The sequence below is a fragment of the Saccoglossus kowalevskii genome, chromosome 3, assembly GCF_978046115.1.
Source record: "Saccoglossus kowalevskii chromosome 3, keSacKowa6.1, whole genome shotgun sequence".
NCBI classification, from domain to species: domain Eukaryota; kingdom Metazoa; phylum Hemichordata; class Enteropneusta; family Harrimaniidae; genus Saccoglossus; species Saccoglossus kowalevskii.
The window spans coordinates 19606778-19678866 of record NC_140643.1 but is presented as its reverse complement, the minus strand read 5'-3'; the positions used below and the strand labels follow the sequence as shown (position 1 = coordinate 19678866).

The window sequence follows — 72089 nt, the reverse complement described above, 5'->3', positions numbered from 1 at the left end:
AAATAAAATCGTTTTTGTAGGATGGAAACTTTTTGAGGTCAAAACCCCCCCACCCCCAAACTAAAGCAAATAAGTTTTTTTATCCGACATCGATCTTTTGACGTCGTCCCTTACGGCACGGAAATCTTACAATCAAATCAATAATTCATATCGTTAATCATTTTCTAAGCTAAAAACTAGTGAATGGCAGCTCAAAAAACAAGGCACGTGAATAGTTACTGAAATCGATAGCGATAACTTACGTATTTGCACTGTTCAATGTAACTTAGTATACGTCTTCCGAAAAAATACAGCAGGAAAACAAGTCCACCATTGTTCATCTGTTTGTTTGTTGTGTCGCTTCTCCTGCTCTAGAAAGTGATTTGTAACACGAGTTCTGATTGGTTGTTGATTCTACGAGACTTGAACGCGATTTGTATAGGTAGTTGGTCAGATCCTTGTGGGCTTTCGCGATTACCAAAACTTAAAAAAAATACCAGCAAATATTTTTTTTTTAAAAATAGTAAAATATATGAAAAAAATATGAATGATATTATATTAACCAAAAAAAAAAAAAAAAAATAAATAAAAGCCCAAACTAGGAGCTTATTTTAATCAGAGTGGGTTCTTGATATATCGATGGAACACACACACGCACACAAACACAGACATACACACTAACTGCAAAGACTCCCTATTTGTGCTTCGCACACGGAAGTCAAAAAGCGAACATTACTGCACTTGAAATTGGCGTTTAGGCAATGAACCTTCAGTACAGTTTGAAAAGTGTCGAAACTTGTACTCCAAAGCTTTATTCAATAATGCTACTAATATCGCCACAATGCACGTTACTGTTTAGATTACCCACTGTCATTGATTATCGCTGTATAAATAGTTGAATTTAAAAGAATCAGCAGTCTAATACACGATCATTTCTTGCACTCTCAATGGTTAGATGTCAATCCGCAATTGTCAAGAATGATTTCCAATTTCGGATAATTTATTCTGGCATCTGATATTTGTAATTGTATTTTGTTAGAATGAATAAAAATAGTGTGTGGGAGGTATAAACAAACGATGCAGTAAGACTATGTGGCCATGGCTTAAAAACTATGTTTAAACCCACTCAATTAACATAGCTGATTATTCAAAATTAACAACATAAGTCAATCAAGCCAATTGTTACATACCCTGTGTTATATCCACCCCGTTATGACAACACAATTTACGACACCACTTATGATTTATATTGTTCAATAAACGTAATAATAAAAACAAACCCCAATTTAAGGGTCAATAGAATCATCTTCTATTTTTAAAGGACACGTCACTATTCATTTCACACTTATCAATCCATTAAAAGTGATGAGTTTTAAAAGCAAAATCAGTTATATGTATATTAGTAAAACGAAACACTGTGTTGAGCTGAGCTAATGAAATACTTGAAACAGATATAGAATATACTGTCACTAGCTGAAATATTTCTGTATAACAGTATTAATATTTATAATAATAACATATTAATCACATTTATATTTAATGCTAGGCCGAGTGTTATTTTCTGTGCTAGTACTGCTATTCTAATTACATTATTTTGCAATTTGTCAATATACAATCAACATTATTAAATATAAAAAACAAATACTCAAAACACGAAATGACCCAAATATCTGTACTTGTTATTCATTTGTTTGCCCTCTTCAGTTGTCACTGTAGTGCTCAAGAAACACTTTTACTCTAAATATATTTTCCCTGAACTGTACTGGAAGCATCTACAATAAAATGCTTCTTGTGTCGAACGAATGTATAATATAACTTGCGATTATTGTTAACGCTCATTTTAATATGAACTAAGCTCAAGCTCATCAACATACCGTATTAGTGCTATATATTCACTACAGGGCATGCTTATTTTTGACAGTATTAAACATAATGCATGTTGTTCATTGTAGCTAAGTCTAATTGACAGTGTCACGTATACTTTGCTCATTTATACATAATGTCTGAATAATTCAACCCTTATAAACTGTGTTGTGTTTCTAATCTACATTTCCCCGAGATACTTTATTTCCCATGACCATTGTAGTTTATCGTTCTACCACTTAAGGTAGAATGCTAGTTTTTTGTTGTATATTTATTCTGTGTCAAAATCTGGGTATTAGTATTGGTCAACAGTAATGTGAAGTTTTTTGGTTCACTGTTAATCTTATCTTTGAAAAAAATAAATAAAACCATACGAATAAAATTCCGTGTTAGCAGTAATTTTCATAGACGCCGATGAAAACACATTTGCAAGTTAAAAAAAAAATACCAAAATATTGTCAATTTTTAGATACTTCTAGACAGCAAAAAGGTACCTTGTGAGATCCTATTTATTTTTCACTACATGTCACCAAGAAAAAAATCATAGATATTGAGATATATTCTGACCATTGTTGAAGTGTTCTAAAACAGACAAAACGTATGAACTAAGTACGGTGACTCCATATTTTTATTTCGTTTTCTTAATATGTACCACTTGACATATCAAATAAGTAAAAGTAAAGAAAATCACAATAATTTTACGTTTGTGTGGCGCTCTACCTTAATAAGACTTATATTCTAAATGTTAGTTAATTCAACTATACGACATCATTATATTATGTATTATCTACTGTTTCCCCAAGTGGTTTGGATGATAACATTGCTGGTAATCTTACTATGTCATAATACTCATTATACGTAAAACTACATTATAAGCAACAGCTATCCTTATTAAAAAAATATACACACGAGACTTCAAGCTATGAAAAGTTACTACATACTGTATATGGATATGTGATTCCAACGGCTCTCGTGGCACAAGATCGCATAATAACGAGACCCAGAGTGGCTTTAATTCCGCTGTTATAATAGAGTTCAATTTGTACAAGAATTTTAACCGGTATATTCTACCTAGTTGAAAACGCCCATGTAATTCATTTTATAAACACTTTGAATATCAGACATTGCAATTGTAATGTTCTTTCCATGTCAGCCTTCTATATATATCACAGATTTATAGCGTCTTCTCAAACACTATGGTCGACGGTGTGCACTGTTTGAGCTTGCGTCTGTTCTGAGCTTCCTGGTAGTATTTTAGTTGTTTTCTTGCAGAACACAATTTGCAACCCATCTCTGAATTGCTTGTTTTTAAATGAATAAATCATTGGATTGAGACACGAGTTGCAGAATGCAAGGATTATAAAAAATTGATAGTACGTGGCATAGTGATCCAGTGGTGCGCCATAGTTGAACGCTAAAAATAACGTCTGATTTGGTGCCCAACACACTGTGAATGTTATCACCACAATAAATAACATTTTTACCACTTTTTCCCGCGCCTTCAAGAGGGAATAGGCCGGGCTGTTGTTTTCGTTGCGAGACAGCATAGATTTGGCATGCTGCTTCAAAAACACGAGGATTCTTGTGTAAACAATCAACAGAATGATTACAGGAATGAGAAACGATGCAAGGTAGAGTAGAACGCCAACAGCCAGTCGGTAATTCTCATTGGGCCACCAGATTACACATGACCGGAGAGTGTAATCGTATGGAAATATGTAAAAAGCCAGGCTTTCTACAGTTGCGGCGCACAGCCAGACGATGAGTATGAATATAAGACAATTACGTTTAGTGAATATCTTCTTGTGCTTGGTCGACATCACAATAGCAAAATAGCGCTCAATGGTAACAGCAACAAGATTAAAAACTGAAGCCTTGAAGCTGATCCACAAGAAGGCGGTGGAGTAGATGACTCGGCAGTAGAGCTCCCCGGCTAGATTCGGTGGAATGTAACTCGGGATTGGAAAGGGTAGAATTGTCAATGAGGAGATAAAATCGGCGCAGGCCAAACTGATTATAAAATAATTGGTCGTTGTTCTAAGCCTCTTTACACTGGTAAAAACTACAATAACCAAAAGATTCCCGACGACTCCAAGAATAGACAAGATAACCTTGCATATCTCTACCCATCCAAACAGGTTGGTAACGTTCATGGGTGGTTCAGTAGTGGTGATGTTATAGTTATAAATAATCGTACTGTTCGCCATTATGAAGTATTCACTCGATATCACCTGAAGCAAAATATAAGTAACAATACCATTAGCTTATACACGTAGAGAATAGTTATAGCAATGAATTATTAAGTATGTTAATGTTAAAACAACAGTGATTGAACAAATAATATTCTTCACACGCGATGTATACGTCACGGGGGAACTATAAGGAATATGACGGAATATGTGATGCTTTCATATACACTAACATGTATTGAGAAAAGATTTTTTTAAAAAGTACTACACATTTTTGACGCATGGCTGAGTGAAAAATTCCATCAAACACGTAATAACAGTAAACACTTGGTAATTGTTGACACATCTAAGATCTTTTCGCATAGTCACATTTATGTTCAGTCCTTTTTTGCATGTTCATTGTAGTCTGTGTTCTCCGACATTTTCTTCACAGATTAATAATTTAGATTGAATATGATGTATATACCTTATTGTATGACACACCATAATTGTTTGATAACGCTGCTTTATTTGACAAAGCTACGAAGCCTGCTTCTGACTCTACTCGTACATATCTTAAAACCAGATCCCCAGCTACAACTATGAATTAACATGGTTCTGCACGTACTCCACGATGAAATTTGAATGAACTATCGTACGTAGAAATTGGATAGAATGTAAGCCACTTGAACGATTTATAGATTTATAGATGCTTTCTACATTGTTTCGATATTTAGAATAATATAAACCGCTATTCGCACAATAATCTCATGCTTATCTCAAGTCTAACCTTCCTTATCTCTTCTTCCCTTCACCGCTTAAACTAGTGAGATTATTTAAAAAAAAAACGGAATAAGCATGACGTATGGCTTAAGCAATTGTGGGAGTACATTGTATTTTCGTTGTTGAATGATCCCATTGACACTAATTGACGATCTAAACTGACACCTTCCCTGCAAGTTCAGACTAACAAAAGTTATACACATTCAGCTCCAGTAAAACCGATTACAGGCATGCAACATAGTCGTGCATAAAATATAAATACGAATTTGTGTGTTGATAGTCCACATAATTATTTATATACATCGAAAAATGCATACACGTTTTTCAAATAAGTGTAACATTTAATATTACTGGCATAGTAATCAATTTAATTGGCATTAGTGTAGATCTCAATCCCAAAAAGTAAGATGAACCCACATTTTGTAAAATGATCGACATCCCCTACCTGGATTAAAAGTCTCTTTTAGAAAAAAACGGAGAATTATAAATTGTATGAAGGGATTAATAAAAAAATAATATAGTTTAGTCGGTTTATGAATTCCCATCTATAATCGCAACTAATTCGTGCCCAATGTTCATGAAAATGAACAAAAATGTATAACCAATCTTTTCAACGCCAAGCATAATAGGATTACAATTCCTTTTTATGTGTAATGGAAGACGAGAACATCTCAGAATCTAATAAAAAAAAATATATTTTAGCATCTGTGTCCACCAGGGTTTATATTACTATATGTCAGTAATTTCCTATATGAAGTGACGTCATGTGATATTTATAGTCCATCACAACTAAACACATACCTCGGAGCCAGTTTATTACATTTTAAATATTGAGGGAATACAAAAAATAAAAGACGAAATATATGTCATTAGATCAAATTTATATACATTGACATACATGTGCAAGGTGGTGATAAATTATTTATGCACAAGGACATTGGTTTGACATTATTGGAAACTGTCCGATGATTATTGATAATTCGTATACTAAAGTTACGACATTTATATATATCTATATGAATGTACCAGTCATAGTCGTTGGTCAACATTGGTCGAATGATCGTTTGATAAATAATGATATTGTGTTGCCCACAGCGTAATTTTTGCCTCCAACATCATTTTTTTGTACCACTGGACTCGGATGTCATAACATCCGGGACACATACAGTTTTACGAACAATGAAAGGGTGGATGACACTGCGCATTGTCCTTGGCTTCAGTCAATATCAACATTTATTTAGATCTGGATGATACGTGTGACGTCATTCGCTAGTACTATCTACGAACTGAAGATTATTTAATAATACAGCCCACGACCAAATAGCAACCAGCTTTACGAATAAGTGGTTTCAGATGATAATCTTTTTAATTCCAACCAGCTCCGAGTATCAGATTGACAGAGCAACTGTGCTTTTACGGAGCTACACTTTGTGTACTTGTTTTTGTTTTGTCTAAGGGTGATGGACTCGCATTTGCATTTGCCGTCGATGGTTTTCGAAATCGGTGCAATAGTTAATTAGCGATATTTTGTTCAAAATAAACTTCCAATCGTCATTGGTATGAGTTCATGTCATTGCACTATCCAAATAATTGTTGTTTTCAGTCTGATATATAGCACAACAATTTGTTTTTCTGCGCGTTCTGTTTGATCACACAGAGATAATGCTTATCCGTCATATCGTTACATTTGAGCATGGAATAGAAACTATAGACATATCAGTCTAAACACCATCATCCTCATGAATATTCCATTCTAAGGAACTGTTTTAGTTCGTTTCAAAACACAATAGCAGGATTAGTAAAAAAAGAGATGAAACACAATATCTTAATATTGTATACTATGGATAAATCTCTCGTACGTAAAATGCGATTTGTATTATTGAGTTGTTTAGTTGACTATTGAAACATGAATCATTATGAGTGATCTTTTTAGCCAATTACTCATTTTATGTATGGCAATATTACTCCAGTATATAATATGCGAATATGATTAAACTTCCAAGTGCCTATACCGTACAGATCATTCATACATACCTTAGTAATTATTAAATAGTTCTATTATTAAAAAAAATAATAGAGTATAAAAATGTGAGCAGAATCGACGCATAATGTAAGCAGGGCGTTTAAGAGCTAAACAACGTGAACACAATTAACATCCGAGTAAAGCGCATTGTATAGTTGTATATACAATAATGTCGTCTGAACATTAGTTTTACATTCCGAGCACCACATCTCCACGAGAACCTAGAAACCTAAAAATTGGGCATGTGATAAATGAATGATCCATCGATAATGACACTTAGTTTGACGTCAGCAGACACTCCTGATTTTCGCAAGTAGAGTAGCATCAATCGTCTCACAACGCTTGGATTGACACTAAAAGTGAGGTTATCACTTCTGACGTGTACGAGTATATATAAATAAAATATACTTTAATAGACCATTTTTCGTTCACTGCGAGAATCACGCGTTATGTGTGAAATCGAACGTAAAAACAGGACAAACAAAGGTCATAGCTTCGTAGTGGCGTCAAACATCGCGTGGGATTCGACAAACGCGAAAGTATTTTGGGGACATTTCCATGCTTAATAATGTGCTGTCCACATTTGATGATAGGCAATTTTGATTAAGTAAGGGTATTCGGAAGGAATATTCCTCTGTCGATGATCGGCCGGTCGATGTGAGCTACGAAATAAAGAAATTCGAGTTGAAAATCAAATCGTTCGACCTTTACAGCAGACGTTCGACGCGCGTCTTTCATGCATCTCGCGAGATCTCGCAATTGTACGGAAAATCACCTATTTATGCTTAGATGTGTAACAACACGAAACGAAGCGTTAATGAAACATTGACATTTGTTTTAATCATGCTTTGAAGAATCACAATTGTTAATACACTATTTGGCACGTTTTATTTACTTTTGTTAATAGGTCCACGGTATGTGATTTACAATTGTGTGGTACTGACAAAGACTGTAAGACAAATGATATTCATTAATATCTCCTCAGGTATATGACCCAAGTATGAACTCATGTTTCGTGTAATAAATAATGAAGAACTCTAATGTACAAAAGCTGTCACAGTTTATTACAGCTGTGCAGCAATTTTGATAAAAAATTGTAAACATTCTCAAGATAACTCGGAATATACATTGGTTCTGACACGCCATGTTACCCTGCGGGAAATTTAAAAAAAAAAAAAACCTATAAAAATGTAATAAAACGTCTGAACGAACATTGAAGATATTTGTTCATCTAATCAAAGTTGTCTATCTGACCATTAATATCAACGTTGAAACAAAGTAGCTTTTAACATAAATTTTTATACATTTTACCGTGTTCTGTATTTTATATTAAAAATAACACGATCAAAGTAGATCTTAAATCGTTTTCGAACAAACTATAGTATATGCATATGGTCCTCGAGATCTCATTGGAATCGAGAAATCACGAGACTTACTCTTTCCTCTCAAATGGGGCGTCTGGTCTGTGCAACCATGCATGCAGCATATGTTTAAAGCCATAAATATCGGAAAATTGCCTGTTGTTTCGGACAATGTATTGTTTTTCCGGAATTATCCTGACAACAGATGACTAGGACTTTGTTTAACTGTGCAAGGTGAATTATGCCGAGAAAACGCCCACACCCACGACCTTTACAACATAAGTCAATTCACCCACCTTCTGTGATCTGTGATTCGACAATGAAAATTTCCACTCATAAATCGTGTATCCTTATTTAAAACATTAATCATTCGTGATATTCCATGCTCGAAGTACTCGTAATTGTTAGGTTTTGACTCGTCGTTTCGTGGAAACTCGTCAACATGTCAAGATCACTTGAATGCAAAGCGACATCACGAGATTGTAGAATAATGAATTTGTTCGTGTGTTCTCTCGGACTTGGATGTTTACACTGTAGAAGTATTGTGAACAACACTCAGACACGCGCGGATGTACGTGGTATTGTTCACATTTTACGAGGAGAATCGTGACACCGCAATACGCTTATTTTTTTAAAGCAAGAATTGAATATTTGCTACTGATTAAACTGTAAGGAAATTTAGAGACTTGGAAAAGAATACATTGGTCTTCAATAAAAGTAATACAATAGAGGGTTCGTGTGAATGTGAATACAAAGCTATCAACTGACTTTCTTAGTGTTATGTAATAATTAGCTCTGTTACGTTTTCTGCCTCCACAAATTGTTGGGATTTATGTTTGATTTCTCGTTCTCAGTTAGAAAAATAACGCCAAGCAAATAAGTAGGTATACACATACACAGTTATCGGTGAGTGGTGTATGAACAACTTTACAACATCTATTTGTTAATGTGCGTAGTGATGATGATAAAAAGTTCAGCTCACACAGTAAAAACATTTCTCCAATTCGTGTCGTCGAATACGAACATTCATTCATGTATTAATATGCAAATGCTTATTTATAATTGGATTTAATAAATTTAACTAAAGTTTATTGGCATTTTAACTACAAAAAAACTGTATACACTTGTTTAGATCCAAAAGACAACCTGTGTAACACGTTTCAAAAGCTTCGAAGCTATTAAAAACAACACAAATCACACACGTGTTCCAACGTAACAAGGTTTATTTTTGCACAGTTTCTTGTAAGCAGAATCCAATTAGCGCCGTACGCCAGATTACGCTTTTCGGATCACAAAATCTCCCGTCTACAGTCTACAATATTTTTTCTTGGCATCGTTTGTGTAATTCTGAGAATAGTCTTATTCATCTCTCTATAACCCAAAATACCCGTGGTTCGCAATTTTGCAAGCTATGCGCTATGTCGGAAACAAAATAATATTTTTCCTATTTCAGTTGACAGCATGATTTAATTTTAATGTCAGGTTTGGGGTCGATTTAGAATCACGAAAAATCGTGGTACAGTATATCTGTAATCAGAACGATGTACTCAGGCGATTAAAGTTATTACTAGTCTAGTATGGTTGTTTTCTACAGTTTACATTTTATAAGACGATAAATGTAGTTTCGTGAGATTAGAAATAACTTTTTTTCGTGAATTTCAGATATGTATATATACAATCTATTTTAGGAAATATATAAAAGTCTTATTTATAAATTCTGATAAAATACAGTTATAGGTCCGGAACGAGCATAACGATAACAAATAAATAGCAGCGAACTTAAAAGCACAATTAAGAACAGTGCTCGACAAGAAATCCGGATTCAAATAAACTGTTATGTGTCAAAGATTATGAGTTTTACAACTTGTGTACGCTTTGAAGCGTCCGATTGATCTCCCGTGCTTCGGTATGTTTTCCCGAGAAGTCGAGTAATAAGTCGAGTTAATAATATAAGGCTAACCAATAAATTGAAAGGCAAAATAAATATAGAGAAATAAATTTTCTTGCTTTTGGTAGTAAGTGGTATATTTGTTGTGGTTTAATTCTGCAGAATCCGTGATCGGTAGCAGCGAAACATAACCCTATGTTTTCGTTGTTATGGTTTGGTGGAACGGGTTGTCCATTAGTGTACAATAAAAAAGTATGGTGAGTAAATCATTATAACGATTGAATGGGTCCTTGCTCATTCATTACTTCTATAGTATGTGTACTGCCTAAGATATTGATTGTGACAGTGACAATACCTAGATCAACACATACTATACATTGTGTCACTATTACCCAAGAACAATAAAAACGTGAGGCAATGTGTGCATTTATCATAAACACTCGAAGACAATTCATGGCTATTGATATAATGTCACGCTTAGTATATTCATCAAAGTTAAATCGAAAGAAAGCAGTCCGAATCGTTTGAAATTGTCTAAAATAACATGATATGTGAATTAAAATGTCAATATATATAATAAATCAAATATGTGAGGAATGAATGTCTTCATCTCAAAATTAGATGAACAATAATAAATAGCATTATCACTGCGTCAGCTCTTGTTTTACAAAACCCATTGATTTCAATGCTTGTCAATAATATTAACTGATGCAATATCATGATGTCCTAGGTGGATTTTGTTTTGGAAACGAAATTTACCCAACAATGTGTCATGTTTGTTGTCGCTTTCTTTATTATGTATTTCTACTCGTTAGTCTTTATCAGCCGTTAATTGCGATCTCTTGAAGATGGACATATAAACGGATTGGAATTGTTATCAGATTAAATCATGGTTAAACCACATAAGGTTAGCTGAAAGCCGTATTGTCATAATAATGGGCACGTGTGTTTTCCCAACGATTGATACCCAGCCTAATGTGAATATTCATGATACGTACATTGTCGTTTGAAGCTAATAACACTGTGTGTGAGTACAGACAGATATAGTCTATATAGTCTACGCGCAGTAATTTCAACTAGGGATTACTGCTACAGATTGTCATGTTCATATTTCAACTCGCGTTTAATTGAAGCTCAAGATTGAAAACTAAGATAGCAATACATATTTTTTAATTTGATATTTTTTTTTGAATATGTTCGTTTTGATTATGCACGATAACCTCATTCAGTTGTATGTTCATTGGAGCGCATACACGCTTCGATAGCTTTATATACTGTAAGAGAATAATTGAAAGCAAATATTTGTGAATAAACTTAATTGCAGATTCTTCTATTTTTGGAAGGAAGGTCGTATATGCTTTAAATGTCATGAAATGTACATATATTTGCATGTATAAAAGTATAGATACGTCAATCGGATTTGTTTCGTAACCAACATAATAATGAATAATACAAATTATCATTTTAGATGATTCCATGCATGTGTTGTATAATAAGAATAAAACGATTACGTAATAGACCCATTTGTACACCTAAACGTCTATGAATCGTTTAGTGTCGGTTTCCAAAACTCATCGTAAAACGACAAAATCGTACAGGATGTTAAGAAGGTTGTGCAGCGAGAATTATTTGCTTCCATGCATGTGACTCCCAAAACACCAATGTTTAGACACGTTATTAACTATCATGATATTAATGTACAATTGGGTTCATGCTCGAATATACCATATTATTGCAACTGCTCTCTGCGGTCTGTGAAATCAGCATTGCAATGGAATTTTAGAATCGGATGTGATGTGGACAAGATGTGTGATTAGTCAGTCCAGTTGCCATTATGGTCTACTAGACATAAAAACATTTACCTTTTGTTTTATGAAATTATTTGTTCAAGACACCAAGGTAAATGCAAACTTTAAAGATTTCTTGCAAAAGATTATAAAAAAGAACTATAATTTGTATGTGAAAAATGATGACATTCGAGGGCTAATCTACAACAGATTACATCAACGTATATCTCGTTGCCTTGGCCTTCGTCACAATCAAGGCAGATATACTGATAACATCACCAAGATACATAGTGCAATCGTTATTTCTTTATGATTTACAAAGAGATATGACGCTATTTAATCCACCAGATGCTACCTGGCTTTTTCACAGGTACTCATTAAAACACGTTTGCCAAATAAAGACGCAAATTTACTTACAGTCAGCCAGTAAGTGTATGATATGTAATGTATTGTAGATTCAACAAAGATTAAGTTGGATTTTCAAAACAAAGCTTGGTCTCTTTTGGGAATTGTATCTCACCAATTCAGATTCACCAGTCGAATGTATTATGTATCTAACACGAAACAGAGTAATTAGGAGTTTCAAGGATACAACCCCAGGAATTTAGTCTAGGATTATCTTCTTGTGATGTGCAAAATGCCCAGCGAATATAAAAGCTACGGTGGGCCGTTCCCACTGGATAGATTTAATGACATAAGTGTAGTTCTTCATCACCGCTGCCCAATAATACTGATGTCCTTTTTCAGACAGACTTAGCTTTTACCATTGCCACCGATTGTGCGAAAACACAACGTATTTTACACGCGTTGTATACGTCGCATATAGCCAGTACCGAACAAGACGCGTCACCACGACCACACTTTTTCAAATTCACATAGAATGCCTAAACTGTGGCGGATCTAGAGGGGGGTTCTTGGGGTCCGGACCCCCTCCCCCCCTGTTAAAAAAAATATTCAATATGTTTTTGTATAATATAAAAACAATCATTAACTTAGTTTGGCGATTTTAATGTTTGGACCCCCCCCCATTAAAAATCTGTATCCGTTCCTGCCTAAACTGACATATAATGTCTTTCGATAACTAGCAATTAGCAGGAAGAGCGTTAATCTATTTAACTAACTATATTGTAAATAATATAATGAATCTAAATACGTGTGCTAGAATTATTTTGATATCTACAATATCGTATATATTGTATGTTTATAATAGACTAATTATTTAGAGTAGATACGTTAAACAAGTCAACGTTTGGCATTCGATTCAAGACAGGGCGCAGACACGAACCAACTTTTAACAGAATGGTGATAATAATGTTGTGTTGACGTGTGTATAAAATTGAATTAGGGTTGAGCAGCATAAAGTTTTCAACGTACGCGTTCTCATTCAAAGGTTACAAATATAAATCTCAAACCACAGGAATTTTTTGGTGAATTCACTATTCATTTCCAGAACAATTGAAATATTCGATAAATGGTTTCGTAGCATTAACGTATTTTTTGTTTAATTTTACGTGAAAATAAAATTAGATCAAACATATCGAATTTGTCTTTCTATTGGTGAAATGTTTGTTGTTGACCATTTGAGCTCATATAAACATAACATGTGATTGATGTTAGATTAAGAAAATACTCGCGGACAAATCAATATTTCAGTAACAATATACTACCTTGCAATGTTTCATGACTGATTTGAAAAAAACAGTAATTCTCCATACACGTAATAAAGCTTCGGAATAAGTCGACAGTTGCATGTAGAACATTTGTACCGACCATCAATGTAAATTCAAAGTAAAATCAAGCTTACCTCAAAATTTGGAACCAGCGATGCTCGTGTCAGCGCGTTATCGTGATATGCTTTCCTTGAGCTGTGGCTGAATGAAGCAAACACACCGAGACATTTATATTTAAGTAGAGGCGAAGATAAACACGCGCATGCGCACAGTGTTTCCGAGAACGCGGTTTGATATAGTACAAAAATACCATTAATTCCATCACTGAATGCCGTTCGTTCGAGATACGTAGCGTGAGCACCACATAGCGGTACATTGTATTTTCATAACATAACCTCGCATTAAGTAATATGCAATTTTTACTGAGCAGGTCGACATGCAGTTGACGATAATTTACATGTATTTCTATCAGGGTGTATACCGGATGTATGATTTGTAGATCGAGACATTTTGTGAAATTCTAAGTTGGAAGATTATTTCAAAAAGATTAAGAGCATTTATTATATCATAGCTACACAAATTAGTAAGAGCACGGTGGTTGCTGATACTCAATCACCAACTAAAACTAGAAGACGACGATTGTTGCTGTGTCCGTTTATCATGTAATGATTGACATGTTCCTCTTGTATCAGGAGTCCAAGCTGCATACGTATTTAAAGAGAAAACACGCACCACCTGCCATAGCTATTTACCAATGTAGTAATTAGCACAATCTTATTAACGCGGACTCAAGACTGTCCTTGATAGCATCAGTCATAATAATCAAATCAGACCGCCACGTTCTATGCATTAAATATTTAAGAAGTAAATGTAAATTAGGTTTAATTTGTGCGTCTTCTTTTTAGTAAAACTATCTAGAATATCACATTCCCATTTGATATTTTTGAATAAATGTCCACAACCGTTCACTAACGTTATGATGGCCTGATGTTTTAAAATTCTATCATAACAATGTTCCAACAGAGGATTATTACATGGTATCAGTTCTTGTACACTGTTTACTAAATCAAGCATCTGTGTCACACAGTATACGTGCATTTAAATTGGCAGTGATTCTCACTGATCAATAAAATTCAATAATGAAGTGATTATTTTCGACTTTGGATTGTATCAAGCGTAATTATCCTAATACGGCACTTCCGGCAATTAATGTATCACTCAGCCACTAGGCAAACCTGATGTTAAAATTAAATATATTCACATTGTTACGCCGTTAGCGCCATCCCTCGAACGCATTTAATTAACTATAAACAATCAATATGAGAAACCCCTAGGTCATAGGGGTAATGTAATAAGAATCCATTGTTTTTACTTAACATTGACTGGCATAGAGGACTGTCAACCTCCGAGTTTTATTTTCGGGAAGTAAATGAGTATATAAATGTATTCATATGGATGTTTGTTTCATTATATCAAATTAAGCGTAACACAAACGAATGGAGAGTTTAATAGTGTTATTAGCATTGGAGTAATCCGCATTATTGATACAAGGTAAACGTCCAAAAATAATGAGTTCATATAGTGCAATGACTGTGCGTGGGTCGGCCTGGATGACGTCATTGTAATGACAATAATATTAGTAGAATTTGTGGATAGGCACTCATACTAATGAGTGGAGACTCTGGTGATAATACTTGACAGATAAAATGATTTAATTACAGGGCAAACAGTGTTATTTGGCCGCTTTGTATAATCTATCTAACTGAACCTTATTCAAAGTTACTGTTCTGTAATGTTAAGCATGGCAAACATTAATGCACTCAGAATCTTCTTTAATCTTGGTACGATACCTGTATGACACATTTGCCCGTTTGAGGCGGGGAGAAGGAAGGCTATGGCTAACGTCTAATTAAGAGTATGACTAGTAGCAATACGTTGATTGTACCTATAATAGGTTCAAATATAATGAGATTCAGCGGAATTGTTATTAGTTGGTTGGAGAATGTTTTTGTTTTTAATCAGCGTAGTGTACTTATTTATTCACTTAGTTATTGTACTTGTTTTAGTTTTAATTGCATGAATTTACTCTCGGAAAAATATTAAACAATAATAATAATACCAAAAACGTTATTCGCCAACACATGCACAGGTGGAGTATATAAAGCTGTATACAGTGTAGTGCCGCCTAACATAAACAACACAGGCACACACGCTAATAAGTAGTTGATTAGTGCCATTTCACCCTACGTTATAATACATATCGAACACGAGATGAAAAAAAATGTCATGTACACGACACATTATCGCGAGCTTAGCCTCCACATTAGCTGTCACGGTCACTAGATTTGATATCATTAGAATGCAAGTTAAATAGATGAATATTTAGTTGGGCGGAAACACGAGCTTGGGATATAGCTGATAAGCTTTCCAGAATGTCGTGAAAACCGGGACGAACAAATAATGTGCACACAAATATTAATTAATTTCTTTATTTCGGCAGAATTTAATTCGACTATTATCACTATAGACCATTACATTATTTCCCAAACGTAAAACTACCTCATTACATGTAGTTGTTTGACTACACTGAAAACATGAAATAGTCTCCCTGGTTAAACATATATCGGAAATGAAACACACAAGCCATAGAACATGCATGTCTGTTTAATTTCATCACAACTTGAAATGAAAACGACACACTGAATATTATCCCTAATCGTAATCACGATCAAACATCCAAATAAGAAGCATACACACGAAAGAGCACTCGCTTATTTTTATAAACAACAAAGATCACACACCAAATATAGTGCAAGGAATATTGTTGCCCGAAATATTGAAAATGAGGTTGGAGATCGACAATATTCTGATTGTATGAATTCTGTCATATTTTATTGGAAAAGAGATTTTCGCTGTTGTACGATTGATCAGTACAACTGAAAGACTACCACTGAATATGATCAGTTGTAGGCCATGTTTACAACATCTAAACTGTGATTTATTGTCATTTTAAATATATTTGTATGTATGACAAAGCCACACAACGCCCGGTACGTGTATTGGCCTTGACAGGCCATACGTTCTCATCTGATGTGTTCTCATCTGATATCAACATTATATAGCACATTAAGTAAGTGGCAAACGTTTATTATGTTGGAAAGTTATGTTGTGTTATAAAATTAGTTATGGGTACTTGAACAATATGGCCAATCATCAATTCTCATGCAAATCGTGTACACAGTACACAGCATCTAGTACGTGCCAGTAACGTAATGAGCTATATATTATATACTCTAATCAGTGACCTACGTACGTTATTCCTATCATTATTATTAGGTGAGCAGGCTGTAGTCAATTGGATCGAACGACCCAGGATGATATTGGTTGCATCATTTCACGGAGAATGTCCCCGTCATCCACATTTCGATTGCGACGTTTCGACTTTCAATGTGCGTATTTTATTATTTGCAATTTACAATGCGGGTCATTTTTCCGAAGTAGTATAAAGTTGTTGACAAGGCTGCAATTTTATGCTTTTTGGAAAACTACTCTCAACGGCAATGTTGTGTTCATTCAAACATGCCAATGACCTTTACATACATGACTTGGTATGCAGTTAGTGTGCTCTTATTGTCGCAGCTGTGTTTTTTTCTAACCACGGTTAAAAATTTATGTTTTCAGTCAATCTCATCAATACACTAGTACCTCAAATTAAATATTAGTAGTGTTTCTTATCAACATACTTACACGAATCGCGCTGAATTATGAACAAATTAAGAACTCTCAAATTGTAACACGTATCTTATCTTATTAAATCCCCCGGGATACCAAGGTCAAATTTGTGGCATAATTCAGTAAATCCTTCAATGTTGTTAATGCAATCACGCTCCCGTGGATTGAAATGATACGTTTTAATTGCACGTTCAGGGATGAACTCGAAGTAAGATATTATTCAGTGTTACCTGAGTTCAACACAAAGAACGTCATGCTTGAAAAATAGGAGAAATACTGCTATGATGAAAACAATACTAGTGGAACAATTTATTTAAAGTTTATTTTCTCTATAATAACAAAATACTTAATTTACTCCAACCCTTGAATTAAAATGACGTATTTCAGATCATTGACATTTCCCCATATATTGAATGTCTACGGCATTTAATGGAATATTACTTAATGCAATTTTTCTGTCAGTATTTTGGGTGTTGGGATTGGGAGATCATTTGGAGTTGCGAATCATAATTTCAAGCTGCTATATATGTAAATTTGTATATAAAAATAATGTTTCCTACATTGCGAGTTGCTCTAAATCTGGATATCATTTTCTCAATCACAAAACGATAATTTTTTCTTTGTCGATTGTGATATTGACGACAATATAGATGTTTCTATTGGTATTCAGTTACTAGTAGTTTACAATAATGGGTGATCCAACTAGAAGCTGGTCAACGTTATATTTCTAAATGTTAAACATAACATAAACGACTATCGACATTTTTTTAGATAATTCAATTTATAATATTTGTATTCAGAATAAGAATAATCACTTGAAGCATAAAGTTTCAAATAATAATTGCAGTAAACTAGTCCTTAGTGTTTTATATTAATATCTATGTCACAAAAATATATTCGTTTTTGATACTTATTTGTTGTTTTAATAACAAAACTTAGAAGTAATATTTAAGTCGATGTTCGACAAGTTATCAAGACAAGTTCCTTGTTTAATGGTTTAATAAGCTACGTGGATATAGCCTCGTGTGATGAGACAATTACTCATGATAACAATTATTGTGTCATAATTAAGTATATGGTTGCATATGCTACCTAAATGAAGCGCCAACATAATGTACATGCATATTTCATTATTCTAGTGTAACATAATCCCTTCTCCTCAGGTGACACTAAAACCATTGTTAAATTGTTACCCCTGTAACCATAACAATCTATTCATTATTCTAGTGTATCATACATGACATGGGGACTTATGAATTGTCCTCTGTGCGTGCGAGCGACTGTCCGTTCGTTCCCAGCCATATTGCACACATGCTTGTGCCGACCATTTGCAAACGCCGCAATAGATCATGCAGGCTATCAGACTATGCATATGCATTTGTGTAATGATCCGATTCAAGATAAATACAAAATTACACAAGTTCATAATTCCGTAAACAGATCTCAGTCGTATTTGAATGAATCTGGTTCAAACATTGAAAATAAGGGGATTTAGATGTACTTAATTTTATTTTTGGGTCTACATATCGAATATGCCCTGGACAATCAAGTTTGAACTACATACATACTTCGTAAATCATATCGGATATGTGCACATGCATTTGTGTCGTGATTCTATTCAAGATGGCTGAATGACAGCCATTTGAAGGCCAGAAATCAATGAAAATCAATGAATTAACCATTCTTGAACTGGTTCTCAGTAGCTAGTGTATTGCGCAATTGTGTTCACACATGTACAGTACAACAGTATAAGAGAAATATAGATTTGAAACTCGAGTGAGTTTAGATATAATTATATCTTTACATCATTGTCACATAGAAACACGCTTTATCAATAATTTATCAAGAAAGTTGAAAAACATCATTGACTTAATCAGAGGGCTTAGATATAGTCGAACAGTATTCTAGTATTTCTCCATGTGTTTTTTTTTAAGATTACAAAGATTCATGCGCATATACCGACCAAAAAATAAACAATTGTGGTCATCTCTTCACAGTAAATCGATTTTCCCAAAACAATTAGTCTAAAGGCATACACTGAACCCTCCTAGAAATTGTTGTAAACCCTACTGTGAAAAAGCTTGATAATTGTTGGCAACAATTGACCCCATGTGTGCACTTATGGGGGATGTTGTCATTGAACTCGCCGAAACATTTAAATGATACAAAAAATAACTGTACGTCTGTTAACAAAACAATTCAATAGGTAATTTCCTTTTGTAGTTAAAAGTAAACCCGCTGAACATAATATATAAACCTCATTATTTTTTTCATTTTGTGAAACATATGTAATTTGTTTTTAAATAATAGTATTCTTATATTTATCTTTTGCCATGGTAAGCAATTATAACAAAACAGATCAGCATTTGACTACTCATATGGCATCCGGAAAAATAACAAATTCATGAATGAGTTTAAGACGAAAATTTCAAATAAGCTTTACAGATTTACCAATTCTGGTCTACTTCGTTGCAAAGGGCAGTCGAACTAAATAATCGACAAATAAAAAATAAGCTGAACACTGGATAAAGGCGAAACCTGTAGCAGGTTACTAGTTTCACAGCTGAAGTGGCTTGTACATATCATTAACAAAATTGAAATCATGTGACCCAAAACACTATGAATGGCTTATCTGCAATGGACATGACTATCAACACATGATTATGAAAATCTCTGAAATAAAGTCACACCACAATACTATGTACACTCCATTTTGTACAAAACTTTACATGATTTAGAAATATTATATAACTACTGTGACACAAACGCATATATAAAAGTAAAGCAAATATTCTTTGACCTTATTCTCATAATATCTAGGTCATATTCTCAGATATCAACAAATTTGTTGTAATACGTCATTGATGACATTTATGCATGGACTTTGTTTGCAGACTAGGAGGCCGTGCTTGATAGAACAGTTTTCCCTCGTTTCCAAAGGACTACAATACTACAACTCATTTTAAATATATCACTGATGACTATGTATGATAGCAAGTTGTATTTATGATTACCATGAGTATATTATGCTAACGAAAAATAAGTTGCAATGTTAGACATGTCTGCGTACTACTGACGAGTGTACCGATAACAAATGTGTGGATCTAAACAGAAAACATGAATGGTGATGAATTAACTAATGTACTATTTAGCGATTTGTACACATCATATATAATTTCTATATACATGTATGTATATTTTGACGTTCTACCATTAAGCATAAATTACATATCCCAGACAAATGTGTCGATTGTTGTATTGTGTTGAAAAAAAAATGAGTTACTATCTTTGACATAAAATAAAATTATGAAATAAATTTATAACAAATGTATTTCATATGCGCACCAATAACAATTGTCATAATTACACATGTAATTTAAAATATAATATTAAACAAACAAAACAGAATTTGCTATATTTTCTATATTTAATTTCAATTAGAAGCTTAATGAAAATAAGTATATATATATATATATATATATATATATATATATATATATATATATATATATATATATATATATATATATATATATATATATATATATATATACACAAAGTATATGTATGAATAATAACGTCAATAATATAATTTGACATTTTACAATGTCAACAACGGAATGTCTATCATTGTGTTATGGAGTACTACATTATAGAACTGCTGATGAAAGTAATTTATACTAAAATAACTTATAGTAATGTTTACACGCTTAGATGTCGATTTTTTAGATTAAAACTAAACAGCTTTTAGAAATATGAGGTCATTTGAGTGTTATTTATTAAACATTTTGTAAAATTTAAGTGACATCGGCAGAGACGCACAGAGTATATGGCGTGATGTGTAACATACGAACCAAAGCTATAAAATGGGAATACTTTGTCAACGCAGTTATTATAAACATAGCTTAAGAAATAGGAAATGCCGCATCTCTGGAAATGACAGACGAGACAAACACTTATCAGCATCTAAATACAGTGTTTCACCATTTTTTGTCGTATATCTCGCCTGACGAAGACATGTATCGTTGGGGAGTGACAGTTAACATTGAGTTTGTATCGGCATCATAGGCATTATTACTACCCATGCACGCTTCGCTTTTGTCAACCGCTAGCAGTAAGCTTCAAATCTCATTCCAGATTCTCTATTATTCCAAGTAATATCCTTTATTTCCGATTTTATAGGCGAATGTCCTCTTTGTCATAGTCTATTAAACTTGAGGGATTTGTGCATGATGGACCATAATAAAAAAAAGTATACGCGGTTCTTAGACTGCTTGATATCGAGTGAACGTATCTAAGTAGTAGAATATGTATTTTATGATATTACGAAGTAAAAAACGTGCAGCGGCACTGTCTCAATCCTTGAAATGAAATAATTTTGCTGTTAGTCAAATTCACTAACTATACTCTGCTGATCACGAGCACGAAAAAACAGCAAAAAAGCCGTATGGATGTCGACTATTCACTGATTTGTCACCTTAGATTGTTCAAACATAAATAACACAGGTTGAACAGACAAAGGGTAACAAAGGGTAAAACATATAAAGAGACAAACATATCTCAAACGGCAACATTACTATAAACATAATAGTATTACATTTGCAAAAGTTCAAGAAAGTGTTGTACTTTATTCTTCAATTTGCTGTGGTATTTGTGCATTTAGGAGTTGGATAGTAGAAATAATGTACTAAAAATGATTGACAGAAGAAATTAAATCATTTCCCAGCACGGGTGGCTGATTATACATTTTACATCTGATGTGTCAGGTGCATCTATTGGCTAAGCTTGTTGTACATATATGCAAATGAGTATAGGAACCAATAATGCTGTAGGGTGTACTAGGAGGGGTGGATGACTGGTTGTAGTGCGCTATCTCGTTGTTGTCAGGATGCAGCCTGATATTTGTTGCTTTCTTGGTTGTTCAATTATGGCTAAAATTTGTGTGGTGGGTGGAAGATGTGTTTATTGTTAGTTGAGTCATTGTTTAGACACTCTGCAGCTTGAAATGGTATGGTTCAAATCCAAATTCGATTTGGATTAATATTTGAATATGATGTCGGGAATAAATGGTAGTCTGAACAAGTTTTATTAATTATTGCTGGCAATATTCCAGTATGAATCGGGGGCAAACTGTGACACCAAATCTAGTCATTGTATTGCTATGATTCTAAAATATTTTTTTCAAATGTCTTGAAACAGATTCAAACATAAGGATATGGATTGTAAAATATTAAGATAATATAGTGTCCAACACATTAATTTGTAAATGGTAAATTTATTTTAAAGAATTCAGTGGCAATATTATATTATAAAATAAAATAGAAATATTATGTGTATTTTTGTATGTGGGAACTTGGCTGGCCCACTCAAAAATATAAAAAAGTGAGGTCTGCAGTTCTTTTTTTTTAATTTTTTTATTTGTGAAAAAAACTGGTATTTTACAGAGTGTAAACAATGAAACACTCACAGCGCAAGGCTAGTTCACCAACATGTCTGTTCTCTTGCTTGAGTGTGAAAGAACATGGTTTAGTAACTACCTCTTATGTTTTAAAATTTTAGAATTTCTTTTATTTGGGAAGGTTCTTCTATAAAAATAGAACAGATATTGATTATCTATATCTATGGATTTATTGGTAAGTGGAGCATACATGAGCGTGCATGACTCTAAAACACAACTTAATCCGGGTCATTCAATCCGTGCCTCTCGTGCATTTTATTATGAAGGAAATAAGAATTCTCATTCATTATAAATATTTCCTATAGTTTATGGCTGTACATTAGCTAAAACCTAAATCTTAATTTCTGGGTTGGGACAAAAATAAACACAACGATGTATTCCCACTTCTCATATATGTTCCTTGATATATTTTCTATACCACAGAATTAAGACAGTTACAAAATAGCACAATTCTCTCTTAAAATGTGTCTACGCTTGAATGAATGTGTCTATGGATACGATCACTATGTACCCCCCGGTATTTCTCACTCGTGTGGCGCCATTTTGAACTTGTGACTTCCTGTATAGCAGAGTGAGTGAGTCGCATATTCGCGATGATGTTAAATTCGTTTGGATTCAGAATTATTAAAATCTCGCGGCACACCATACCCAGCTTTCCAAGACTAAATGTTTTATAAAATGTATTCAACATAAGTCATTTAATTTTTTTCACATTCGTTTATTTTTATACCGGCCGCTTTTATTTACGGCAATAATGAACGACGCCCCAAACACACACAGTAGCAATTTGCAATTAGAATATCCGAACATATAAGTATATTAAATTAACACAATTTAATCAGCAATTTAAAACCTTGTAGAAGTAAAACGTGAATGTAAACCCCTTACAAAACGGGTGTTTTGGAACTGGGTCAGGGATACACGGTATTTTGTAAAAAGAATGTTTATGAATAGGGTTTATGAAATGTGATATCAAACATTAAGTGCCATTGTATGAGAGTGTTTTTACTATAAAGTGTGAATGAGTGTCTATTCGTGTCATGCTGTGCCATTGTCAGTGGATGAAAATAGCTTTTTTCGAACGTATGCATGGGGAACGAGCCGGGATACATTCGACCAACGATACTTCTGCGCAATCGAGTCTGAGCGTGTTCAAGATGGTACATGAGACTATGGAATTAGATTGGAAAGAGAATTATTAATACAAAACAAGTCAGTTGTATTCGTTGATTGCATCGACAACAAACAAATGTCACGTGATACAGGTATACAGAGTACACGGAAAGTCGTCCATGTTATTGTAGCCGGTAGAACCAAAGGCAGTAGGCAAAAGTGCCTGGGTTAATACAATACTAGATATAATACATGAATGTTTTTCTTCTTGCATAGAATAAGTTATTAGTAACATTCTAAAAATGATAAAACATTACTACGAGCATTACCGTGCATTAGTTTAATTTTGCGTCTTGCCGTACGTCTAGCGCGTACAAGACATGGCCGCGCGCTTTTTGAAAACATTTCGAATGTAGGACGCTTTCATCACCCCTTTTCGTAATAATAGACGGGGTCGAACTCCTCACAGTTCGATACGCATTACTTCAATCTCCTTCCCAGAGGCCTTTGCGCTTTACACAGTAGAGGTCTTTCACGTGACGTCATTAACCCGGAAGTCGGCCATTTTGGAGGTCCTACAATTGCGTCGTCTGCGTCGTCTGCGATCATAACAATAGTACGCGTAAATAGGTTGATTGTTTGCTAGTGTATCTGTTCATTTCCTTCAGTCATTTCCATTTACTTCTTTCATTGCAAACATGTCTGGCTCTAAATCGAAACCTAAAAATGCTCTCTGTCTGTATCGTGAAACACTTTCTGGTGCAGAACAGCTACGTTATCAAGCAAAACTGTCTACTATTGGGGGCTGTGACCCTTACGTGGTTGATGCTACTAAATGGTCTGCAGACGTCGCCTTGTTACCGTCCGTGACATATCCAGATATTGTGAATTACCTGGTTTTCAATCCTAGCCCTTACACACTGGATGACTTAAAATGTTACAAATGTCTTGAAGCCTACAACCAATTTGTTTCCGGTTGGGTGAGAGAAATGAAAATATTTGTGTGCAATGAAAACATTGTAGTATCTGCTAAGGTGAGCATTAATATATGGCATTGTCAGTATTTTTAATAGTCCACTGTTTTCTCAATCGTGGATGTCCTTTTGTTAATAAGAGATATATGTCTGTTGAAAATCTCGGTCTCAGTCTGGTGTGTTTTCTATTAACTATAACGATACATTACAATTGTTGTACATCTTGTGCTTTGGGGCTTCAATTACCTCATATTTATTTTTTACACAGGTCATGCATTCTCAGAGAATGAGTAAGAAGCCCCTACAGCCCTGGATGATAGCGAAACAAAATGGTAGTGTTCTCTGTGCTCATTGTAACTGCATGGCTAGTCTTGGGGGAAACCTGCACCCATGTGGCTGCAGTTCTGTTTGCAGTGGAGGCTACTGTTAGGATTCGAGACTCCAAAACAGTGACTGATGAAAAGGCATATTGGCTTCTACCATCATCTTTGAAATCGGTGACATACAAGAAAATGAATGATATAGACTTTACATCAGCCAAAACAAAAACGAAACAGTTGGACTTGGCATTACAGACATACCACAACCAACAGATCAAGAACTACAGTCACTTTTCAATGAGTTTCATCTAACTGGGTCAAAGCCTTCACTGCTCTCGTTGGTTCAGCCATTTGCTGCTGGGTTTGTGCCACATTCCAATGATTCCATCACTGCAGATGAAAGTTACCCACCAGCTTTAACAACATTATATGATGTTAACTATAGCAACTTAAATTATAAAGAGTTACTGGAGAAGTGTTCAACAGTTCAAATAACAGTGACGGAACAACAAATAAAAAATGTTTGAGTCACATACTGGAGAACAGGCTAAATCAAATAGATGGTTCCAGTTTAGAGCAGGCAGAGTAACTTCATCAACGTCCAAAATAGTATGCAGAACCAACCAAGACAGCCCTTCGATAAGCCTAATATCATCCATCTGCTATCCTATGCTTTCCAAGTTTTCAACTGAGGCCACTAGATGGGGATGTGAGCATGAAGACACTGCCTTGCGTGAATTTTTTGAAGTGATGTCTCAACACCATGAAAATGGGCATATAGAAAGAAGGGGACTTGTAATTTACCAAGACCAGCCATTATTGCAGCTTCCCCAGATGGTGTTTTCATTTGTGACTGCTGCAGTACATCTTGTATAGAAATCAAATGCCCCTTCAATCTACGAAATGAAAATCTTGATGGCTGTGATTACCTGAAGAAGGAGAATGGCGTAGCAACACTTGTGAAAGATCACAGTTACTATTACCAAGTCCAGACTCGGTTGGGTGTATGTAATTTACAGCAGGGGTATTTTGTAGTTTGGACTGAGAATGACATGCACATTGAAAGTATAATGTTTGACGAAGAGCTTTGGGTAACAATCTGTGAACGTTCAAAACATATATTTTACACCGCAATAATGCCAGAACTTCTGGGAAAATTTTACACCAGCAATCACAAAGACGTCAGCAATGATGGTGCAGCCTCTACGTTCAATAGCAATGATGATAATCTGTATTGTTATTGTAACCAAGAAGAACAAGGCAACATGGTTGCCTGTGACAACACAGAATGTGCTCTTGTCTGGTTTCATTTCAAATGTGTTGGAATTAGAAATATACCAAAGGGAAAATGGTTTTGTCCTGACTGTAGGAAACTACCAGAATACAGGAGGAAGAAAAGATTGTGCGATGCAGCCATATTGACATTATGAAACAGTACATCTCTCAATGTTATGTAGTCAATATTTATTTGCATTTTTTCGCCCAGTATCATTCTTTTATATATCCAATATTTATTTACATTTCATTACAAAATATGATGCAGTCAATATTTATTTGCATTTTTTCACCCAGTATCATTCTTTTATATATCCAATATTTATTTACATTTCATTACTAAATATGATGCAGTCAATATTTATTTACATTTTAGTGAGTGTGCCTCCAATGTAAGGCAATATTTTATTTACATTTTTATTATTTTCAGTACAAGGCAGCCAATGTTTATTTTTTATCCATTTTTTTATTGTGTACAGTAGTTTAAATTATGGCATTCAGAAAAGAAATTAGGACACTGATAATGCTACATGAAATCAAGACAAAATATTTTATTTCATATTTACAAAAGCATGCTATTAAGTGGGTGTACATAAAAAGTGTAAGCACCTGTGAAATATGCATTAATATTGTTCAATTAAAATCTACAACAGACTCAGAGAGCTTTGCTAATGAACAACATACGTGTGCTATTTTTGTCTACCATTGTTGTACCCTGGTCATCTTTAGAAATAAATAAATTGATTGGAAGAGTACTACCCAGTATTGTATATTTCTGTCGCACCATTCCAATGACCCTTTCCACATAAATTCTTACATTAGCTATTTTTCTGGTTGTTTCAACATCGACTGCAGACAATTGGCTTTTTCCCCGGGTAAATGCAGGAATCTTGAGTTCTGCACAAACAGAACCGACACTCTCCTGGATATTAAAACCACGATCAGCCAGCCGATCTCCTGGTAATAAATTGTCAAGAATGCCACTATTTTCTGTAATGTGTTTGTCACTCACTCTACCACCCCAAGCTCTAGACAAAAAGGACACAGTACCCTGTGGTGTAATGCCCAGCAAAAATTTGGCTGTATTGTGGTGTTTATAGGAAGACCATGTTTCAGCACGTGCTTTCAGATTTGATGGTCTTTCTATAAACACCTCAAAACAGTCAATAATTACTGCACATCTAGAACCACAATGTTGTTTAAACTGCATTGGCATTGTCATCTTTAAAGTCTCCCTATCTGGCCAAAAAACGAATGGTTTTGTGCGAATGTACATAACATTAATAACAGAAGTTATAATTCTTGGTACTGAAGCAGGTGAAATGGAAAACTCATAGGCTAAAAATTGTACTGACAAATTCAATCGAAGTCTCGTTAATGTTAACATAAACATTCTAAATTTGTCTAAAGACGTACGAGGAGGTAAGTGTTGTTCTATGAAATTGTACAATGAAATTAAAATGGCAAATGAAGAGATGTCAGTAAAAAACTTTACTTTTTCATTGTCTCCCTCTATGTCTACCTGTGACATTTTATTTGTATATTTAGAAAGTTGTTCTTTCAATGATTGGTTTTCTGTTCTTAGAGCTTGGAGTTCATTCTCCATTGATTTTAACATAGAGGTAGTTAGGTCTGTTTGAGTGCCAAACTCTGTTGTACTTGTAGCGTTTTCCTTGTTTTCCAACGCCAACCCCTCTTCCACAATGACGATCTTTTCCTCTGATTTTCTTTTCTGTCTATTGTGGAGCCTATTGTACCTGTTTACTGCCATTGTTTGCTTCAGAACATTCTCCTCGTGTCCGACATTGACTGTTGGCACCCAGTTTGGGTTACCTTTGTCATAGAGCCAGGCCTTTTCACCTGCGGGAGACACAATAAAATACACTTGGTTATCATATTATCGATTTTCTCTACCACCAATTCCACTGGGTTTTATCAAATTTCAATGCCTGGTGGTAAATAAAATTGAAATTGTAAACAGCGAGAAACCTACCACCAATAAAATGTGCCGAGCATATGTTATCCATGTTTCGGTTTTCAAATTTCTGTCCGAGGCTAGCCAGCCATTCTCGTCGCCTTTCGCTACTCAGATTTTCGCAATCTTCGCCTTGATTTACCACTACTGCTGGTAATCGATAAAATTGCAAATGTTTGTCCCGATCTTTTCGATTTGTACATCCAAAAACTACACATTTCAAAACCATTTTTGCGAAGACGATCGACCTTGTGTTACGCAATAACAACAATACGAATGAAGGCCTCCAAGATGGCGGCGCGTCTCATTGTCAAGGGGACAATGACGTCAGTGAAAGACCTCTATAGTGCTTCTGCAACAGGCAGCCTTCAATGTTGTGGTCAATTACCTCACGACGCACCGACATTTTCCTGTAGTTGTTACATCTGAAAACGTACTACAAAAAGTGGGAAAAAACGTATGTGACATTTGAACTATTGATTAATGTCAGACTTCAGGAAAAACGTAAATACGAACTATTTTATCGCGGACTATGTTTTGCAAGGTAATGTTATTGTACAATCTTCTTCCTAGAGGCCTTTGCGCTTTACGCAATAGTGCCTCTGCCACAGGCAGCTATGGCGGGCCATTAGTGCAATAAATAGCATGCGTCGATATCGACTAAGCGATGGCAATAACGACGAAAATATAAGACGATATCGACTAAAATTACCCAGTCAGAATGACCAAATGTCGTTATCGATGTGTATTTGTCGTTATCGTTGTCCTAACATCGTTATTGATATTTATGCGCCGTTAGTGCAAAAATAACGCAGCGTTATTGAGAAGCGTTTGGCGATAACGCTGTTAATTAGGCGATAACGACATCACCGTGTCGTTATTGACATGGTGGGGTAACAAGTGTTTAGACTGAAAGTCGATATCGACATGAAGTTGTTACTAAATGGCGATATCGACGTTAACAATTAAACAGTGTTTAGCTGGGAAGCGATAACGATTGCACAAGTGTTTAGCAAGAAGCGTTATCAATGGATCATATTTGGTTTAAGGCGATATCGATATAAACGTGTTATAAGTGTTTAACCATGAAGAAATAACTAACTGAGAGGTAGTCAATGGTGTTTAGAATTAAATCAAATCATCGAGGCTTTATCAATGGTGATTTGTCGATAACAAAGTGTTTTGGATGATATGTTCAATGTAATTTTTACGTTTTATATCAAACGAAAATGTCAGTAACGTCACGCATGTAAAGGATTTTGGCATAAATAGTGCGGCAAACATTAAATTCGCGATCCACATAGGCAATTAGCATAAGTTATTGTCTTAACTATCTAAAGATGTCAATAACGCCATTCATTTAGGCGATAACGCTGTAGCTTATACCGTTATCGATGCAAAATTGTCAATAACGCCATTCATTTAGGCGATAACGCCGTAGCCTGTGGCGTTATCGATGTAAAAGTCTCAATAACGCCATTCATATAGGCGATATCGCTGTAGCGTATGGCGTTATCGATGTAAAGATGTCAATAACGCCATTTATTTAGGCGATAACGCTGTAGCTTATGCCGTTATCAATGCAAAATTGTCAATAACGCCATTCATTTAGGCGATAACGCCGTAGCGTGTGGCGTTATCGATGTAAAAGTCTCAATAACGCCATTCATTTAAGCGATATCACCATAGCTTATGGCGTTATCAATGTAAAGGTGTCAATAACGCCATTCATTTAGGCGATAACGCTGTAGCGTATGGCGTTATCGATGTAAAAGTGTCAATAACGGCATTCATTTAAGCGATATCGCCGTAGCTTACGGCGTTATCAATGTAAAGGTGTCAATAACGCCATTCATTTAGGCGATAACGCTGTAGCGTATGGCGTTATCAATGTAAAGGTGTCAATAACGCCATTCATTTAGGCGATAACGCTGTAGCGTATGGCGTTATCGATGTAAAGGTGTCAATAACGCCATTCATTTAGGCGATATCGCTGTGGCGTATGGCGTTATCGATGTAAAAGTATCAAAAACGCCATTCATTTAGGCGATATCGCTGTAGCGTATGGCGTTATCGATGTAAAAGTGTCAATAACGGCATTCATTTAAGCGATATCGCCGTAGCTTATTGCGTTATCGATGTAAAGATGCCAATAACGCCATTCATTTAAGTGATATCGCCGTAGCTTATGGCGTTATCGATGTAAAGATGTCATTAACACCATTCATTTAGGCGATATCGCTGTAGCGTATGGCGTTATCGATGTAAAAGTGTCGATACCGGCATTCATTTAAGCGATATCGCCGTAGCTTATGGCGTTATCGATGTAAAGATGTCAATAACGCCATTCATTTAGGCGATATCGCCGTAGCTTATGGCGTTATCGATGTAAAGATGCAAATAACGCCATTCATTTAAGCGATATCGCCGTAGCTTATGGCGTTATCGATGTAAAGATGTCATTAACACCATTCATTTAGGCGATATCGCTGTAGCGTATGGCGTTATCGATGTAAAAGTGTCGATACCGGCATTCATTTAAGCGATATCGCCGTAGCTTATGGCGTTATCGATGTAAATATGTCAATAATGCCATTCATTTAGGCGATATCGCCGTAGCTTATGGCGTTATCGATGTAAAGATGCCAATAACGCCATTCATTAAAGCGATATCGCTGTAGCGTATGGCGTTATCGATGTAAAGATGTCAATAACGCCATTAATTTAGGCGATATCGCCGTAGCTTATGGCGTTATCGATGTAAAGATGCCAATAACGCCATTCATTTAAGCGATATCGCCATAGCTTATGGCGTTATCGATGTAAAGATGTCATTAACACCATTCATTTAAGCGATATCGCCGTAGCTTATGGCGTTATCGATGTAAAGATGTCAATAACGCCATTCATTTAGACGATATCACCGTAGCTTATGGCGTTATTGATGTAAAGATGCCAATAACGCCATTCATTTAGGCGATATCGCCATAGCTTATGGCGTTATCGATGTAAAGATGCCAATAACGCCATTCATTAAAGCGATATCGCTGTAGCGTATGGCGTTATCGATGTAAAGATGTCAATAACGCCATTCATTTAAGCGATATCGCCGTAGCTTATGGCGTTATCGATGTAAAGATGTCATTAACACCATTCATTTAAGCGATATCGCCGTAGCTTATGGCGTTATCGATGTAAAGATGTCAATAACGCCATTCATTTAGGCGATATCGTCGTAGCTTATGGCGTTATTGATGTAAAGATGCCAATAACGCCATTCATTTAAACGATATCGCCGTAGCTTATGGCGTTATCGATGTAAAGATGTCAATAACGCCATTCATTTAAGCGATATCGCCGTAGCTTATGGCGTTATCGATGTAAAGATGCCAATAACGCCATTCATTTAGGCGATATCGCTGTAGCTTATTGCGTTATCGATGTAAAGATGCCAATAACGCCATAAATTTAGGCGATATCGCTGTAGCGTATGACGTTATCGATGTAAAGATGTCAATAACGCCATTCATTTAGGCGATATCGCTGTAGCTTATTGCGTTATCGATGTAAAGATGCTAATAACGCCATTTGTTTAGGCGATATCGCTGTAGCGTATGACGTTATCGATGTAAAGATGCCAATAACGCCATTCATTTAGGCGATATCGCTGTAGCGTATGACGTTATCGATGTAAAGATGCCAATAACGCCATTCATTTAGGCGATATCGCTGTAGCTTATTGCGTTATCGATGTAAAGATGTCAAAAACGCCATTTGTTTAGGCGATATCGCTGTAGCTTATGGCGTTATCGATGTAAAAGTGTCAATAACGCCATTCATTTAGGCGAGATCGCTGTAGCGTATGACGTTATCGATGTAAAGATGCCAATAACGCCATTCATTTAGGCGATGTCGCTGTAGCATATTGCGTTATCGATGTAAAGATGTCAATAACGCCATTTGTGTAGGCGATATGGCTGTAGCTTATGGCGTTATCGATGTAAAAGTGTTAATAACGCCATTCATTTAGGCGATATCGCTGTAGCGTATGACGTTATCGATGTAAAGATGTCAATAACGCCATTCATTTAGGCGATATCGCTGTAGCTTATTGCGTTATCGATGTAAAGATGCCAATAACGCCATAAATTTAGGCGATATCGCTGTAGCGTATGACGTTATCGATGTAAAGATGTCAATAACGCCATTCATTTAGGCGATATCGCTGTAGCTTATTGCGTTATCGATGTAAAGATGCCAATAACGCCATTTGTTTAGGCGATATCGCTGTAGCGTATGACGTTATCGATGTAAATATGCCAATAACGCCATTCATTTAGGCGATATCGCTGTAGCGTATGACGTTATCGATGTAAAGATGCCAATAACGCCATTCATTTAGGCGATATCGCTGTAGCTTATTGCGTTATCGATGTAAAGATGTCAAAAACGCCATTTGTTTAGGCGATATCGCTGTAGCTTATGGCGTTATCGATGTAAAAGTGTCAATAACGCCATTCATTTAGGCGAGATCGCTGTAGCGTATGACGTTATCGTTGTAAAGATGCCAATAACGCCATTCATTTAGGCGATATCGCTGTAGCATATTGCGTTATCGATGTAAAGATGTCAATAACGCCATTTGTGTAGGCGATATGGCTGTAGCTTATGGCGTTATCGATGTAAAAGTGTTAATAACGCCATTCATTTAGGCGATATCGCTGTAGCGTATGACGTTATCGATGTAAAGATGTCAATAACGCCATTTCTTTAGGCGATATCGCTGTAGCTTGAGGCGTTATCTATGTAAAAGTGTCAATAACGCCATTCATTTAGGCGATATCGCTGTAGCTTATGGCGTTATCGATGTAAAGATGTCAATAACGCCATTCATTTAGGCGATATCGCTGTAGCGTATGGCGTTATCGATGTAAATATGTCAATAACGCCATTTGTTTAGGCGATATTGCCGTAGCTTATGGCGTTATCGATGTAAAAGTGTCAATAACGCCATTCATTTAGGCGATATCGCTGTAGCTTATGGCGTTATCGATGTAAAGATGTCAATAACGCCATTCATTTAGGCGATATCGCTGTAGCGTATGGCGTTGTCGATGTAAAGGTGTCAATAACGCCATTCATTTAGGCGATATCGCTGTAGCGTATGACGTTATCGATGTAAAGATGTCAATAACGCCATTCATTTAGGCGATATCGCTGTAGCTTATGGCGTTATCGATGTAAAGATGCCAATAACGCCATTCATTTAAGCGATATCGCCGTAGCTTATGGAGTTATCGATGTAAAGACGCCAATAACGCCATTCATTTAGGCGATATCGCTGTAGCGCATGACGTTATCGATGTAAAGATGTCAATAACGCCATTTGTTTAGGTGATATCGCTGTAGCGTATGGCGTTATCGATGTAAAAATGTCAATAACGCCATTCATTTAGGCGATAACGCCGTAGCGTGTGGTGTTATCGATGTAAAGATGTCAATAACGCCATTCATTTAGGCGATAACGCCGTAGCGTGTGGCGTTATCGATGTAAAAGTGTCAATAACGCCATTCATTTAGGCGATATCGCTGTAGCGTATGACGTTATGGATGTAAAGATGTCAATAACGCCATTCATTTAGGCGATATCGCTATAGCGTATGACGTTATCGATGTAAAAGTGTCAATAACGCCATTCATTTAGGCGATATCGCTGTAGCGTAGGGCGTTATCGATGTAAAAGTGTCAATAACGCCATTCATTTAGGCGATATCGCTGTAGCGTATGACGTTATCGATGTAAAGATGTCAATAACGCCATTTATTTAAGCGATATCGACATAGCTTATGGCGTTATTGGTGTAAAGATGCCATTAACGCCATTCGTAAGGCGTTATCCATTTTAAAGTTGTTAGTACGGCGTTGGCAGTACACTGTATCTCACTAATGAGTCACGTGCTTGCGCCATATTGTAAACTGGCAATATAGGTGTTGGGGTTAAATTCGCGTCTTGGTTTTATAGTTTTTGTACACTGTTTATTTTGTTGATTTACGTGTGCAACATTCAAGTGCGAGCACCTCTACCGAACAGGGCAGAAAGAGTTCATAATGACAGAGTTCCAGATTTTCTCGAAAGATCAGTCCGGCTGACTTTGGATATTCAAAGAAGGTACGAAGTATTCTAACGTGCTCGCTTGTTCAATGTTGTATTGTTGTTATTTCTAGTTACCATTTACATTTTCAGTACAATTTTAAAATAATGTTATTGTTTTGCTTCATGCTTTGTCCGTTTTGCTTGATTGCGTTTATGAGGCCACATTTGTTGTTATTATATGTACAGTACGTAATCTGGTATATGTAAATCAGTTCATTTTGCACTACGGTTTTTTATGACTATGATTTTTTGAGTTCATATTTGATACTTAGAGACAGTGTATAAACCTGATTATATTTTAGCTGAAATCCATCTATATTACCTTTATGCTTTGCATTATAATTACCAAATGTTGTGCTGTTCTACTGGTATTTCTAGAACTCTTCAACACATTCCAACAAAGCTTAGCATTTATCCACATAAAGTTTGTGTTTGTGTTGACATCTTTGCATATAATTATTAAATCAGATAGTTAGCAGAGATCTCACAAGTACTTAACATATTTCAACGAAACATAGAATAATCTACTTATAATTATTTCGGGTTGATATTCCTGCATATTAATGCATAATTTGCATAAATTATTCAATTCACATCACACCACTTCACTGATATTTCAAAATCAGCAAGTTGACTTAAACTTGGCGAACAATGTTCTCGACTAATCCACAGACATACCAAACAACATTGAAACTATGTCTACAAACTATGTTTACTATATAAACAGATAAATGTTGGTGATATCTTATTATATTTTTTTATATATATATTTTTTTAATTGTTAATTCTATTTCATGCCTTCGATTCCTGCAGCTTAGCCGATATCGACGCATGCTATTTATTGCACTAATGGCCCGCCATAGGCAGCCTTCAATTTTTTGGTTAATCACCTCACTACGCACGGCCATTTTTCCGCGGTTGTTTCATTTGAAACCGAACTACAAAAAGTGGGAAAAAACGTATGTGACATCCGAACTATTTATTAATGTCAGACTTCAGTAAAAACGTGGATACGAACCATTTTATAGCGGATTATGTTTTGCATGGTAATGTTACTGCAGTGAAATGGCGCACGTGATACACTAAAACTGGGAAGAAAAAACGTTTTGTTAACGTATATAGTTGGGAAAGAAACATTAAGGACTAATTTCACTGAAAGGAGTTTCCTAACATTTCCGTTCATCTTGTATTCTGGTGAATATTTCAATACTATTTCTGGCTTGAACGGGTTCGATTTTGTGCGTCTAACAGCCATAGAACACACAGGTTCTAGTAAGTTTATAAAGTTAGTCATTTACTGTAGAAACTAATGCTTTGGCATTTTCTAACGCAAGTCATGTATATTTTAATCTTATTAACTGAACATTTCATTCGAAATCGGGGCGTGAAACGTCCCATTAATGTGATTAAAGTAACGGAGTGACTTACGCATAACTTTGTTAACCGACAGGGTCTTGTAGTTCGAACATATTCGATTATGCAAATGAGTCCTATGCAAAGCTGATTTGTGCAGTGATGATAAGTAACGCGCATCGAACTGCGCGGGGTTCGGTTATTGTAGTGAAACGGCGCACGTGATACACTAAAACGTTCTGTTAAAGCGTGGCGGTCGTCGCCCAGCGCGTGTTTGAATTTCATGTAAATAAATAATGTATTTTACACGCGTTGTATAGGGGGGGGGGGAAGGGTTATTTTCGTTCAACGTAATTGCAATATTTTTTTGTTCGTACAACGTAAATTGAAAAAATAAATTCCGCAATTATGTAACCACAGGCTAGACGTACAACGCAATCAATCAAATATTTTGTTCGTACACTGTAAACATGTGTCATTTTTCTCGATACGTACAAGCATTTTCAAGGTTTTCTTTCTTAATTTTCCGTAAAATGTAAAATAACTTTTTTTTCCTCTTTAAACATTCTATTTTCACTGTAAACTGTAAAAACGTCTTTTTTTCTTGTAAATTGTAAAAAGCCCTTTTTATTTCCTGTAACCCCCGCAACCCCCCTTGCCCCCTTCTGTATACCTCGCTATGAGTCCCATATCGAACAGGACGCGGCACGGCGACTGCCACCCTTTAACGTTTATAGTTGAGAAAGAAACACTAAACACAAATTTCACTGGAAGGGGTTTCCTAACGTTTCCGTTCATCTTGTATTCTGGTGAACATTTCATTTCTGGCTTGAACGGGTTCGATTTTCCGTCGGTGTCTAACAGCAATAGAACACACAGGTTTTAGTGAGTTTATAAAGTTAGTCATTTATTGTACAACCTAATGTTTTGGCATCTAGTGAAATATTGCCCTTTTCTAACGCAAGTCATTTATATTTTAATTTAATTAACTGCACATTTTATTTGGAGTCAGGGTGTGAAACGTCTTATTAAAGTGATTAAATTAACGAAGTGACTCTTGCATAACTTTGTTAACCGCCTAGGTTGTTAATTTAAGGCGCATCGAGCTGTGCGGAGTTCGGCGTTACTTATCATCACTGCAGAAAGCAGCTTTGCATAGAACTCATTTGCATATTCGAATATGTTCGAACTACAAGACCCTGTCGGTTAACAACGTTATGCGTAAGTCCATTGGTTACTTTAATCACTTTAATAAGACGTTTCACGTCCGACTCCGAATAAAATGTTCAGTTAATTAGATTAAAATTGACATGACTTGCGTTAGAAAAGTACAATCCTTTCCTAAATGCCAAAGCATTAGTTTCTACTATAAATGACTAACTTTATAAACTTACTAGAACCTATGTGTTCTATGGCTGTTAGACGCGCAAAATCGAACCTGTTCAAGCCAGAAATAATATTGAAATATTCGTCAGAATACAAGATGAACGGAAATGTTAGGAAACTCCTTTCAGTTAAAATAGTCTGTTTCTTTCCCAACTATATACGTTAACAGAACGTTTCCCCCACCCACTTTTAGTGTATCACGTGCGCTATTTCACTACAGTAACATTACCTTGCAAAACATAGTCCGCGATAAAATGATTCGTATTTACGTTTTTACTGAAGTCTGACATTAATAAATAGTTCGGATGTCACATACGTTTTTTCCCACTTTTTGTAGTTCGGTTTCAAATGAAACAACCGCTGAAAAATGGCCGTGCGTAGTGAGGTGATTGACCACAAAATTGAAGGCTGCATGTGGCAGAGGCACAATTGCGTAAAGCGCAAAGGCCTCTGGGAAGAAGATTGAGACGGGTATGACAAGACTCAAGCTGACCAATAGGTGTTCGCCATATAGAACACGTGACTGCATTTTTTTCATCCAATGCTCGTACCATTGCTTACGAGTACCATGGTCTTATTTGCATTATTATGCATGTATGCCTTATATAAAACAAGGTACACACCAAGCATGTTCAATCATTAAAAAAACACAATTCACTAATCTGAGCTCAATATCAAATGTTCGCTCTCACGAGATGTGTAGCTGCCGTTCTGTGCATATTTAAAATTAGTTCGATTACGGGCGAAATAATCTTACCGGCAATAAAACAACCATATACCTTCGCAATACTGCATCTACTGATGCGTTGTTAACAACCAACTTCCCGGGAGACTGATTTTGAACAATATTTGTACAGCCAGCGTCAGGATGTAATAACTAAAAAAATAGGCTCGATCAAACAACAATTTTCAGTATGTTCATGACAAATTTGGTTAATTTCTGTATTCATAAAAAATGTCAAAACCATCACATAAAATTCCGTACTATTTTACGTTAAAATAATGATGATGTGGTTATTTAGGACTCGACCGAAACTACGAACACCATAAATAATGTCTGGTACGCGGTGTCTGAAAATGAAACACACTAAATATTTTATGGCCGAAACCAAGGGGAGAAATGTGCACGATAGCGTGAAGCCAAAAACGAAATCGTTCCTTTTGGATATTTGCCCAAAATGAAAAAAAATGACCGGTGGCGGCGCTGTTCAATACTTTTTATGCCGCTAATTCATAACTTACGAAGGATACAATGCGTTTTATATCGAATGTAGAATTAAATAACATGAGCGAATGGTACAGCCAGAACTGTGTACATATATAAGGTACATTTATTGTCATTATTTAAATAAATCGTCAACATTTAAAAATGTTCATCAATCCTGGCTTATCTTACACTTTTTCCTACCGCCCTTGGTAGAACATTCTGTCGCTGCTTCTTACCGTCTTTACGCAGTTCCTGGTTAGGAAACGCTCCGAGTTCTATTGTCACAATGCGTGTTTCGCGTTCGTAAGATTAACTTGCCGGTAATACCCAGAATACCATTCATTTCTGCGCAGTCGTACACAACTTTATTTTCCTGTTTCACTGCTGTCAATTTTAAACTTTCTGACCTCCGGGTATTTTATTTTAACGAAATGCAGGGAAAACACAAAGATTTCGTCGATTTCAGCGACAGTGATATTGATTGGGATGTTATAATGGAAGAAGGACCTCAGTATTTAGATGCTGGATATATGCACGAAAAGGATGTGAACAAAACACAGACTACATCGTCACCACCACCGTCGTCGTGTATGGCGTCAAGTTACCACAAACTGAATTTGTAACTGGAAACAAACTAATGAAAAAATAAGAAAACAGCATTGGAAATAATATTTGTAATTTGTTGGGATGTCTAACGCCCCAAATAGTACTAACTATATGATAGTTTAAGCCGAAATGAATGTGCATATACAATGGTCGATAAAATCGGATACTTTCAGCATAACGGCGACAATGTTGGGTGTCGCCATCTTGAAAATAAAAAAAATTCTGCCGAGCACATGTACAGTGACATACTGTTATTTAATATGATTAGAATGGGTCATACGACAACATAAAATCAGTTTGGTTATCTAAAAGCTACAATTATTACATCTTTTAAGTTTTAGTTGTTCCTATTTCTCACGGAATAACATTTATGTTAGTGACACCAAACAACCATCTTGTTTCATACACAACGGTAAAATACGGCAAAATCAAATGCAAAATGAACGACTGAAATGAACACCTTCCCGGCACTTTTGTACAAAGTACAAACTATTGCCCAACAATTGAAGTATCAAATCACAAATTGATAACGACTGTGATTGTTTTGGGAGTGGTAACGCGATTTACCAGGGTTGAAACGTTCGTGGTATTATTGCCATAACGCATACTGGTAATGAATGAACATGGCAGCTACTGTAACAGTTTGAAGTGTTTTTTTTGTTAATATGGATCTTTAACTACACGTGCCCTTTCATGAAACAGAGACTTGTAACTTTAAATAAAATTTACCAACTTTACTTAAAAACATGCAATATTTGTAGACGCAACACGGAACAGAACGAGCTCCGTCGCAGAAAGTGCCATGACGTCACCGCTGTCTCCCCACGAGAGCAAGACGCACTGTACTCGGGACATCTTAGAACAATAGCGTTTCCTAACCGGGTGTTGATGGACTGGGACGTTAAATAACCTGATTTTTTACTAGTATTTGTTTTCACGTAGGAGAAAGGCCCGGTAGCGCGATTTAATGTTCGTGCATAGATTTCAAGCTGTTTCGCATTGTGGGCGAAACTAACAAATGTTTCCACGCATTTCAACACTGAAGTAAACATTTTTCGTTTCGCTGTAACGATCATCGTGCTGATAGCATTGCTGTTGCTCCCATCGATAACTATTTTTTTAGTGTCAAAATATGTAAATGTAAAATGCCCAGTTAATATAAAATAAAAAAAATACCCTGGAAATTACAGAAAAATTGGCAACGAGATGCTTTTTTTTTAAACACCCCGGAAAAATCAAGTACTCTGTGATGCTATCTTGGTATATTTTGAAATTGTCTTTTGAGTATGTTCGGCTATTAAAAATGCTGCAAAATTTTAAGTCTATAATAGCCAAAGATATTTTGATGATAAAATGTGCCAACGAACCTGCATCTATACCTTAAATTACACTATATATACTCGTTCATACGTAATTTATTTGCTCACATGCCTTGACAATAAACATGATTCTCGTATGTTTGCGCCGTTTTTTATTTGTTCATTGCAGATCGGTGGATCAAAAATATACATTACGAAGCAATGTTTTACAACACTGTTGTTTAGTACATTAATGTTAGATTTACTGTTTATAGAAATGAAAAGTAGTGTGGTCGTCGCGCAGCGTGTGCTCGAATTTCATGTAAACGAACAATGTACTTTACACGCGTTGTATGCGTCGCTATGCGTACCATATCGAACAGTAAGCAGTGCGACGACCACCGTCCTTTAATTAGACATATTAATCTGAGATGTATTCATGCTGTACCGAGTTGAACCATGTAGCACCAATGTATAAGGCAATAAGTCCCGCGATAAAGATTTGTTCTCAAGTAAGAGAACACAATGCCTGTATTATATTCACAGTAGGTGGTCGTTTTGACCGACTATCGGCTCTCTCCTTCATCAATGGGTCTGAAGACGTTATCCTGTATTTGGCCTTTTACGTTGCCGGGAGGGCGATATTCACAAGCAAAATGCGTATTGCCATTAATGCCTACGGCAAAGTTACATCCGAGGCTTGTGCTTGAATTCCATACCACTTGAGTAAAGTGTCCTGTAAAACAAATGGATTATTATGCATATACGTCATATGGATCACATAAGTTACATGTGATAAAGGCATCATCACGTGACGTGTTTTGATATTATCATTCCGTGTGATCCACCCAGTAATATGATTGGTCCGTGCAAGTCAGGTTGAACGTATAGACATCGTTTGATAACCATTAAACATTATGATGCGTCCGCGAAACAACACAAATTAAATTAGAGACTCTTGTCTCGTTGTTTTGATGAGTAGATTTATGGCTACAGGCGACTTACAAAAGAACAAATGTTTACAAAGCGACTAGTTTCCAAAGCACTGTGCGAATTGTAAAATGAAACTAGTAAATTGAAAAAGTAGAAAAAATATATGCCAAGCTTGGTCTTAGTAGTTCAAGGTTTTTTTTTTTTCTGACGATAACGTACTAGTCATGACTATGTGCCAGCTTTACAGCTATATAATAGCTCTATAACAGTGGGGACGCACACAATAAAAAAAGGCAATTCTGTGTGCACATGACATGGAACATTCTTCGAAGTTTCGACATTTTAATTGGGCATATTGAAGCTTGATGGGGGAGAGGGGGAAAAGGACGAGGGAATTCTTACGTCCACTTACCTACAGTACCGGTACTTTTAGATGGGTCATCATAATTATAGTCCTTCACCTCATCGTACCACAACTTGGTGATACCGAATCCTTCAAATAATGATGAAAAAGTATCAAGTCTAGTGATGACGTGTATGAGTGAATCCAAGTCGTAAGTAAGTGAATCCAACAATGTAAGTCGTTTGTCATTTCTCAAAAAATAATTTTCATTTATGGTGGACTACGGCCTTTGAGTCACACATCACGTCATAGAAGCGTGTTGTCAAAAGAGAGCGTGATTTATAGTAAGGGTGTATTGTTTCTTAGTATAAACTCATATGGTGTAAACAAAACATCTTTTCAGTGGGTTTTAACATTTATTGTGTGGATATTGAAGTGTGCATATAGGTGCGAAGGCGACTGTGACGTTACAATAAAAGCACGAAGAATCTCTGTATGTAACCGTGTATAATGTTTTTAAAAATATATATATATACCCGTAGTCTTCGAGGCACTAATTTGCACAAGCGCCAAATTCTCGCCGCTGTGGGTGTGTGTCGGTGTGCCTGCAGCGGCGCTATTGTCAGCAGCATCTTTGGCATCGCCTTCTTGCAGCAACACGTCGTACGTCATATTCTGGGCGCCATGGAGACATCGAAAATAGTTGTGAGCCTCGTTAAACTGTGGCCCAAGAACAGCCATACCACCAGCACCCGACGCGTTTTGATTTGGAGCCGGGCACTTGCCACCTGCAGTGCCGTACCATTTACTGTAATCTATTATTAAACGAATGGGAAATATGGAAGAAATGAATGTGATAAAAATACTAATTACACTAAATAATTGACCACAAACCGGCGTCAAGTCGCTGTATTAGAATTTCCATTTAGGCTGAGGTTCCTATATCACGTGTGTAAAATTATGTTTGAATTATGTTAGAGGGCGCCATTGATAATCTTAAGTGATTCGACGATGAATAATTAACCTTACATTATATTCGGTATCACATAAGTGTTGGATACACCATGGGACAGAGCCGGGGCGTGTTGAGAACGTGGCCCCAAACCAGTCGCCGATATCCTGTGGTGTTAGGTACTTATACACTCTGGTTGCTTTAATGTTAATATTCACCATATGTTTACACTGATCACTCAGAAGCTAGAACCGCGCCTGCTTGACAACTTCACTGAATAAACTAATTCCACCTTCTCAATAACAGACCTTCTCCCCTTACACTCATCCACGGCGTGGTCGTGGTTATGTTGGAAACTACTACAGTTGGCGTAAACTTTTCTGTCAATCTGTACTTACCACAATCTTGTTCGTCTGACCCGTCACCACAGTCGGTCAGGCCATCACATATCTGGTCTTTACTAATACACATGGCAAGACCCGCAGTGTCGGATATACATCCATACGGTTTAGATGGATATTTATCTTCACATAATGGACGCTGTAAACAATCATAGGGGATACGCGAATGTTTACATAGCTGGAAGGCGGGAGTATTACTTAGTAGAAATTGTACATTATGTATGCATCCATATCATGGCGACTACATTGAAAGATAATTTCATGAGAGGAATAGATTGCTAAGTCAGATATTTATTTCAGATCTGTCATGATGGTTTAATTGTCAACAATCTCAGGTGTTGGTTTACATTGTGGTTTCACTTGTAATCCCGGAGAAAGAATTCGTTTGCGTGCGTGTGTTTGAATGCATCTTTCCTATAAATCGCGCTCTCTAGTGACAAAAGGCTTACGTGAATACGTAAGGCAGCCAGCAATAGTACACGTCGTGACATTTTTATCTAATAAAGTTCAATCTATACTGAGGGCCATTCTCTCAGTGCATACTCAGAGACTAATGTATGTTGGTGTGTACTGTGGGCAATACCAATAAGTACCAGTTTATTTGAGTCTGTATTGAGTTCAATTCTTAAAAGTAAGTACCAGTGTGTCTACGGCTATACTGTGTTAAATGTAGCTTCCCATGAATGTCTTTATTTAAACGCCCCCGTGACATGTGTATTTATCGGTATGATATATTTAGTACATGCATATGTACATTATGTTGTCAGTCTATATCTGGATTTTGGTTGTAGTGCCGGTAGTGTATAATTACGTTAGATAACATATCCCCGCTGAAACGTGTAACAATCGATTTTTTTATTGTTCAAAGCATGAATTGCGAAGACAGAAACAAATAAAATGTATAATTGATTATAATGATAATTGATTGAACTTCGCTGTTTTCTGTATATTTTTTCTTTTATGTCATCAACATAGCACATTTTTCTATTCTTAGTACAATGTTATAATCATTTTGACTGTAAATGTTACTTTTTAAATTGTAAGAAACATAAACAACTATTTATAAACTATAAATTCGAATTGACATCACGTCAGTCAAGTTAAACATACTTTGGAACGTTTTGATATCTGTGCAACATCGCTGACGTTGTCAACGTCCCATGCTAGACGACGAAGTTGAAAAGTGTGACATCAGACCGCGGTCGAGATATTATATGTTCCGCTCCCGTGAATAATTGCACGACTAAACGGTCACATTTAAATCAGACATACCGTAGAGTATTGCATCTGTATTGCAGGCAACATTTTGTTCGAAATCGTTGGCGGAATCAAGTAATATGTGTACTGAAGTGTACGGAATATAGAGTTGTTTTCCGTATAGCCAATCTTATCGAATTTTTTGGACGGCTATTTTACTCGTGTACTGTGTACTGTGTCTGAGCTAACTTCGAACACCAAACATACGTTATACCTAGCTATGTTATGCTTAGCGCGCACCTACAGAAGAATTCAAACAGCAATGACTAACGCAATTTATTGTAGTGAAGACGATCATACATAAACTGCTCAATACGCCGTATAACTTTCTGATTGGATTTTTGGTTAAACTGAAAGCGCTTTCAACCGTGTTTCCGGAAATTCAATAAAAGGAACATGCCAATAAGATTTAATTTCTTCAGCTTTGCTGCAAGCGACATTTATGTATAAAATATTGATCTTGCAAATTTGATAATGGACGCTAATATATTGCAAAAAGCGTGAACAGATCAGAAATGTAGAATATATTAATCGTTTCGAAATTAGTTTAAGTTTTTTTTTTAAATGTGACAACACACTTTACAAATGTAACTTACAAGTGTATACATACCTTTTCAATTGCTGCAGTAACCAATGTTAGAGCAAGTACAAGAGAAAAAATCGCACCTTGTGAAAACATTGTTGAAATCTTTCTCGCTGTCACAAAGAATGAAATTATCAACGCGGTGCTAGCTCATGTATTGTGCTTAGGTTATTCCATTCGCTAAAAAGCAAAAACGGAAGGGGTGATGGATGTGTTCATTCATTTACATAATAGCAGCACTCATTATATATCCTTTAGGGGTAAATGGATCTGAACTTTTTGTCATCAATTTTCTTCCTTGATTGGTTAGTTTTCTCATTAATAATCACATTACATAATTAGTCACATTATCTATCCAATTTTTTGATTGTGTTACCATGAACATGTAACTCCACGTGACCGATCAATATTTGTTGCTTTTTTTCACAATTTTAGTATATATCTGTGTTAATATATTATACATCGAAGCTAGACTATACTGTTATTCGAAATAATACAAGGAGTGTCATTTTCTGTTTGAAAATCGGTTGAGGATGCGCCGATGTTTCGCTTGTCTATTAATGCAAAATAACATTGAAAATTGAACAAATTTTAATAATTACATGATTATTATAATGTGTTTATGTAATGTAGACTTAGTGTAAAAATCAGCTAAACTATAACATTTACATCGCAAATTCATTTTTTACCTGTAATACTATTATGAAAACAATATAATGTTATAAATAATAATATTACTTTAATGGAGTCTTCGATATATATATATATATTTCATTTGTGTATTTAATTTAGGATACACGTTTCAAATAAATACTCCGATAGAATTATAATTAAATCATATTCAAAACTTTGAAACAAGGCAAAATATGAGATTTAATTAACGTTAGTTAGTTTGTGATTTCCTGTTTTATTCGTCCTTGGTGAAAGGTCGCTATTACGCGATGTCAGTGTTGTCGTACGAGTTCGGGCATTCTAACCCATGATTTGTGATTAAAACATAAGAACTGTCCTTGCACTGGTCATACGTTTGCACGCGTTATAAACATAATGCGGGACCCACCTCAAACACTATGCGGTGTGGTGATTATGACGCATTAAACAATACAATACAATTGTAATGTAATTCTGGATTTACCCATCAATGTGACTTAGTAATTTAAAGCGGGAGGGTCGTCACCTGCGCATGCGTCAGATGGCCATAGTGTGTCATTGTTCACAAACAAGCGTCTACCCATGAGCGTTTGAGTTTTTAGCGTGTGTTTTTATCATCGCTTGAGACTCAATTTCCACGCGCACGCAGGTGACGACCCTCTCGCTCTATAGTAACTCCTTTCTTAATATACCTTATTCATGAAGGACGCTGGTGAACATTTCTTTCCACATATACTGATTATTTGACCTCAAGAATTAATGTGGCAAGCGAAAATCGGTCCTCGTATTGTGAGACTACTTCCTGATAATTGTAATTTTGGTTTGTAGAGGGAGTCTGAAGCATAAATGATCTTATTTAAAAAAAACAAAAAAAAAAACATACTATATTCAGATGTTTTCCGATGAATTATTAGCTGACAATGAGACTGTTTTCATATGCCCAACTCTTTGTACAAATTATGTTTATGATTCTTATCAGGGAGCACATATCTACCAATCCAACTGTATTTTTGAGCAATTGAACATCCATATCTTAGTAAAATATCTTGGTAAAATGCGTTATAGCTGTACATTTGATTGTAGTATTTAATCTTAGTAACTATTCAATATTCAAAACAGCAATTTAGCTTGACATTCCTTAGTAAATATGTCTTGTGTACCCTATGTTATCCTATAATGTTGTGTTGACAATCAGTTTTAATATTGAATGAATAGTATGTTACTAACAGTGCATGTTAATACAAATATGAATTCACAACACGTACAACTGCTCCCCCTTAAGAATTTTGAAATATAGACCCTCAGAAACGCTATTTCCGGCATTTTGAGGTACAAGTTTTGCTGACACAAAAGGTTTCAACTTGATTTAGTAGGGGAGACGCCCCCCCCCCTCTGTCCCCCTGTGCCGCCGACCTTTTTTATGTTTCGCCTAAAGCCACACCGACTTAATTGTATGGATGACATCCACGCGCGCATTAGTTTTCGCCTTTTCTTAAAAAAAAAAAAAAAATCTCCGACGACGAGTCTCTACAGATCGGTTTTCTGTCCGGAACGTGCCGACTCATATTGTCGCAAAGCGCCGGCTTGTCGTAAAACTCTTTTTGGACTATCTAAAAACGTGCCAATTTTGTCGTAAATGATCTTCTGCACATGCGTATTGCGTTGCCAGGAATACGTGAGCATAACAGTTTAGAGGAAAAACTGAGGGATTGTTGTAGACTGGTACGCAATTGACGTCGGCCAGGGAGATATGACGTTTACACAGCTATACGAGAGATTGGTTAAAGCTAACCCCTACTGTGTAGAGAGGAGCAAGCAAGGACATTTCTGTATCATTGCAATGTTTTGTTAGTTATTGTCATAAAGTAGTGATATGTACATTCCGCCTTTCCGCCTTGACTTGTACTGAAAATGATGTCCATGTTGTACCTTGCATGCAGTGTTTTTTTACATTGTTTTTTGTACATTTTTTTTGTACTTCATCATGACTACATGTACTAGAGCTTGTCTGAAATGGTTATACCTGTGACAGTAATACAGTACGAGATGTGTATATCAACATGTGCCTCCTACAAATAAAGACTTCTTGTTGTTCTTTGATACATTGTGTTCTGTGGTCCAATTCATAATAGCAGCTCCGTAGTCCTGTGCTTTTAGCAGGATTTTTTTTTTTTGGCAGGATTTTTTTCTTTCGCCCTCTCGCATTAGTTTTGGGGTCTCCAGAGGATGTCATCCATACAATTAAATCAGTGTGGCCTAAGATAGGTTTTGAACTTGGGTCTACCGGTTTGACGCGAGAACCACTATTCTACCAGTGACCGGTCGGAATTAGTAAGCACTTATATGACGCACAGATTATGGGTCTCACTATACAAAAGGCACGTAACCACGGAAATAGTTTGTAATGATGTGGAATAATATAATATTATATTTGTATTCTCATCTATTCGATGTCTTACTGTGTTGAGTGTCCCGTGGTACCAGCAAACTTAAGCGTTCATGTGACTACTGAATAAAAATACCTGCATCTCATCTTCATATCCATTGAATCGTAAAGTGTGTGTAATACGGTAACATTTTACTCATATTATGTGATATTAGTTACTGTAATAAATACTTATGTATTCGTAACAATAATAAATTAGGCAAATCTGGAATAACTTCAACCTTTAAAACATTGAAACATTCGTTTTATTGATATAATAACTGCTAATAACAGTGCAAAAACGAATAAATATGAATCATTTAACAAAAAATATAACCGTAATCACATTTTGTTATGCGAAAGTGTTTGAGATAAGCGAAGAGAGGGTAGATCAACAAATTTTCAAACGCGTTGGCTATAAAAATTCAAATATTTAAAACAATAAGAGGTAGTCACTAAACCATGTACTTTCACACTCAAGCAAGAGAACAGACATGTTGGTGAAATACCCTTGCACTGTGAGTGTTTTTTGTTTGCAGTCTTTAAAATACCAGTTTTTTTTTCACAAATAAAAAAACACAAAAAACAAAGAACTGCAGACCTCTTATCTTCATATTTTCAAGTGGGCATCCAAGTTTCCAAATACAAAAATACACATAATATTTCTATTTATTTTATTTTATCTTATTTTATAATATTTTCACTGAATTCTTCAAAATAAATTTACCATTTACAGATTAATTTGTTGTACACTATTTAATCTTAATATTTTATAATCCATATCCTTATATTTGAATCTGTTTCAAGAAATTTGAAAACAAATATTTTAGAAGCATAACAATACAACGACTAGATTTGGTGTCACAGTTTGCTCCCAATTCATACTGGAATATTGTCAGCAATAATTAATAAAGCTTGTTCAAAATACCATTTATTCCCGACATCATACTCAGTGGCTAGTTCTCAGGATCTACAACAGTAAAAAATAAATAGAAATCATTTTGATGCCATGTTTTTAGACGACACCGCCATATCGCACAGATATGCAACACCCACATATAAAATTTTGATTTGGACCATATCATTTCAAGCTGCAGGTTGTCTAAACAATGACTCAACAAACAATAAACACATCTTCCACCAACCACCAAACATTTTAGTCATAAGTGAACAACCAAGAAAGCAACAAATATCAGGCTGCATCCTGAAAACAACGAGATAGCACATTACAACCTGTCATTACAAACATGAAATCCTCCACCCCTCCCAGTATACACCCGACAACATTAATGGTTTCTACACTCATTTGCATCTATGTATAGCTTAACCAATAGATGCGCCTGACTCATCAAACTTTTGACCAACCACTCATTCTAATTATTGTTGAGTGAGGGCGCTATTTATTAATGAGAGGAATGTTTTAAAAGAATTAAACAGATACAATATACATATATATTGGTTTGCTCGACTGATCGAACATACCATTGAATGATCTATGTTAAAATGTAATTATTGAAAAAAATGCTAATTCCTCGTTTGCAATTGTCTCGTATTAATATATATATATATATATATATATATATATATATATATATATATATATATATATATATATTCGTAATGATTAAAAATCTGCAGTGATTACTCACAAACATTGAGCAAAAGAGGGCATATAATTCGTGCGTTAGTATTTTAATATAGTTTCTGACGAACTATAAATTGTTTCATGTAACGGGACGCTCTAAATAAAATACCCGTGACACAGAACTTAAATATTGATCAGTAAGCGTGAATGCTAACTTGTGACTGTTGTATGTATATATATTATATTTAGAAAATTAAAACACACGAAAAGGAGAATAACTTGTGGAATACAATTCATTTGTGTACTAACGTGTGTTGCAGCAAAATTCCCCGATAAATCAAATTTGGGTTGATTGATACTGTATTATCTGTGGCGAAACCAAAAAAAAAAAAAAAAAACTCAGTTACGTGGATATAGTATGCCTGCAACCAAAACAAACGTCAAATTGCATGTACAAAGACTTGAATAGAGCGCCACCAAGAGTATGTACCTTGGCATAGACTCACTCAGATTTGTATAGAGTGGGAGTATTTTTCATGTGTGATATGGTTTATTGTTGGCTTCTCTCAAGTTTCAAATTATTATGCAAGTAATAAAATGAAATCTTCTTTTGAAAAACCATAAGCCTATATGCGCTTACCCATTATATAAAGTGTGTTAAGTAGTATGCATGTTATTTGAGGACAACTCGAACGGTATAATCTGTTCCCAGTTATACTTATTAATGCCTCGCGTGACCAAAAATAGAATATTCAAGTATTGTTTAATGACCTGCGTAAGTGATGAAGAGTTGACATTATACACGTTCAAATAATGTACGTTAGTTTCAATAATAAGCATTTTAGTCTAATAACTAATCCCCATCACTCGCTGCAGTGAAAGGACAACAATGACTTCAGTTCAATATTTGATTTTCAGATGTCTTAGTATTACCAGTCAGCTGAGGTAAAACATACTGACTGTGTTTTCTCGTCTAATGCTAAGCCTGAGATGATAACGAAAGTAGTTGTTATAAAATAAAATAAAAGACCAACTTCAATGTTTATGTTTGTGAAAAATAATAGTTTACAATCACCTCCCCCACATAGCCGTGCTGATAATTTTCATTATTTTTACATGTCGTACCAAAATATTGCTATAACTATACGCCATTTGAATGAGGAATGTTTGGTAGATGATTGAAATTATTATCAATAACGAGACTCGATACGAAAGATGACAGGAGTTTACATAACGTGAATACATATCGTGAATCATTGTCTACGTGTATTTGTTCACATTACATTATAACAGTCTCTGTGTCTATACAGACAAATTCAATCCATGGACACATCCATGCCAGCGCAATAAGGACCGCAACTGATATGACATACTGTCTGTAAATATTATAATATTTGGAATATGCACGTAACCGAGTTAAAGAGGGGTTAGTTTTCATTAAGACGAAATAATGATAATGTATTCACAGTCAGTTTGCATATCCAGTACCAGCCTACCTACGTATGCAATAAATGCTTACTCTAAGATGTAACCATGGTGACCGATTGACAGTTTGCTAGTCGCCGATTCGGTGTAATGTGGTACATCAAGACGTGATCTGAGCTGCACTCAGTCTCTTCTTTAGCGCTTAGTCATCCTACTAGCTGACAGTGTTTTGTTTGTTGCAAGTAGGAGATAGAATCCATTAGATGAAACAGCAAAGTCTGCGGCGTTTTAATGCAATTTTCGAGACCGCCTGTCAAGCGAACAAGGAACGTATGGACAAAACCGCACGACTACTTCAAAGTCGACTTGTTCAACCAGTCGCATAGTTCCAGTTGAATACCTACGAGGATAAATAAGACGTCATTACATTATACTGGCTTATATCACACAGGCACCACACCTGATCAGCTAATACGTTTACAGTAGTAATTTACTCACCCATTCAGGATATAAACAGCACATCAAGGTACTTGCGTGTGTATCGTTCGGCTTTTCATTGGAAAGAAATAGTCATGGCATTTAATGCATCGAGTGCAGTAAATGGTAATGAAACCAATTACGAAATCATGGATAACCCGTGCTTGCATTTAGGAAATGGTCAGTTCTATCTTGGGAGTGTTATATCGACACTGGGTATAATTGGTAATGCTGCTTTTATGTTTGTTGTTCTTCGCGTACCCTCCATGAGAACCGTGACCAATGCTTATCTGGTCAATCTCGCTGTTGCTGATTTGCTACATTTAAGCACGCATCTGTTCATGTGGGTATGCATACTATACGATCCAGAAAAATGTCGACTGGATATGTTGTACTGTTATTTACTGCTACCATCGCGCGTCAGTCAATATGTGTCTATGTTTACCGTGACTATGCTGAGCGTCGAACGTTATCTAGCTATGTGTAAACCGCTGGTGTACCGCAATGGGGTTATTCACAAGAAACGATTTGTCCAAATGGTAATCGTTGCGATCTGGGCATTATCAACGATTTTAGTTATTGGCACATTCATTTCGTGTACGGATGACACTATAATGGAAACTGTGCAAATTGTTGACGGAGTTTTGTTTTTGATATGTGTGGGTTTGCTCATGGCAACAGTTTTGACGATCTACGTAGTAATTATCAAACAAGTTCGACAGTCCTCGAATTCTGTAAAGAGTCACGAGAAACAGATTATCCGTGTATGTCTCGTCACTGCGCTGGTGTACTTTGTGTGCACTATTCCTTCCGTATTTGGGTCAATTTTTTTGTTGATGTCAATCTTATCTTCGCAACAGATATGTCGCGTGAAGCTGACCGTGAATATGAGTACTATATTTCTGGAGGTGAATTCCGCTGTCAATCCATTGATATACAATGCCCTCAGTTCCAACTACAGGAAGGCGTTCGGCAGAGCCTTTGGTTTTATATCAGCGCGCCACAACCAAAGAAGTGGCACACTAACGGGCAGTACGCGATTAAATGATGGCAATGATACAAGACGGAGGAAACGACACAATTCTGCTTATACGTCGTGCACGGCTACGACTGTGTGAATGTGTGAACTTCATGAATGACTCTTACAAAATATGCGAAAAGGTGTGTTAAACAAAGGAAAGTATTTAAATATGTCGTTATTTCCATGTATAGGTTTTGGTGAATAGTATTTATAACATCATTATCAGAATTAACAACTACAAGTAACACTTTGATATGATAGTGAGTCGAAAGTGATATATTCATATCAACGTGTAAATATCATATTTGACTTAAACCACGCGTGCGCATATATATCTGCCCTACCGCGTTCATCGGAACAGAATACTGCATTTGTTCGGAAGCTTGTTGACTGTAATTTAATGTAATAGAACGAAAAGCAGATGGTATCTAGTGTCACCAATGTAAAACGTTCACAAAAACCTCAACTATACCTTTTTAAATTATCCCAAAATGCAATCTGGTTTTTAATTGTAATCTAATCACAGGATGTTACACTGTTTAAAGTGCTCCATTTAGCTATTTTTATGACTAACACAATTTTTGCAATTATATCACAACATTTCTGCATTCATACCTGTACAGTATTTGTTACAGCGATAGTTTCTAGAGGGATGGTATGTAGGTGTGAATCGTTCTATGAATATCTCACTGGGGTCCACTCCGGTTTCGATGGAACTGCGTACATGAGCATTTCGCGATTTGTGTGATGATTATCTAATACCTTATTAATACCTCTCCATAAAAACTGTTTAATTGTTAAACACAATATATCTGTTATCAGATATAATACTCTTCGCACTGTGTCAAATAGGGAATCTTTCAAGCTGAAGTGATAATATAAGACAATTAGTTCATGCTTTTTAACAGCATTCTATTCCCATTCATGCTTTATCTCATGTATTGACCTGAAATCATTGTATACAGTCTCTAGTGTGCTATTTCAGACCAAATCTAAATTAAATATATTAAATTCATTATTGGGTGTTTCATTCGCTGTTTTACTAATGTGAATTACATTAATGTAGTAAGTACAATTCTATTATGTTGATAACCTACCGCTTAAATGCCATATGTTGAATTCCTAACATGCAGTTATATGTATGATTAGTATTCTATAGTTCAAATGTAGGACATGCTTAAAATGTTTTACTTTTCTAATGTATTTCTAAAAGTATTTTAGTTTCTTTCATAGACATATTTACCTATCAATGTATTAGCCCAATGTCTGACATTTGAAAGGTTTAAATTTGTATTACGTATATTGACCAAATTTATTTTATTCCTCTGTTAAAACGTTTAACGTAATATAGTAACGACTGTTTGGTAAATATTTCCCTAATCGCATTGCATACGCTCACAATCCATTTTAATAATCTGTTCCAGTTCAGTCTAGTCTATTCGCGTGTATATTTAGATCACCAGACAGAGAATACGTCTTGTATAGCAATGTATGATAAAACATACAATCATTGATGAAGCGACACATTTTTTTTTCAATTTATCACTTAATAGGAAAAGGTTATGCTATTAATCTTACAGACACAAATCATTGTAGTTCATGGATTACACTTTGTTTCGTCAATGACGTCCGATGGTAGTTGTTAGTACAGTGATGCGATAAGATGGATTGTGTTTCATTCCAGTCTTGTCATGTTTACACTATGCTGCCTTGAACAGATCTGGGTCACCAGCCGAGAATTGTTTATGTTTGATGGTAAAATCAGTCTGTATTACTTAGGCGTATATTTTATGTTTTGTGATCAGGATGAAGTTTTGCTGATTTTTTTTATTTTACAGATTTCAAGCACGTATACAAATATTTGTCTGAAATGAAGAGTAACAATGACTAGTCTATGTATTTTGTAGGTATCATCATTTAGCATACAATACTATGTAATTTATTGTTGTTAGTTAAACAGGAACATGTTGAAAATAGATTAATACTGTGATTTATTGAATAAAGTTGATTGATATATACTGAGAGAGACGTCTGGCGTGTCGAGGTTTTGAACCGATTGTGATTGTACGATACTAAACATGATGGCAAGATTAATTATGTTCGTTACGTAAATTTGTACTGTGCTGTGTGATGCATATTTCCCATTCCCCGTGCCTAAATGTCGCCTGACACATTATGTTCCGCAATGCCATGACTGATGTCTAGTTGCTGATTTCATGGCAGGTCAAATTATATTTATATAGAATACTAACATTCTATTACAATAATCCTCGTGACATCGGATCTTATTTATTAAGTGCTCATGCTGGGGATTTGGAGGAGTCACGAATATATGGGTCGAAATAGCAAGGTCGTGATTAAACGTGCTCGATATCATGGGATTGTCGTGAAATAAACGTTCTATCATATATATTTTCATGATGTCTATGTGCGACGGAGAAAATTCAGATAATTTTGCAGCAGACATTTTTAAAAAGTAGATGCCGCGCCAGATGCGTGCACCGAAAGTGTACGGAGAACGATACACAGTCAAAACGAACCCTATGTCGACGTTTGTAGATAACGTTAAATTCTAAACAAATAATACAATTTAGTTGATAAAAAGTGATAATGACATGTAAGATTATACATCTGTCACCATAACGTCATAAAATACAGCGTGCCGTAAATTTGCGGTATAGCACTGGGTATTTACATACTACCATATTAGGAACGATTACGTGTTTAGCGTCCTCTACTAATAATAAAAGACAGTGCACGTTCGCATCGACCTCCGCTGCACGGTCGATACGATACTTCCGATTCACTGTATTCTTACATACTTTACAGTATCCTCGTAATAACCTTATTATTATACATCTTTTCCTCCTAGGGATATTATTATTCTAATAAATATTTGGAAAATAATTGTTCACGCACTTCGATATGGATTTTGAATATTCATGTGCGAGTAATGGAATGTGGTGATGATGTAATGCTCTAACGTAACGTTCCAAATTTAAATTTCCAATCTCCGGTGAGCTACTATGTGTTTTGTTCAACTTCAGACTTCACGTCATATGTACGATTATGTACAGTATAATGTCACATAGTTTATAATTTCATGTCAAATACATGGCATCTCTCGCTTTGCCCTGAATTTTATCAATATTATAGTATATCTTGTTTGAATGAATGATGATGAATTTCAGACGGTACGCATGCGCAAACTCATTAATTATTGAATGCAAAACCTTTAGCTAGTCTAGTCAACAGTAATTATCAACGACAGCCCTAGGAGGTGTACAAGCTAGGACACATGGGAATATTTGTACAAAGAGGAAATTTAATTAGCTCCACATGTTGAGCCCGTAGCATATTGTAATGTACTTATACTTTCAAAAGGCGGTGATTAACCCAATTGGTGCATCCATTTGGAAATTGATACTCATCACCCGCAATATTTAGAGATAATGTCATCCGCATATTCGTTATTGATTCCTAGCAACGTATCACACATGTTACATTTCATAAGTAATAAAGACATTAAATATTTAACATAGTTTTTATATATGGTTAACTGCATTGTCATTGAAATCTATCAACAAATTGTTCTGTGTGTGTGGCTAGATTACTGTTTCTAATCTCCGAGACATTGAGTTCAAGAGCGCTGGGTATTAACTTTTAGTTCAGGATGAAAAATACATTGTTGTAAATGACATGATATTTTCTGCCAAAGATGGCTTCTAACTAAATGACATGCTGCTTGATGAATAATTTGGCTTAATATTTAAAGAATAATATAATGTTCACCCTGGTGGCTCATAAATGAACGAAAACACACTTTGTATTCACACACACACACATGCACAATACAGTGTGCAGCGGTCATTTCAACATATCACGTATACAAAAAATATACAAACTTGGAACTCATTGGAATTTAGTCTGCTGTGAAGTATTTTTTAATTTCTTGCATATTTCAACACATTTAACTGGCATTCGTCGACATCGGTAAAACGGGCCACCGTGCTTTTTGTAAGCTATGTTTATTATGCGTTGGGCGTCGGTACAGAGTGTTTCTCGCGAAGTTGGGATTGGCCAGGCGACGATTTGCGTTTGTCGTTATGGCGGAAATGACATTTTTCATGTAAACTAAGAACAACAAATTATTTTTCATATAGCTCAGAGTTATTCATTTTCAGTTTTGACTTTATTCGTTTTCATACCCATAATTTTCCTTATTATCAAATGCGCGTTTCTTTATTTGTTTTTCCGAACTCATTGTATTCCTATGCATGGTACGGGGCCTTGATGCTCAATAATGCAATACATTATCGCGAATAATCTGTGGCAAATTCGCTGGTATTGACAATGCTATAATATAATACGTTTTATATAAGAACGTTTTATATTAGTAGTAATAATGCCAAAGTATTCCTTCTTTTTGTTTATAGTTTGCATAATTTCAATTTTGTGAACACTGTATCAATATTTTTATTTAATTTTGTATTTATTACTGAAGAGAATTAAACGCAAATACGCTTCAACATGCTTTATGTATGGTAGTGGAACTGAAAAACAAGCGATATGTAATTAATTGTTTTTACAGAAAGACAAGACAAGACATATTTGGATCCCCTGTAATTCAATGACAGTCGGTATATAGTGGACATATATAAATACACGTATTTCTAATGTAACATTTCTACTAATTGGTAAATGTTTTTTGCGTTGTTCGCACTGACGTAATTATGTTGTTATTGTATCTGCGTAAATGAAATATACACAGATACAAACCATGAATTTTTATGACGCCGCAATTTCTCTGCTGCAGACAACTATCTTTAAATTGCTCACCCGAGCACAGAAATTATCACGCTTCTATGTACTTTGATAAATATAGACCTACTTACAGTGAATAATCAGTTACTTGAAAAATCCAAAATGAGTGATAACAATGTGATTACCAACAGCTTTAGTTGATTGCATTTACGAAGAGATCATGTCCTCATTTAACTTTCCGTTATAAAAATAAGTCTAAAATGCTTGTATGCTAGCTTTAAATACGGAATGATCACAGCACTTTAATTTCTTAAATTCTGCTCATACTTATATTAGTTAGTTAGTTTGTGTCATCCAGGTAAATGTCGTTATCCAGTCTTAAATTTTCGTATCCCTGCAGTACAAAACGCTACCGGCGTACGATTTGTACTTCTCAGCGTATTGTTCAAACACGCATAACATATTAATTTGCATCGTAGATACTGTCAAATTTATAAATTAGTGACATTTGTAAATCATATATACGCCATAGTTATGCGACAAAGCTTAATATTATTTGTATAATCCTATCGGACTTTTCTCAGATAATACGGCGGGGATTACGTACTGGACCACTTATGGAGTGAGTTATTCTGCAAATATTCTAAAGCTAACATATATCGCTAACACATATTATATTAACACACGAAACCTATACAAATAACTTTTTCAAATATTTGTAACTTATCATCTGATAGACTGCATTGAGTGTTGGAATTGGGACGTAAACTTTTTATATAAGGAAGCGTGCGAAACATGTTGCAACACGTAAAATGATCACTTCCTGTGGATTGTTAAAATAATAGCATAATAATCATCTGTATAAATATTATCTCTTCGAATTATTGAACATGATTATGTTCAGCGTGAAAAATATAAATCGTTAATTATTTCCAGCGGGACAGTTGAACAAGGCCAACACTCTGTGATCGTTTTCTTAATTAGTAATTGATTCTTTACGGTATAAACAATTTTAACTGCTGTGGTATGCATCTGTGCATCTACACTCCAGGCGATCCAATCCGCCCTGACATAAAAATCAAGACACCATAGTACTGCACACAAAAACACATACATTTCATTATATTATATCAAATAAGTGTTCAACCAATTGACCCGTTAATCAATGTATTTATTTTACAATCATACAGTTGTGGTCATGGCAAGAGTACGGTGTGGATTGTCCTATTGCAGTGTTCTTCAAATGATGGAGATGCAGTTATAATAAAATTCTTCACTCAGTGATTACCAACAAAGGGTAATGCCAATTATCGTGGTATGTCGTGTGATTATTATTATTAGTGTACTGTCAGCGCTGTTTGACTTCACTATTAATTCCTGTTGATATATTTCACGAGTGTGCGAAGAATAGGGTCTGTTCCATCTCCTTGGAAGAAGCTATGAACTATATGATCTCTTGGTGAACAAACTAATATAAACATACTTAACATTTGTAGCGTAAATACTGATTTGTCATTATGAATTTAGTTATTCATTGAAACAGTCACAAGATCATAATTAATGTACAGGAACGCCAAGTTTGATACAATATAATTAAATAATAATACATTTTCACAACAGAATGCCACAGATTAGAGTAGCTACATTTTTTAACCATCAAAAATAAGAAGTAAAATCCGATCAAAAACACATTTGACGATTAATAACACTGAACTGAAAAAGATCACGACATTTTTTTCATAAAAAAAAGATTCCCCAGGACAAATAAGTTAACGTGCATTTCCATATAAAAACCTGTCTGTGCGTGTTTTGGGGAGAAATTGTCGCATGTTAAGTGAGTCAATATTAAATCAGATAGTACTAAGTTGGTCACAGTGCAAGTTTAAAATTTCACATATATTTGTCATATCAATCCCTCAAAATAGGGTCAAATTAGATTAACCAATCGATGCACTCCAGTGTAACAACTGAGCTACCATGTACGATGACAGATCTCTTCTAAATACCATAGAATAGGAAAGTCAGTCCCGTGTCAAGTTTGAATTCATTCATGTAATGACATAATGTGGCCAATTTTTCAATTATCAACAAAACCGCTAAGGCTGTTTCGTGTTTTCGTGCTATTTGTGTGAGTGAAAGTCGCCATTTTGTTTATCTGATTAAGACAACGAATTACGTGCTCGCACGGAATTGTAGCCGGTCGTCACATGGTCTTAAGTATCAGCCACAATGACGATTCCCGCTAAATGGTTTGCATTGAGTTATTGACCATAATTCACATTTCGTTAATGAAAAAGGTGACTTATATCGTTAAATTAATCACCGTACCATTTATTACGGCATCTGTATTGTTACATAATGCCTTGATTTATGTTCTCGCCAGGAGGCCGTGTACCACCCTTGTGTAGCATCAGTCAAAATATCAGGACGTGCATGTCAGGTAACATGATTATATATGTACACATGTGCATGCCTGTTATATCAACAGGAAATACAAACTGATTAAATAAAAAAAAACAGGTCATTTTGACGGTGCATTGAACTACAGCGTGCTAATGGGAGGAGGCATCGGTTGTTCACATCTCGTCGTTCCATTTGTGCATATATTGTTCGAAATTCTGCAGCGATTCAAAAGAACATTTATAGTAAGACAAACAGTAGGAAATTCAATTGCGGTAAGCTTTTTTTATCTAAAGGCAATGGCGGAAACTTTGTACATTAATCTGTAATACAAATCTTGAGTTGATTCCTTGGAAGATAACACATAGCCATCAATGTGCGCGTTGTTCTAGGTCGGTATCTTTAGATGCATATATACCTGCAGCATCAACATCAGACTGTGTGTTACCCAACACGTCCTCGGTAAATCGATTCGAGAGTAAAAAAAGACTATACTCGGCTTCAAAAATGACTACAAGAGTAAGTCAGACATAACCTTAGCAACTTCATGTTTTGATTAATTAATTAATTTTGTAATAGAAATGTATGCAAGACGTTTTGTACTTAAATAGTTCTTTTGAACAAGGGAAATAAATTGCTTCTTTTTCATTGAAACCAGTCTAGTCATTGTGCCATAAAACTCAGATTATTCTTAGTCAAATACACACGTTTCCACTAGCTTCATGTGGATTTTATAAATTATAGTTAGGAGAAACAGTTATCACAGGGTGTTTCACGGGCATTTATATACGTAAGTTGTCACTATTAAAAATCTATATTACCTAGATATGAACATATTAAGATCATAAACTAAAAAATGAAAACTAAAACATAGTAATAGGAGTAAGTATTAAGTATTAAGTCACGTTGGATATATGCAGTCGGTGAAGTAAATAATTATATTTGTGCGTCAACAAAACTAAACACTGGTAGAATACTGTTTATTAAGTTAAACCATGGAAAACACAAAACTAAAGCCAAACTCGGTTGTCGAGTCACCAGTGTCGCCATTATAGGTTATATAACTGCATGTGCACCAATAATTTGTAATGTCACTGAATAATCTGTTATGCTACTCCTAATTTATCGTGTTTTACTTTTATGCAGTGCGCCTTGTAGTATATCTTTCTTTAAATTGCATATTATGTATAATTGTCTTGGTTGTAAGGAATACATCTGAGATCACAAACATAATGAGCTTACAAATAACGCCCACTCAGTAGATCACATTACTTTTGTATTTTTAGTTTTGGCTTATATATCGTTATCTATATATCCCCTATTTATATGTGTTTATATCGAATTATTCCTAGCTGGACCAATTCCACAAGGGGCACATTTAATCGAAAATCACTTTGATGTGAATCTGTTTGAGGGTGATGTACTACAATTAAATTATTGTAGTGTCATTTCATCACAGTGCGATGTTGCATAACAGGGAGTGAGTTGCAAGTACGAATCTCGCGCTGCATGTAAACGATTACATCGTTTATATATTTTATATTTTCAATGTTGACCAAGATGGAAATACAGTTATACATATATGTCTCCTTCTATATATATGCATATTTTCAAAGCAAACAATTTAGAATATAATGAATTCACAAATAGTATCGATTATAACACAAAAATATAATATCTATGTTGTGTAATACCATTGATTCTCATTGTGAAAAATAGGCTTCAAGAAATCGCAGATAAACATAGGTCGTTTTTTTTCTTAGAAGTTCGAAAATATACGAACTCCTATGAGGGTACAAAATCATTTCTTTTTATGTTGCCTGCGACCATGTACAATTCGTTAACAAGCTGATATCGGTGAAGCAGATGAAACATAAAAATGTCAGCAATACATGCAATAAACTGCAATACCCGTAAATTATCATGAAATATGCTTGAAGTGACGACATTAGTGGCCCGGGATTCGAAAATAAAACCGATATAACTCTCGTTTTATATTACATCACCACAGGCTATATTGCATATATATCCATGTATATGATTGTTGAATAGGCGTGAATCTAAACGAATGTAGCGTTTTGTAGATTATGAATGACAACAGTTGAAATTGGATCACAACATCCATGTAATTTATTCTAGTGTGTCTGACGATTATATCATCAATTTATGAAAATATATGCAGTGTGACACATTATCCCCCTTCAATTTGATTACATAAATTTCACAAGAAAAACATAAACAATAACAACGAAAACGTTGGCAAATGCGGTAGGAATCATTAACGAGAATATATTTAACAAAACAAAAATATACTAGGCTAGATGACATGAATATGATCGGTACATAACTGTGTAATGGACTGATATATGTGCGTTGCTGCAAGCTGTTTCTAAACCGTATTGATAAGTCAGTAGTACACATTGAAATTACAGACACGGTATATTAAATCCATATGCGAGCATCTGTTTGATCAACGCATTGTTTGATATAGCATAATATCCACCAGGTCATGTACTCGGTCTTATTATAAATCATGATGCCAGTACATGTAACTAAAGGGTACCGGGATTCTGTTACCATTACATATGCTTCCAGATTTTACAAAAAAATGCAAGAAAAGTCGTAACTTCTTCCTAAGAGTGCGTTGAAGGGCAGTGACCGATTTTAAATTCGATAACTTTTTTGAAATAGTTATTTTATTTTGGACCGTGGACTAGTTTGCATAATATACTGATATTATCGGGATCGACACTTGATAAGTCTGTTATTTGCGCTAAGACTGTTGTTCTGCCTCTATTGTTCCAGACATACCTCATAATGAAGGTATCCCATGTCCGATGGTTACTTCCGATAAAGTCCAGGTTTTTATTCAGCATCATTTATCGCATTTACTAGGGATGTACTCTTATTCATTCAGGATAGGGAACATTTTTTTTGTCATTGTTTACTAGGATGGTAATCTTTTTTTTTTGTTTTAAACCACGTCCACTTATTTATAATATGAAAAGTTTTATTTTCCACTCACAATTTAAAGCATTTTTGGAGCAACAAAAGCCTGGATTTGGGTTGCCAACGATTTACGACAATGCATGTCACTTTAGTGAATACGCTGGTTGAGTAAACAGTCTTTTTCGCCATACATTTTGGAAGAATGTATAGGAATATCAGATTTTGAACAAAGGTTTCTTGGTTAGAATAACTTGTAATTACTCTTTAATTTTAAGGAAAAGTGTGTACTATCCGGCTGATATTTAATACTGAGAGCATATTTCTCAATGTATTTCCCTTAAAATATATGAAAATAAAGAGCACTCAAACAAGATCCCAACCTGCGCCAGATTTAAATTCAACACAGAAAATATATTTGATTCTGAAAGAAACTTGTGTGCCAGTAGTGGATACTAGTCATTCACCTGTTGTTATGTACATTAAACAGACACTATCTGTGACTTTGACTTTGAACATAAGTCCAAAAAATATACCCATGCTTTTAGTAGCTCGAGGTATATGTTTGTAAAGTTTAACAGCTGTAGCGATTTCGCTAATGTAGTTAAACAACGGACATTCATAGGCCACTTATCTAGCCTTGAAATATGCCCCACAAATACGTGAGCAAATTTTGAAAGAGCGAGCTATTAATTGGTCAATGTAGGTATAGTACACACATGCATATTAAATACAAACTGTGACCTCGGTATTTTGCTTCTAAGAATGTGTCATGCTCTGTCGGTTACATTAATAATATGCGTTCCCAGCAATTCTCGTTTGTGGCTACATAAATACATATAGTTACTTGACTTTTGACCAATTGTACCACCCTAGTGTTATAAGTCGTAACTGTATATACATTTAAAATAAAACATTTATAAATTCATACTGTGACCTTTGACTCCAAAATGTAACAATGTCTTGTGAATCGCATGAGAAACATGTGTGCAGATTGTAATGACAATTGGCTATTTTCCTATTTAGCTACAGTATAATGTACAAAAACACATAGACATGTCTGATCTTTACCATTGTGACATATACAACATTTGTGTCATAACAGCGATATACATGCATGCGTGCACACATACTTACTTACACACATGTCCAACTTACATAATGACGGCATACCATTACATGCTAAAATCATTTAATTACATTTTAAAATAGTTGCAATATGGTGAAATTAAAACGGAACTTCATATAAAGTTGCGAATTATTTTGAGTTTAATTAAACTCCATTAAACTGCAACTTTATATAGGCTTGCTTTTAATGAAAACATCATCATACATGTTTGCTATGCAAATTTATCTTAAATTTGATTGAAGCTTATAGTAAATTATGAAAAACATAGTAAGGATCGTCAAGTTGTCATCACTTTGTGTGTGTGTGTGCGTTATTTAAAGAAAGGTATCACAACGTTGGATCCACACACATAATCACCGAACAACCAACCAATTCAAAGCCAACCCATCCATCCAAACAAATAAACACCCAGAAATCCAAACAAGCTCCGCCATTCACCAATCCCCACCACCACAATTGCACATTAATATAGTCGGAACATGTTCTGCGTCAATCTACTAACATAACGTGAGTCATGCGATTGGCGGGTAATGGCAGATACAACAAAATGATCGCAATAAATTATCGATCTTCTTTTATCGATGGCGAGTGATGAACATGTATGAAACAATTCTTATTGAGAATCTGAAATAAAACATTGACGTTGTCATAATTTTTTTAGCGAGAGCCTAATTATGTGTTCACCTATACAGTTTTCGGGTTCGTTCAATCACCTATTAAGAATCACTGTTAGTTTATTATACGTGGACGATATTATTTGATTGTCAATCTCACCTTCATGACATGATTTTAGTTATAACAACGCTTCAAACTCGTATTCGAATGATTAATCCACGTGTTATTACAGCGAGTCTCGACGAACAATATATTTTGTATAGAGCGCTGAAACGCATTGTTGTTTAATTATTTCGAAACGTATAGTTGCCGGTGGACAATGTAGAAGACATTCAACATATCGTCGGCTTACTGCTAGGGTAATAAACGTCAACCACCATATCATCGCGCTCTTTTCCGTTTATGCAAATATATAAGGGGTATGGTAGAACGTAATGTCAATAGTCTTATTTTGACGTATACGTATATTACAGATATTGCTTTGACATCGAAGAAACCAATTCATAAGGTTACCAGCAAACAAAGACAATTACTTCAGATCTCATATGAAGGCAAGGTGGACACAAAATATGAGCATTTATAATGAATAGCGGCAATACACGATTTCGCTTTTGGAATTAATACATAGTTACGATTCATTAGTTCTATTACAGTATTATATTGTGTTGCCTCGCAGGCCTATGACATTCTGGTGAACCTTTGTTATTAACGGAGTTCTTTCAATTGTGCGCAAAGCACCGGTTAATCATTGGCCTCGTAACAAATGGTAAAATAATTAAAAATGGAACATTTCTTTGATGCATTATCATAATTCGTTTTATTGCTGAGCAGCAACAAAGGAACAACAACAAAAGATATGCCATGTCAGTTCCGGGACACTGGGCTGTTAATACAGTAAACATGTTTATTAATTAACATTAAAAATTAAAATTAAAATTAAAAATTAATTTGCTTTATGGCATTGAATCAGTCTCGAGTGGGCAAGTATATGTGTGTGAATCAATCCGAGACTAATCGCGGCCATCACATAATGACCGAGAATAATTGATATTACATATTACATGACACACGTTTTACCCCTTTCAGTGTTCTGCGTGTTATCAATGCGAACGCGAATATGTCACCTTTGTCTCCTTTTAACATACAACGAATAATGTTAAAAAACCTTGCATGGACGCATTCAGCCAAGCAGTTGGAAGGCCTGACGAATAGCAACCACCAAATATGAACCACAAAATAATATTAAATATTATGTATCACGTTACATCTTTCACCCTTTCACCGTTTTGGTGTTCGCAGAGTGTCAGTATCCTTTGTTCTATGTTTTTGTCATATTATCTCAAACCCTGCAAATATAAGTGTGCATGGAATCATGGCAAGAAACGGTGTGTATTGACGTAAAGATGATTGACAGGTCATACTTGACAATTTGAATCTGCCAAGTGTGCTTGTGATTTACATAACAAAGGATGTTCACAACTCTGGAAGGACAATTGGAATCTACCGGGAGTGCGTGTGATTTACATAACAAAGGATTTTTACGATCAACTGAGTTTCCTACTTGTAATAGCTGCTAGCAAGACCACATTCTGATTGGCTCATGTGAAAACCCAGGTGGTTTATCTGAATCTGGGCCATTTATGCCTATAAATTGGACAGACTGAGGACAGTTCATTTCGACTGAGTATCCTGTGTGTTACCGCTGCGATATTGTGAGACAAATGGTACAGGCTTCAACCATCATTCTGTGACACATGTATGAACTGCTCTGCGCTCTCTTGCGTTATTAGCGGTGCCCTTCAAAATAACAGAATTCTTTTGCAAGCAAGGCTCCTGTATTTCTTCGTCGTCGTGTTGCAGAAGCCATTGACTGTCTTCAATTTCCACATCTTGTAAATGTGAGTTATGCACACTTTCCTAGGCAATCCCCTATTTTAGTGACTTTATTCATTATTTGTCTGTGCTTTATTTCTTGTATTTGTTTTGAGAGTTATTTAAGCCAAGAGCTTTAACTTGATTTTTTGATGTATGTGTATTTCATTTCCAGTACTATTGTTTTGTCAACCCAATTCTAGCAGAGAAAGAACCCCCTGTCAAGTTTGAGTTATGTGGGTGCCCCTATCAATAGCAATAAACAGGCGTTCCACTGTAACATACAGCATAGATACGCGCTGTGATATTTATTCCATCAAGATCGACCCTTAAAACCCGGGTGGTCGATTTTTGCAAAAGATAATGCAGGGAAACCTCCATTCAACAAGTACTTAAAAATAACAAAAAACATTTCATTAAATCAATCCAGCTCGAACTGAAATGTAATTCACATTTGTTTACCAACTTGTCACCAAAATCTTCTGATGACGAATCGCATACTTTTATAAAATCAGCGTCCACCACAGTGACAGTCAAATGCGTGAGTCAAATGTTGCGTACTAAACACGCATATATGCATAACTAACTGTTTGCGATTATTTCAACCTTTCTCGGAAGAAAATGATGTCTTTGATAGAGATAGTTTATTTTTGTTTTAAAGACAAACCAGAATATATGTTCTAATGTCCCCGGGCCGCGCCTTGGTCCGTCACCGAGGCTAATTCTGTGACATAGGTAATATTGATTATTTTTACAACAAATACATGGGCATAATTGGTCACTCATATAACTTAGTGCACACCATTTATAAACAAAGGATTTGTATATTCGTATAACAGATAAATACTGATTATTTGCAATATTGTAATTAGAACGGAAGGTGTAAATGAGCGCGTATTGATATTTGTTTTGCTAAATGTCCAAAATCCTCAAAGGAGTAGAATGCATGTTATACGGCATTAAATCTTAATTGTCTGCGATTCCCTATGCGATCCGATCGCCGAATTGAAACACACACATAGAGCCGACGTGGTATGTAATTTATGTCGATTATACACAATGGGGTATTGAGATAATAGTGTTAAATCAGCGACCGTACAAGATAATTACATCACTGATGGAACTAAATCAGTAGAATTCACAATATGCGTTTAATATACACAGCAGGCAAACAAATTATTTCATATTACAGGAGTATATTATATTACGTTCACGGGAAAATGTTGTATTGATTTGAAATACATCTACTAATAAGGAAGTATAGAATTGTCAAACTCAGTGTAATTTGTATTTATTTGTTATATTGTTGCCATGAACTATTCAACTTACTACTTAACTATCAATACATCCGTCCAGATATGCTATCGCATACTAACACAATGGAATTCAAGGAAAAACTAATAACACGAGAAACGCACCATGGCACGCATTTGCTCGAATAGTAATTGCTTCCGTGCATATGTTTACTTTTAGTTTCGAAAACCCATAGAACTCGTCCAATGAGGAATTTGGATTATAACACGATCTGAATCTTATTTTAAGCCAATAAACTGTTCTTTGTTTTTAGTACAACAGCAAATGTTCTGTTGGTGTCCAGAGAGGGAACATCAAACACTCGATGGATTATTTACGTTTTTACATATAATATTAGATTTTGAGTCTAAAAATGAATTAAAAAAATAATAAAAAACATGATTTAGGGACATACCAATCAACAATTTGATTTGCAAATACTTAATCCATAATCAACAAATTGGCTGTTTAATCTATTGATTTAGCTGTTGGGCTATATTGTAGCCATTCGACAACAGACGGCCAATACGCACACGTTTCATCCGGATTAAACACATTCTAAGCAGTAATTTTCCTATGCACAATGGAGGAGCATTGGCCAATGTTGGCGAACCTCATTTAGCTATCATAGTATATGATTATTTTGTCTAGTGGAGAGTCAGTGTTTTCGCTTCAAATTGTTGCCTTTTCGTGCATTCCAGTCACCTTTTTTTTGTGTCAGACATTAAAATATTAAATATACTAAGTTGTTCATTGAGTCTTGCATGCCATATCTACGATATCCTTGTATGTCCCGGATTATACAATATGGCTAGCATAAAGTTAAAATGTTAATGCCGGGTATATTGCAGTTGACCAATTCAGTCGTCTGATTTTCTGCTCTATAGTGTTTATCTCAAATAAAATCCACGCATTCTCGAATATGCCACTGCGGGTCACTTATAAATTATGGTGTAATAAACAATTATTAGATTTAATCTAGTCACTGACGAACAGCTTAAAATATATATTATATGATCAATTTCTCAGTTCCATGTTATCACAAAATATCCATTTAGAATCAATAATATTAAGCAGAAAATCAGTACATTAATCATATGCTTGACACAAATGTGATGTAATATGCTCCGCCGGAATAAAAATATATCGTAAAACAATCAATATACTGTTGTAAAGCTCAGGAAGCATAACGGGCATCACATTAAGCATTTTCATTTTTTCTGCACAAGTGGAGTGCGCTCAATCCGGTCATTGTTTGTGTTGTGTGTGTGTTGCTTTTTATGTACGCATGGGGTTAATATACCTGCGTCGAACATTTAGCAAGCTTATGAGTTTAGATTACTTGGTTGCATCAGAATAGCTAATGAAATTATTTTTTTATGACTATGTGTAATCTACTGTAAAATGTGCCCTTTTTCTTACAATATATGTGAACTCTGCATCACGTTATGTTAACCGTTCGAAGAGATTTTGATTTTCCGATTGGGATGTCTTATGAACGATCCAGTGTTCATACAGTAGATTAATAAAAATGAACACAGGAGCCGTGGTTCTCATGTGCCAAAAGAGAATTGCGCTTTTATTTGTAATCACTGCCGGCCTGAATACTCGAGTGATATTTGAGCCCGCTCGTGAAATATATCATCCGCTCGATAGTCGTGAATTATATATATTCATGAAGTGACTGATTTATATTATGTATGGAAAGAATATTATGCCACACGTGGTATCCTTGTTTGTTTTATTTTTTCAAGCTGTTGTGTATTTCAATTGTTGCATTTTGAAATCGCCACAGTATGATATCGCGTAACATTACATTAATCTGCTCTAGACCAGCGGGAATAAGAGATTTACATGAAATATGTCTCTTCAACATAATCTCCATCGACCTCGTAGAGATCAAAATCAATTCGATGCTCTGATTTTCATTCTCAGTCCTTGAAAGAACCAAGGTCGTGCGAAAAAATGCCACCGGCACTAAGTATCGACACTAAATCTGTACATATCCGATTTACAAAACGACGTTTCTTGCGTACAGTGTCATCAATCTTTGATCGTTAATACATAATATATTTAAAGTGGATCGTCATTCGCTTGGGCTATATGATTTTAGCTTGCAGCTGATTTGTATTTTAGTCTGTGTGGATGATTGATTATGCTTAATGTTTAGAAACTGATACATTAGACAATTTGGATATTTGCAAGTATAGTTTATTTTATTATATTTAAGTATCCGCACCTGCAACCTACTTCGGATATAAAATATAACGACACAAGAGAAACCACGTATGAATCATTGTACATCTGTTTACGATGATCAGACACATGTGCAATTTGACGGTACATAATGCTGTTCTTGAGTGTTTGTATGTTTGACAGGAACTGATCGTCTATTCAAGACATGTGGCAAAACAGTCTGTCATTATAATGCATGAGCAAGTTGTTCAGACTTGGTAACTGTATAGGAAATTCCCTTAGTGCTATTAACATCAACAACAAGGTTCATTCTGTAAACTGTCTGCCCTGAGTTTGAATTTCGCGCTTAGAAGTTTCCTTGCGCTGAAGGAAATTGCATTTACTTGAATAGTGTACGCTGGTATTTCCTCATGGAGTAGTACACAATTCGAAACAAGAAGTTTATTTTTCTCGTTTTCGCGAGCAGTTTGATTCAACCAGAAAAATATGCGCGTTGATCTTATGAACGTAGAATTATGTAAATATGTAAATTTTAGTTTATACATAGTAGCCGCTATACTCAACTGTAATATTCTGATATTCGATAATCACTTGTATGTATGTTTTGCTTGTTCTGTGTGTAATCTATACGAGTTCGATAAAAAAACAGACCGTGATTTAAAATAAAACCGGCAAATTACAATATCCAATTACACGTATATTATTGTAGAACGCCTGGTTTCAATTACCCAAAATATATTCCAACCTGCGAATTTATCCGTATACTGCTTTCATAATTAATTGTGAATTCAAATCATGTAGGCCTGTATAGTAGATAGAGGTCAGTCACATTGATATTTCCAACCATTGTATTATTACGAGGATGAATCTCAAAGTAATGCCATTTTGTTTGGGACAGGTATAATAACCAACACAGTCAGAAACATGCATTACACATCGAAATGAAGCTTGTCCTCCGTGGATAATATCCCTATTTAACAATATATTCATGCATGTTTTTAAAAGCAGTGTTCCACCTACGAATGAGAACATGCTTCAGTGATGATAAATTCAGTTGACTGTTTATTGAACTACTTTTTCACCACAGTTTTCACTTCCTCGTCACTGAAATAATATAAATTCTACTCAAGCACTCTTTCATTGGGACGAACAGATGATAATCTGAAGGCGCTTAATTCGATGAGTATGGAGGATGTGGTAAAGTTGTGCACCCGAATCCAATTTCTCTATCTTGGAGTATTCTACATGTGACACCATAGTTATTGCATTATTCTTATTATTTATATCATTTACTACATCAGAAATTGTATTACACAGAGGTTATTAACGGTGAGTTACAACGTAGTAGTGGCGGCGGCGCAGGGTGGAAGAGAAGCGATCGCCCGACCGAGACAGCAACATTTTCCCCTCAAAATAGCAGATGGAAACCAGTTAGGAATAATAACTCTACTCAAAAGTCAGTCACAAGTCTAATAAATGAATCCCCGAACTGAGTCACAGTTCTTCGAAGTCTTGTACAATCAGTGCAATGATATCGAGCAAAAGTCAAGATGAAGTACGAGTCACGCAAATCATGACCACTGTAATTTACAGTGTGTTAACATAACATTATATGAAAACTATCGGTGGTAGTGAGTAGATGGTGCATTCTTCGATAACATTTATAATTGCCGAATAGATATACTGTCAATATCGATTTTTACTGTGACAAATACAATTTGTCGAACATAACATATGAAGACTAATATTTAATATCTTAACACCTGATTAAAAAAAACTTGCAAACGTCATATTTGAATAACAGTAACATATATGATCAAGTGTCGCACATACATCAAGGAAATGGCGTTGTAAGTCACCAATCTAGTTGGCTGAATGCGTTTAAATAGCACTGTAACATTAAAAGTTTATTCGGTACAAATTACACCGTAAATAATGACACTCACTCGTAACCACATCATTTGATAAATGTCAGTGAAAATATATTCAACATATTGGTTACAGTATTTGATGCTTATGTGCTTATAACATAGTATTGAGATTTAGAAGATTATTACATTGTGTTATCACTAAAGTTAACTAAACTGTACTGAATTGCAATGATTTATATGATAAAGTCCCATACGACACTGTCGTGTAGCTGGAGCCGAGATATACATATACTGAATTTAACGGCGTACCCCGTGGATATGTATCTAAAAAGTAATATGCAATTAGGGTTGTTTCTGCCTTCATGTAAGTACTGCCGTAGCTTGTTTTTTTCTACGCTTTTTTAAACATGGCTTTGAAAGCAATGTAGACACTTTGTTAGACTGATCGTATAAAAATAAACAAAAAACATTAACTAGACGGTTTAAAGGTTTAAAAAAAATGACAGGTTGAATTAGAACACGTTTAATAGCGACTGAACCATTCTATAGCTTTTTACCGCATATTTATAACTTTGCAT

At 35.3% G+C, this 72089-nt stretch overlaps 4 protein-coding genes across 4 annotated transcripts; 1 reads left to right on the top strand and 3 right to left on the bottom strand.

The window, feature by feature from the left end:
- Nucleotides 1-2452: 2452 nt before the first annotated feature.
- On the bottom strand, nt 2453-4049 carry LOC144356179 (galanin receptor type 1-like). Its single transcript, XM_085497341.1, has one exon. It carries the CDS (start codon nt 4047-4049, stop codon nt 3030-3032), a length of 1020 nt encoding a protein of 339 aa, XP_085353467.1. The 3' UTR covers nt 2453-3029.
- Nucleotides 4050-27049: 23000 nt separating this feature from the next.
- On the bottom strand, nt 27050-28598 carry LOC100375462 (uncharacterized). Its single transcript, XM_085497340.1, has 2 exons — nt 28388-28598; nt 27050-28254 (listed from the first exon to the last, which is right to left on the bottom strand). Exons 1-2 carry the CDS (start codon nt 28596-28598, stop codon nt 27050-27052), a joined length of 1416 nt encoding a protein of 471 aa, XP_085353466.1.
- Nucleotides 28599-40528: 11930 nt separating this feature from the next.
- Nucleotides 40529-44981, bottom strand: LOC100377380 (Golgi-associated plant pathogenesis-related protein 1-like). The gene is made up of 5 exons (XM_002736893.3): nt 44869-44981; nt 42999-43140; nt 42185-42463; nt 41718-41798; nt 40529-41108 (listed from the first exon to the last, which is right to left on the bottom strand). Exons 1-5 carry the CDS (start codon nt 44935-44937, stop codon nt 40939-40941), a joined length of 741 nt encoding a protein of 246 aa, XP_002736939.2. The 5' UTR covers nt 44938-44981; the 3' UTR covers nt 40529-40938.
- A 6518-nt stretch (nt 44982-51499) lies between these two features.
- Nucleotides 51500-52522, top strand: LOC102802480 (somatostatin receptor type 2-like). The gene has a single exon (XM_006819126.2). It carries the CDS (start codon nt 51500-51502, stop codon nt 52520-52522), a length of 1023 nt encoding a protein of 340 aa, XP_006819189.2.
- The last annotated feature ends 19567 nt before the right edge of the window (nt 52523-72089 follow it).

Coding starts and splice junctions, on each gene's coding strand:
- LOC144356179 (XM_085497341.1), bottom strand. CDS start 4,049: ATGGCGAACAGTACGATTATTTATAACTATAACATCACCACTACTGAA.
- LOC100375462 (XM_085497340.1), bottom strand. CDS start 28,598: ATGGTTTTGAAATGTGTAGTTTTTGGATGTACAAATCGAAAAGATCGG. Junction 28,255..28,387: donor CTCGGCACATTTTATTGGTG/GTAGGTTTCTCG, acceptor TGTCTCCCGCAG/GTGAAAAGGCCTGGCTCTAT.
- LOC100377380 (XM_002736893.3), bottom strand. CDS start 44,937: ATGTTTTCACAAGGTGCGATTTTTTCTCTTGTACTTGCTCTAACATTG. Junction 43,141..44,868: donor TTACTGCAGCAATTGAAAAG/GTATGTATACAC, acceptor GATTGTTTACAG/CGTCCATTATGTGAAGATAA. Junction 42,464..42,998: donor GTCAGACGAACAAGATTGTG/GTAAGTACAGAT, acceptor GTTTAATAATAG/ATTACAGTAAATGGTACGGC.
- LOC102802480 (XM_006819126.2), top strand. CDS start 51,500: ATGGCATTTAATGCATCGAGTGCAGTAAATGGTAATGAAACCAATTAC.